Source organism: Astyanax mexicanus, chromosome 6 (assembly GCF_023375975.1).
Source record: "Astyanax mexicanus isolate ESR-SI-001 chromosome 6, AstMex3_surface, whole genome shotgun sequence".
NCBI classification, from domain to species: Eukaryota; Metazoa; Chordata; class Actinopteri; order Characiformes; family Acestrorhamphidae; genus Astyanax; species Astyanax mexicanus.
In genome coordinates, this window is record NC_064413.1 from 40,000,637 (window position 1) to 40,072,725 (window position 72,089).

The 72,089-nt window shown below is 37.7% G+C and overlaps 4 protein-coding genes across 5 annotated transcripts in view; 2 read left to right on the forward strand and 2 right to left on the reverse strand.

The window, feature by feature from the left end:
- The first annotated feature begins 14,484 nt into the window (after nt 1-14,484).
- Nucleotides 14,485-24,841, forward strand: onecutl (one cut domain, family member, like). The gene is made up of 3 exons (XM_007249763.4): nt 14,485-14,854; nt 15,178-16,506; nt 21,549-24,841. Exons 2-3 carry the CDS (start codon nt 15,456-15,458, stop codon nt 21,857-21,859), a joined length of 1,362 nt encoding a protein of 453 aa, XP_007249825.3. The 5' UTR covers nt 14,485-14,854; nt 15,178-15,455; the 3' UTR covers nt 21,860-24,841.
- Nucleotides 24,842-25,589: 748 nt separating this feature from the next.
- Nucleotides 25,590-29,817, reverse strand: LOC103044830 (cathepsin S). Its single transcript, XM_007249764.4, has 8 exons — nt 29,712-29,817; nt 28,697-28,822; nt 28,138-28,260; nt 27,695-27,844; nt 26,820-27,044; nt 26,549-26,714; nt 26,334-26,436; nt 25,590-25,820 (listed from the first exon to the last, which is right to left on the reverse strand). The coding sequence occupies exons 2-8, from the start codon at nt 28,814-28,816 to the stop codon at nt 25,721-25,723; spliced, it is 987 nt and encodes a 328-aa protein (XP_007249826.2). The 5' UTR covers nt 28,817-28,822; nt 29,712-29,817; the 3' UTR covers nt 25,590-25,720.
- Nucleotides 29,818-38,841: 9,024 nt separating this feature from the next.
- On the reverse strand, nt 38,842-46,233 carry ctsk (cathepsin K). The gene is made up of 8 exons (XM_007249762.4): nt 46,075-46,233; nt 45,535-45,664; nt 43,488-43,610; nt 40,930-41,079; nt 40,471-40,689; nt 39,663-39,828; nt 39,436-39,544; nt 38,842-39,305 (listed from the first exon to the last, which is right to left on the reverse strand). Exons 2-8 carry the CDS (start codon nt 45,661-45,663, stop codon nt 39,206-39,208), a joined length of 996 nt encoding a protein of 331 aa, XP_007249824.3. The 5' UTR covers nt 45,664; nt 46,075-46,233; the 3' UTR covers nt 38,842-39,205.
- A 9,577-nt stretch (nt 46,234-55,810) lies between these two features.
- lingo4b (leucine rich repeat and Ig domain containing 4b) overlaps nt 55,811-72,089 on the forward strand; it is a 17,797-nt gene continuing 1,518 nt past the window's right edge. Inside the window, exons 1-3 of one of the 2 annotated variants that reach the window (XM_022673519.2) lie at nt 55,811-56,409; nt 68,606-68,714; nt 69,088-72,089. The exon at nt 69,088-72,089 is cut by the window's right edge and continues 1,518 nt beyond it. In XM_022673519.2, the coding sequence (XP_022529240.2) occupies nt 69,100-70,923 (1,824 nt within the window). In that variant the 5' untranslated portion in view covers nt 55,811-56,409; nt 68,606-68,714; nt 69,088-69,099 and the 3' untranslated portion in view covers nt 70,924-72,089. Of the gene's footprint in view, nt 56,410-67,290; nt 67,508-68,605; nt 68,715-69,087 lie in introns of those variants that run through there. The other variant, XM_007249761.4, reaches the window with a different exon arrangement.

Below are 72,089 nucleotides of genomic sequence, written 5' to 3' on the forward strand. Positions count from 1 at the left end.
TATTAAAATTAACAGTTATATACTCTTATACTGTGCATCCCTCACAGTACCAGTCAAAAGTTTGGACACCCCGTCTCATTCTCAGTTTTTTTTTTTTTTCTGTATTTAATTTAAAAAAAAAAAGATTTATTTTTAAGACATGAACAATTAAGTGACACATACCTTAAATTACATAGTAACCAAAATGTGTTTGGCCTCCACAATCCTCTGATCTAAACCCAACTGGAACTCCTTCAAGACTCTGAGAAAACTATTTCAGGTGACTCTCCCTCATAAAGACACTGAGATTAAAATACCAAGAGTCTGCAGATCTGTCCTCAAAGCTAAATGTGGCTAGAATCTGAAGTAAAACATAGTCTGGTTTGTTTAATATGTTTTGTTTACAAAATAATTCTGCATGTGTTACTGTATAGCTGTAATGTCTTTAATATTAAATTTACAATGTAAAAAAAAATTAGAAAGAAAGAAAACACATTGAGTGAGAAGAGGTGTCTCCAAACATTTGACTGGAACTCTTAATTTTTCTCTCATTCTCTCTCTTGTTTTGTATTTCCCTCTAATTTACAATTTGATACAGTTACAAAAAAGCAATAACAATAATAATGGTGACGACAATAGTGTTAAAAAAAACTAATAATCATTTTAATATATAATAATCACAAAAAGTACATATACAATATAAATTGTACATATTTATTTGTAGGGTTACATACATGTAAAATTTCATAAACATTTTTAACATTAATTAAGCCCTTTCAACAAAGCACATATCATTACTACAATTTCCAGTTATTCTATTTTTTTACATTTTAACAGTTATATTTCTTAATTCGTAAAGTCACTTAAAATAACATATAATATATAACATATTGTATCTAGTTATTTGTTGGAAGGGCTCAGTTATTACTGTGTAAAGTAAAGCAGTGAGGTATGATAAGATAGGTGTTGCCCTCTGTCTCTTAGGCGGTGACTCGCTGATACATTCTGTTTTGCAGGGGAGGCTCTCTGCCTCTTTCTGAGAATTATCTGTCTGTCTCTCTCTCTCTCTTGCGTGCATTAAAAAGTGGAAGAGTCTTTGCACAAGTGCGCAGGTCTTTACCTTGAATTGACCCCAATTTGCAGGTCAAATAAACATGAGCAGGGGCCCGCCCCATTAGCACGTGAGGGAGGGGGCCATAAGAGAGAGGCACGCTCTCCAGCAACGGAGAAAAAATAAAAGAAGCAGGACAAGCAACAAAGAGTCGAGTACCACAACGCCACTTACTGAAGCACAGCCTGAAGCATGTGGATGGTGGATATGTATGGGAGGCTCAAGTGGCACTCCACTGTTTGGTACTCACAGTGAAGTACCCCCCTCCATGCTGCCTTATTGAATGTAAGCTGTTTAAATAATACCCTTGATCTGGCTAAAGGGATGATAAGCCATCGATAACAGAAATGAAGCTGAGGACAAAGTTTAATAACCGCTCGGCTCTATAGAAATTCACCATGCTATTCCGCTGAGAGCACATAATAGGGTTTCGTGCGTATTAAAAACAGTGGAGCCTGAGTGGAACCTCTGGCACAGCACTATTAATAGGTGCTGGGTGATTCTAGGCACACTGACAGGAAGAGGGAGGGAAGGAGGGAGGGATGGAGGGAGGGAGGCAGACACACATACAGCAAAAGCTTTAGTTCACTGAGCTTGTGTTTTGTGAGCTGTGACAGAGAGGTACTGACAGACACACGTCTGTCTGTCTGTCTCTCTCTCTCGTTCTGGGCATAACCCACAGAGTTTGTATGTGTGTGTGTGTGTGTGTGTGTATTCGAGGGCTTTGTCGGGTCACTTTAACCTTCTGCTGCATTCAGAATGGAGGTAGACCCTGTAGCTCCTCTCATGCACACATACACACCCGCTCTCTCTCTCTTTCTCTCTCTCACACACACACACACACACACACTCACATACACACAGAAAATCAGTCTGCTCCCTACCCCCTCCGATCAATGGTAGTTTCATATGGCCTCTCAGGCCTGCAGTGACGCGTGTGTGTGCCTGCGTGTGTGTGTGTGTGCCTGCGTGTGTGTGTGTATGCGTGTCCTATTGATTTATCGACTGCTCGGCTCAGCCTGGCCCAGGACCCTCTCCCATACTGGGTAGCCTGAAGCTCCAGCTCACTGGACCTGCACTCGCCCTGCTGCAGCCTATACTACCATCACACAGCAAAACAACACAGTCAATACAGCACCCTCTAAAACCCACTGCAGAGTTTACTCCACTGGTACAAAGTCAAGGGCAAATGTGGTACATCTGACACTACCCATTCACCCAGCTCACCTTATGTGGGTACAGTTCATTATAAAACACTAGTTAGTGTACAAACCCCTCATATTTCATAACCTTGACTCGTCTTAGCTTGCTTTAATTGACTGAGCCACCACTACCTCGTAATAAAAGCAACAAATAGGTTGGTGTGTTGATGGGTAGGTATGTTCAAGTGTGTCCAGACAGTCTTCCCAAATACAGTTGTGAGCACCGGGGATTTAAAGGAAAAATATCTACTAAAAAAACAGCAACAGTCCAATTTTAAAACACTGGAGCAAATTCCCCTGCTCCCCAGATGCAAAACTCACATGGTTTGCCAGGTTGAGGACACTCACCACAAATGAGAACAAAATGAATGTTAAAATGTTTGCAATGGCAAATTGCAAATTATAACTGGCATTGCACACCATTTTAAACCAGCTTGTGTGGGTTATGTGACTCAAAAAATAGTTCTCAAATATGTATAAATCCGAGCACTCTAATTTTTTAATTACTTAAATGCCCAACCTATCAAGTAGTTGTGATAATTTAGCAAGATATGACTCTATATGTACTCCCAAGAGAATATTAGCTAGCTCTGTCACTGTCTTGTAGTCCTTCTGGGCTCTAAACTGTCTCCATCTCCATCAACATTGGCAGTGCCTATATTTACTGACATTTTATTTTGTCTCTAATCTTGATGCTTTGCTTTGTGTTGCATACCTGGCAACCCAGGCAATACCTGGTGTAGAAATAGGACAGGGGAGTGGGCAGTGGGCAGGTTCAGAGGATAAAACACAAACAGATTTTCACTCTGTATTAAATTTAAATTCAATTTAATGAAAACCATACTGACTGAAGCACTGCTGTCAAAACATGCCAGTGCTGAAACTTAACATGTTTCCTTAATATCTGATTACACATCCTGATCATTCTGACCGTTAGTTTGTACAAAAAAATACTATGCACATGTAGCACAAAATAGTGAAAGTGATCTAATGATTGCATTTGCTGTAGTTCTTTATGATCTCCTTCTATCCGACATTTTTCTACTGCTGTTACATATTTGTAGTTGTTCCCCTCTTGATACTCTCTTCCTCTTAAGGTTTCTTCCTCTTGATCTATGGCAGGTTGTCTTGTCACTGTTGCTATTGGCTTACTCAAATGAGGCTTGGACCCTGATCTCTGTGAAGCTGCTTTGTGACAACATCCATTGTGAAAAAGTGATGCCTTATCTAAATTCTAATTGAAATGGTCTTGTTATACTGGAATTCTTAATCCAGTATCTACATTACTTTTGGGTTATTATAGCAACTTCCCTTTTGAAAGTTGTGCAATAGGGGGCGGGGCGGAGATAAAGCAGAACAACAGAATGGCTAACAGAGGCCAAAAAAGCAGGAAAACATTTGGCCACATGGTCACCCTGTTCTTTGAAGTGACCCTCTGTCAGGCCTCTCATGGCTCTGATTCGTCCTTGCGTATCACCTTTGTGGCTATTAGCCATCCGTCCACCCCCTCCACAAGCCCTTCCTCAAACACACACGCAGACAATTACCCTGCCCTAGGAGGACCAGAAATGGCGAATGTCCAGCTGCCCCCTCCCAAACCCCCCCTCCCTACACGTGCCTTTTACTGGTCAGTATTGGGGGGGCCTGAGGGCTAGGCTTTGTGTGCGTGTATGTGTGTTAGCAGGGGCTCCATTAGCCCAACCCAAGCAGCAGCTGTCCTGAAAGAGGGGATTGAGTATCACTGACCTGTCCACAATGTCCAGCTGGGGGGTCACTGATCTGCCCTCCTCCGGGCACGTGCTGACCAGCCATCTGTGTGTGTATGAGGGTGAGTGGGTGGGGGAGGGAGGTTGGTTCACCTCCTACTTTTAGTATGTGGAGCAGAGTGACAGTTGCCCAACGTTTGGCCGCTTTGGTGACAGCGCAGCTGGCCTGTAGTAGCCAGCATGTGGCACCCCATAAAGCGAGCAAGCAAGCAGTTTGGGTTCCTAACAATGAAAAGCAATTATGCTTGTTCGGCTTTCTTTTTACACGTTTGTTAATCACTCTAGAAGAAAATGTTCAATTAAATGTCATAGATTAAACTTTTGTGAACACACAGTTGGCATGACTATTGCTGTAAGATCTCCATTTAAGTCTGATTTAACAACTGACATAACTTTACAAATTAGGACAAAAAGTCATAACCTAATAATTTAGTTCTAAACTTCCTCCAAATTCCAACATATCAAGCCTCTCCACTCTCAGTCTAAAAGGCATAAACGCATAATGATTGCAAAAGCTCTCAGATTGAATCAAGGCTGAGTAAATATCATCACATTTCACGCTCTGCAAACCAGAGCAAACTCTCCGCACAGATGGAGAAGAGGAGGATCTTCATTCATGCTTTCCTTTCTACTTCATCCCTTCATTCAGGGTGCTCCAGGTCTGATCAAGGCACAGATTAGCACTGCAGCTATCCACCGTCAGCACCTCCTCCCCCCACCTTTTCAATCGCAGTGTCCGGCCTTCTGCTTCCGACTGTTTAAGGTGATTGGATCGTGCCCATCCTCCTCGCATGGTCAGCTGAGGTCAGGGGTCATTGACCCCTGCCTGATTGTACAAGAGAGAGTGGAATGGTCATCGAAGATGCACCACAAAACAAAGGAAAAATCTCAGAACACATCATCCTAGAGTTTTATCAGAGATCTGCAGTCTGTAGCACTTATGGATTATGATAAAAAAATTATGTTCAGGTGACATGAAATATTTCACTCATTTATTTGTTCACTGTTTTAGGGACTATTTTAAAGATTTTTGGCTTTCACCCGCACAATAGCAGAGCCTGTGAAATGATAACATGGCTTACAAAAATGTCCCCTATATATTTTAAATATTTTGCTGTTGCATTGAAGAAAAAAACAACAAAAATCTCAGCTAACTGTAAATGGGCGTTGTACATTTTGTACATGCTCTGCATCCAAAATATAAAATGTATTGTTATGGAGCGACTAACGATACGAGGATTTGATGAAGATTTTTCTTGCACTGATGTACGGGCGCATGCGAGGTGTATAATATTTGCAGTAGCCCCTGGTCTTTGACCTCTAACCTCAGTTGCTAGGTGACCACAGCATCTCTGATGAAGGTGTGGGTGATGGGGTGACAGCCTAAAGGGGGGTCAGAGAGGCAGTGGTCACTGCAAACTCTCATGGGACACATGCATGCATGAGCTAAAATGTCAGCAGAGGACCACAATATACAAAAATGACTTTTAGCCTTAACGCTGACAGACAGTTTTGCAGCATTATTTATAAAAGTTCTTAGAAGGTCTAAGGTCTAAACTTGTGCTTTTGTACAAAATCACAAAAGAAAGGTCATCTTTTGCTAGTTTTGCATTCTTACATTAATTCCTGTGGACTTTGATTGCCCATGATTCTTTTCTCTGTAAGCAAATGTCACTTGTAAACTTGTGCTGCTTTTGTTGTGAGGCTTGAATCTGGCATTATCCAGAGGAGCATAGGGAAGCATTTGGCTCTTGGTTCTTTTGAGTTATAAGTAGGTTTATCTTTCAGTTTGCTTATTATGGGTCTGGAACTGGATCTCTATAAAATTGATTTATATATATGTAAAAGCGACCACTTCAGTTTCTGAATCAGTGTCTCTGATTTTGCTATTTATAGGTATTTGTTGGAGTAAAATGAACATTGTTGATTTATTCTATAAACATTTCTTTCCAATTCCAAAAAAGTCATTTAGAGCATTTATTTGCAGAAAATGAGAAATGGCTTAAAATAACAAAAAAGATGCAGAGATTTCATACCTCAAATTATGCAAAGAAAGAATTTGATTTCACCAGAAGTCAGTGATCCAACCAGTCATAATATTAATAATGTATCCACAATTTGAATAAAATAAATAGGACATAACTGGGCATATGCACATATTATGGTCACAATGCAAAACAATTTTTAGTGCAACCCTAAATGCAATATATGTTATAAAATATGCAACAAAAACGGACTTGATTGAAATTGTGAAACATTCCAAGAAAGACCTCGGACACATTTCCAGTCTAGTTTTGAGATTCCATATTGACAGTATAATAAAATGCTTTTTTTATATATAATGCAGCCTGTCAGATCACCTCTCCCTCCATACCGGACATTTCAATAGAAAGAAAAGTGTCATTTTTAGACAGTCGAAAAGAAAAAGCAAGCTTTCTCTGTCAATACCAGCCAAAACATAACAGCACAATGTTTGTTCAGACAGTGAAGGTGGGTAGATGGGTCTGGCATCAGCCACAGGAAAACATTAGAAAACCTCTGCTATACACTGTGTCTTCACACTGTGAAGACCCTACCGCAAGGCAAAGGCAAGCCTGGGCTCTGAGAAGCAGCCGTGTGATGTCAGCTATAAGGGCCACTTTGTTTTTGCTTGTGCGGTTTTGTTTTTAGGTTGTGTTTTTTTCTGCTTGACACTTTCTACTATGAGGGAATTCGCTTGATGCTTTGCCATCACTCTCTAGTCGACCTACTTGATGCAAGGCCATTTGTTGTGGGAGACCTTACCCTGGGGTGGGGAACACACGCACTCCTCCAGCTCTCTGAGATATTTTTATCGTGGGGTAGATGGGAGTAGGACGGTTCTGTGTTGTGTTTTGGTTCGAAAAAACAAAAATCTTCTGCTTCTCTTCTCAAGCGCTCCCAAGCTTTTTTTTTTTTTGCTTTGTGGAAAAACATCTGGCATCTGACATATCTCACTTGCATAGAGAATTTTAGAGTTTACATCTTGTCATGTACACCAGCATTGATCTTCCTGTAGCATTTGGAACGAATTTGATGCTCCAGGTATATAGAATAGTGAAAAATGAAGGGGGAACATTTGGTGGAATATTTAGGATTGAGAAAAGGAGAAGTGGTGAGGAAATCAGTGCCTTAAGTAACACAGGCCTGATGTGAAAAAATGGACAGGCTATAATCATTTGTTTCAATTACTGTATGTTTCTGCTAAAGATTGTGCCTGAGTGTGTGTGTGTGTGTGTATGTGTGTGTGCGATTGATGGAGGGATGGGAGGGAGGACGAGATGGTATCAATCGCAGGGCCAGGCCATTGAACGTATTGATTAGTTACCTTTCTTATTAACATGCTGATTAAAAAGAGCCGAGGAGAAACAGAGAGAGGAGAGGGAGGCACACACACAGCGGCGAGGCACGGACAGCACCACATCGAGGGATGAGGATATGCACGCGTGAAGAGCAGGAAAACGGGAGATTTAAAGCAAACCAGCCAGTGGAGCTAAGAGATGAGAAGAAACAGCAGAGCAGGAGGAAACATCTTTAAATGTGAACTTGAAAGCTGAAGAGAACCTGAGAGAAAGAGAGAGAGATATGCTGTCTGACTGCACTGCGACTTCCTTCACTCCTCCTCCTCTTCCTCACCCAGCCAAGGAGCCGCCAACATACTGGATTCACTGCTGCGGAAAAGACACACACACACACACCCACACACACTCACTCACTCACTCTCACACTTACACTCACTCACACATGCAGACACTGCTGATAGATTCACTCACACTCAGACACATGCACATGCACAGAGACACTGCTGTTTAGATTCACAGACACTCACACTCACGCACACACCTACTCACACACACAAACACACTCAAGCTTGCACGAAAAAAAACCTCAGAAGCTTGTATTCACACATATGTATTGCAGTCTGATAATGCGTGTCAGCGAATCTGTGTATTGCTGATGTTGTACAGCACTGGATTGCAGCGCCATTGCAGGAATGATAGCTTTTTTCTTGCTGTTCTTCTGTCTATACCTTAGAGGAGTGTTTGAAAACAAGTGCAGATGTCAAATTTGTGTCGCCAGTGTTGCCAGAGGAGGATCACACACTGTCTTCACCATAAAAGTACACTGTAAAACAACCACTAAACCATTTAGTCTGAGGGTTGCTATTGTTTTTCAGGTCTGAAAGGAGCCGAGACTGGCTTGTATTGATCAGACTCATGAGCGCCATGAATCTTGTTTAAGCGCATAAATTGGCATTCATGTGCTTGATTTAAAAATTGACCTTTGGAAATGGAAAAACTAGGTCCAAAATCTCTAACTGTTAGCACTTATCTGCTGCAGAGATAGAGCAATTAAGCTGCTGTAAAGTGAATTATTATTTTATATTATTAATAATAATAATAATAATAATATACAAATCTATTTTTATTAACTACCCAGCTTTTCTTATTCAAAAAAGCAAAAGTTTATCTTTTCTGCTTATCTTTAACAATACTTCTCTCACAGGCCTTTACTTTCTCTGATGTTGATTTTTTTTTAAATATAATAGATTCTGATTGTTGTTAGCTCTCTTCACAACAATTAATATGCAACAATGTGTGCTAGTATGTAAATGCAGGCCTACATAAGAGGTCTCAGTATACATACAGGTTAGGGTAGCAAGGTTAGACAGAATTGTAAATTATGCTCCGTGTGGTAACGGGAACACTCCGCCTACATCGTTTCCTCTAATCGATACAGGCTACAGGCATATGCGAGCACACGATGGTCATATAAAATGTATGTTTAGCTAAAAAACCTGGTCGTTCCGCAGTTGCAACATTATTGAACAGCCTGTTAATTCCTCTTAATGCCGAGTTTAAGGTAGGAGTGGATTAGCATACTGTGGAAAGTTATCATAAGCGTGGGCTGCTTATGAGTGAACCCAGTGCAGATCTTTCTCATATTTCCATCATATATCAGTCCTTATTTCTGCAGGTGTGCGTTTCCCTAGATATGTGAGGAAAATATATGGGAATAAAAACAAAGCTCTAAACAAGTGATTTTGAAAAAAAAAAAATTGTTCATGAGTTAATGTTTTCAGTGCTGTTGTAGAAAAACAGTAACAAAAGCATTAGAGACAGGAGTCCCTCTGTCTTTATAAATTCTGCTTTTAGGTCATTAGAAATACGCTGTTTTTCACGACTCACGTTAATGAAGAATAAGATGCAGCTGTATAGCTCGTCTACACGTGTAAGTAAGGAAGAGATAATTAGGGCCCAGAGAGATTCTCATCTTCAGCTTTCTGTGCCTTGCGTTTCATCTTAAGCCTACATTATATTAATATTTTATAATCGAGGAGATTTTGTTCATTTAGTGTTTTTTCTTCTTTTCGTCTTGTCTGGTAATTATCTCACAGCTAAAAGTTAAATACTTGCACGCATAATCATACGTTTGGGAATTTATAGACAAGAAAATAACTAATGCGCGTATTTATTTATGTATTTATTTATTTAGTAATAAATATGTAAACATTTAAATCCTTTAGTAAAATAATACAGAACAATAACAGCAGATTTATTATATGTGTTAAAATGGTAAGTTAGCTAAAGTATAAGTGGCTAAAAGGTCGATAAGGTCTGATCGGCACATTTAGAGCATCTGTATAAATTAATTTCGGTTCCAAAATACAGAAATTAAATCAAGCATTATTTTTTTCTTTTTTTACTTTTAGCTGTAGCTCCAGTATTTTTTACTTGTTGTTTTAATCGTGCAGCATCAGTTCGTCTTCATGCAAAACGGGCTCTTTGCTCTATTGCTGTTTAATAGTGCTGCTGTGGGAGAGTGTGGATCAGGATCACGTTAATTGAAATATTGACTTCAGTCCTGGATCAATTTCTTTTCACTATTCACCCCCTATGTTTGCTTCACACGGCCTGTGTTCCTTTGATATAAATACTGGAGTTTATTATCAAAGCAAAGTTTCAAAGCCAAGAGAAAATATGATAAAATATTTTAGCGGCAATGTTTTTGTTTTTGTTAGGGCGCATTTTTTTTTTAATCTTCACCTGCCTGCACTAGAGTAAAAGAATCAAAGTTTTGGACAGTTAATAAAATTTATATATATATTTTTTTTTTCTTATGTAAAATAAATGTTTGTGAACCAAAGTAAGGTAAACTCTGACATATATAATTCGGTATTTAACAGTTCAACATAATGTCGGCGAATTCTTTTTTTTATTTCTTATAAAAAAGAAAAAAATAGTTACATCTATTTTTTTTTCGTGGAAACGAAAACTATTTTATTTTTAAGAAAGAAAATGTTTAGAATTACTTATCTTAGAAAATGTGTCATTCTGAGCAGACTGAGAAGAGCTGTTGGAAAGATGGTATTTATTATACGTATGATATTTGCAGACGTTAGGTTGACTTCATCGTATTTTGTCTGATCTGTGCGATGATTTTAAACATTTTGTAAACCGAAGAAAATCAGATTAAGCATGTAGAGGAACTTTTTTTGTTGACCATCATGATAACCCCATTCAGAAAGAATGCCTGTATTTTACATCCTGTTCTCTATAAATGTGTTTTTTCTCTGTGATCTGGATACAGAAAAGAATATTTGTATTTCTGATCATTATTAAATTACACATTTCGAACGAAGGTTGTTCCGATCTTTATTTCCTTTTTTGAAATATTGTTGTTTTTAATATTTCAACACACGTTGGTCGCGTTGACATGTTCTTATATCCAATGTTCATTTTGTGAATTTTATTATTTACAATTCTTATTTTTTATATTTAAATTTATTTTTGTAATTCTGTGTACTCTGTTTTTTTTTTTTCTTTTTTTAAATTTCACAGATTCATTTTTTTCTAAGTGCAGCACAATCCATTATTTGTAAATAAAATATCTTACTTTTAGATTATCTGTTCAGGTAAGTGAAATTTGAACGGGTGTAAAATAACTTTCGTGTGTTTGCCTGAGTGTGTGTGGATTTACAGAGGAGGAGGATGTGGGGTGTGAGCCACAGGTCTTGTGTCTCCTCATGAGGAGGAACATCAGTATGGATGTGAAGTGCTGGTGTGTGGCGCTGTAACTCGAGTAATATGCATCTTTATCAGCCCTCACGCCTCACATGTAGACAGTGTAAATACCGAAGGACATCTGGAGCTGTGGCCATGACAGAAATATGGACAGTGTTTATCAGTGTTTGTGGGTTGAGAAACATTAGGATATCAACCGACCTTCAGCTGAGGCCTTTCTGATTTTAGACTAACAGATGTAAGGAAGATATATCTGTTATAAAATAAATAAAAAATAGAAAAATAGAGTTATAGTATGTTTTTCATTTAACTGTATAGAAAAATGTGAAATGTGTTCTTAGACAAACGCACACATGTACCGACACATGGACCTACGATTAAATAAAATTCGTTCGTCCAGTTATTATGGAATTTTGTTCCACAATTCTCAATTCACTGTTCATTTATCATCATCATCATGAATAGAACAACAATAATATTTTTTTTGTGTATTAATGAACATAGTTTTTCAAATTTTTAATACAAATATTACTAATAATCAAAATGATAATTTTAGCAAGTGACGTAGTTGGTAATAATTTGATCATTCGGTTGCACAGGTTGCTGTGTTTTACATTGTGCCTAAATTATGAGCAGACCACATTTATCTTTTTATCTTATTATCACATTTATCACATTTATTTATTTATTTACTTGAGTTAACTTTTTTTTTTCAATAAAGTTGCCATTCTGGAGATGTTTGTGCATGAGCTTTTTGGTTTTTCTTGAATTTAAAGTTTACAGAATATAATCCACTGTATAGGATATGCATGTTGTTAATATAAAATGTTCTACACGAGTACGTTGTTATTTTTCTCTGTATATATATATATATATATATATATATATATATATATATATATACAGAGAGAGAGAGAGAGAGAGAGAGAGATGAAATGTTGGTGTTTATGTGTGAGGTGGCTAAGTATTCTGCCTGTATCTGACTGATCAATTATTGCAATACAAAATGAGAAAATGTGAGGAGTGGGTGCGTGTTTTTCATCAGCAGTCTGCATGAATTCTTGCATGTGTCTGACGCAAAAAAAAAACAGAGAGCATACAATTTATCAATTTACATGATAATATTTTTAAAATGTCTTATATTTACAGAAGCATATTTTTTGCGCGATGTTGAGGGTCATGGTTTGGTTTGGATGGTCTCCTTCTTTGAACTTTCACCCCGACCTCTCTAGGGCCCTTCAGCTTGCCTATGTGTGTGTGTGCGTGTGTGTGTGTGTGTGTGTGTGTGTGTGTGTGTGTGCGCGCGTGTGTGTATGAGCTGTGTCCGTCTCCCCTGCAGCTCCTCTCCCCGTGCTGTGGATCGATAGTGCAGCATCTGCTGCAGCGCGCGCCGCTCCCACATCCAGCATCACCGCGCAGTTAAAGCTCCACACACACACACACACACACACATGCGCGATCACTATTGCAAGAGCCCACGGCCTGCTTTCCGTTTTTGCAGAATTGCCAGGTGTAGTTGTAATACTGCCAGGTGCAGCGCTACCATTGGTAAGAATGACTGCGCGTGATTATTTAAATGTTCAGAATTAAGGCGTAACATCCGCTCTAAAACACCTGCAGACACATAACAATTCAACGTAAATTAAATTAAACAAACCTTAGTATCAGCATATTCACATATTACTTACTAGCAAATTAAAGCATTTACTGGACCTTGGGCGCGTTTTAAACGCCTCACACACGCACACACGCGCGCTCTCTGTATGAGTGATACTCTAATAGGGAAGTCAGTCAGAGGTGTGATTTTAGTGTTTTTTGGAGTGGTGCTCATAAACGCACATTCAGATGGAGAGCTCCATTCACTCTGAGGGCTGATAAGTGATTGAAGTGGCTTATCTGATGCTGAAGGTCTGGAATTGAGATATAGCACTACCCCCGCCCCCAAACCCCCAATTATGCAATCAATAAGTTGTTTAGATATTAACATTTAAGTGCAATTCAGGTACAGGCACAAACACAGACCTATCACTCTGGAAAATCTTAAGGAACTCATAATGTATTCTGACCATCAGTGGCAATTTTATCTTTATAAATGTACTACTCGTTGTGTTTTACTAGGCTGTGGGTTGAAATCCATGTCGTCTATTACATTCAAAGCAGCAGTTTACAAAGACTGTATTTTAGGCATGTGGATTAACTGTAGTCACACTATTAATAAATGGACTAATTCTGTAATAAAGACATATACAAATACAAAAATAAGAATGCAAAGGGTAATCCTCTAAAATGTTAAAATTGGTGTTTTGAAGAATTCTTTATTAAAGGCAGTGGTTCTGTTTAAAGCCAAAGATAACCCAAACAACCATTTTCGTTTATAACCTAAAGTTAAATAATCTTGATTTAGGCTACAATAGGAAATTTTGCATATAGTTTTGGAAGGTCATTCAAAATAGATTCGCAGACAAATAAGGCTTTATTGGTATACAGAAGAACTACTTTTGTGTTCATAATAAACACGTATTTGTAAAATAAGTGTATAAAGTGTGAAAAACCTTAAAATTGGCAAAGAACCTTCACATCAAACGAAAAGCATTAACGTAATAAAAAATAAACGTTGTGAAGTGAATAATATTTAAATTTATAAAGAACCTTTACATACAATAAAGGTTCTTGAAACGGTTTAAAGGCGTTTTCATATAATCAAGGGTTTAACCCGTTTCCTTTTACAAACATGATGGAATATTTATGTAACAGCATTGCTCACAGAAGCATTGCTTTTAGGCAGCCAAAACAAAACAGTGAAGCACTAATAATGTTCCACTGTTGTTAATGCCTTCAGTAGGCTACTATATAAATAGAAGCTTTCCTTCATAGACTGTAGGATGTAATTAGAAGGAGAAAGAGGGAGATAATATAGAGAAGGTGATAGAGATAGAGATGGAGCGGGAGCTGGGAGGTGGATCACTCAGTGCACGGGCTTAATGATCAATTTAATCAACGCTAAACTAATCAGTCTGAATCGAACTGTTAGGCAACAGGAGTGAGAACCTTTTCATTTCTGCAAAAGTGAAAAGAGAGATAGAGCGATCACAGCGGTTATGGCAGAAACAGCCTAATGAAGAAATCACAACACTAAAGGAAAAGAAAAAAAAGAACTGATGAATTGAATTAGCGCGATCGCCAGAAAAGATAAGCAAAGTGAGAAGATGCGCAGGAGCGAAAGGGTTAATCCGAGTTCGGAATTCATCCCACATCTGTCAGATTTTTAAGTGTGTGACGTTCAGAAGAGGAGGAGGGGGTGGAAGGGGAGGAGGGAGTAGAGGGAGGGAGAGGAGGAGAAAAAAAGAGGGCAGAGATCGATGGAGAGACAGAGGAAAGGGAAAGGAGGGAGGGGGACCACAGAGATAATGACAGAAAGGGAGCTGGGTAGTTAGACACAGAGCCAGGCTAACGCGAGGCTGGACGGAGCGCAGAGCAGAGAGGAGTGAGAGATACCGAGCGCATCCTTTATGTGGCCTCCTCATCCTCCTCAGCGAGCATCACCGAGACGGAGCATCGCGATTTATCACGGCTATTAAAGACTTTCCACGCGTCGCCGCTTCTCCCGGGACCTTTCTGGGATGCTCGTATCTGCGAGCGACGCAGCCTGGACCAGAAGACACTCTGAAGCGCACGGGATTGTATTTACTGTTTTCGTTTCCACAGTGCTTGAGCTCCGGTCATCTTCCTCACAATCAAGAGCGAGCGACTGAGGTAAGTACAAACGCCAAACGAAACGAAAACGACTGCGAAATGTCTGAAAAACGGTGTTTTCTTATGTCGATAGGTAGAAGTTGTCAAAAGACTAAGGAATGAATGAACATAAGCATAAACTGCTGTAAGCCTGTGGTGAATTATTTACTCTTACGATGAAACGAAACTAGCCCAATTGTTTGTTTAGGCCAGCAAGTGAAACTTCTCAGTGGCTGCTCTCCAATCTCTACAATCTGTGTGCTTGATCAATATGCGACGAGGTCTCTTGAATAACTGATCAATAACCAATCAAGTGACCGTAGCATACTGTATCTCTTCCACAGGCTTCTCACAGTCAAGGACAAGACGGACACACATAAAACCAGGTGCTTTTATGGAACACATAAAATGAGAGTCCCCTTATATCCACCCTTGAAACTGGACTGAAACCAAAACTCCATTATTCACAAGCCTGAGTGGACACCCAGAGTCTAATTTTCCTACATCACTTTGCATAAATCCACACTTCCCAACCACTTCCCACACTTGATTTATTTGACAAGCATCTGCTGACTGTAAAAAAAGAGAAGGGAATATTTGGTGTGTTGGTGGTATTTTAGAAATGGATGGGAATATGGGAGAGATGTCGGTCCACAGCCATGTGGAGCTTGCACACAGTCAGGACAGTCGCGCAATGTTACACTCGCGAGACCTCTCTGCTGCCTTCCCACGTCCCTCTCTGGGAGGCCACCCCATGGGCCTAGAACATGAGCACAGGAGCACCACATACGACCACAGCATGCCAACACTGGGCTATGGCAGGGAGACCCCAACAAGCTGTGGCAGCACTTACACAACGCTGACCCCACTCCAGCCATTCGATGACAAGTTCCACCATCACCATCACCCATGTTTACCAGTCAGCAATGTCATCGGTAGCTTCACACTTATGCGAGAGGATAGGGGCCTTGGAGGAAACTTCTACAACCCCTATAGCAAAGACTTGGGCATGGCGCAGAGTCTGTCTCCTCCGCTGGGCAGCTCAGGCCTGGAGACTACCATGCATGGTTATGGCTCATTAGGGAGCCAGAATGGACACACAGGCCAGATGCTAGCAAGCAGCCACGATGTCCATATGGGCAGCAATGGGGGTAACATATTCTGCCGAACAGCAGCAGACTTTGGGAGGGAAATGTCACCACCCTCGCTAGCCAGCGACCATGGGATCAGCCACCAGCTAAACAAGATGGACACCCACCAGCATGCACCCACCTACCACCCCCACATCTACACACAGAGCTACCAGCAGCACCACCACAGCCAACAGGCCTCAAAGCTGGGAGAGCTCCCTGGCTCTTCCCCCTCCTCGTCCTCCTCCAGTTCAAGCCTGGCCAGGGAGAGCATGCTAGCTGGCTCCCAGAGCAGTGGGGCAGGGGAGGAGATCAACACCAAAGACGTGGCCCAGCGGATCATCACAGAGCTGAAGAGGTACAGCATCCCGCAGGCCATCTTCGCCGAGAGGGTGCTGTGCAGGTCTCAGGGCACCCTGTCCGACCTGCTCAGAAACCCCAAGCCCTGGGGCAAGCTCAAGTCCGGCCGCGAGACCTTCAAGAGAATGTCCCGCTGGTTACAAGAGCCAGAGTTTCAGAGGATGGCATCACTGCGACTGGAAGGTAGAGAACTCTTAAGATATACTTGCTTGTTTTTAAGTCCATGCCTCCCAGCCAGAGCGAGCAAACTAACACCTAGATCCAGTTCCAGAACAAGAATCCTCAGCTGACTGTAAACCCAGCAGCTGCGTACTGTAGAAATCAAGCTGAGGTGTGTGTAGTTTTCTTGGTTCTTCCTGGGGGAGCATAGACTATTCTCTTTTGTAATGTCTGTCTGGAAATACAGTTACAGGAGTTAAAACTGTTGGGTACAAACAGGTGCATATTTGTTTTCCTGTGTTAGTTTTATATGCCATGTGCAGCCATCACTGAACGTCCCATGTCAGATGCCTAAAAAAAAAAAAGAAAGCTTAAATTTCACGTTCACTCAAAACAAGAAAAAGCACTCCTCAGCTCTGGGCTCATTTTGCAGTGATTGTACTAAATTCACTGTGCATAAGATACTGAGAGAGATACCCTTTGTTGGCTGCCACCTAATACTCTTTAGAGATTTGCTTTGAAAGCCAGTGCTTGTCATGGTGTCGCAGTGTTGTGACATGACCAGGGCTGAATGTCCAGCTGATGCACAAAGAGATCCATAGAAAAACTGTAACATGAGAATGGGCGAAGGTGGTGGTGATGGTGGCGGTGGTAGTGGTAGTGGTAGTGGTGGTGGTGGTGGGGGGGAGACTAGCTCTCAAAATGTCGGACAGAGCGCTACAGTAGCTATCCACGAAGACTATGGGTTGGGAAAGAAATGCAAACGTCGCCTTGCCAAAGTCTTTCCGAATCCCGAGCGATCAATCACCAAAGCTTGAAATGTGCTTCAGAATGAATTATTCTGCTTGCATTACCACCGCAGATATTGATTGGAAACCATTGTGCTCTCAGTCATAGGAGTGTTCTAAGCGCTGAAATACACAAAATCAATCAATGCCCTGTTTAGCAGCATGGTACTGAATCTTGCTGTTGTTCCCGTGCCCATTCCTGAATACACTAATGTGGGTAGCTCGGCAGCTGCCACTGCATATACTGTAGTCTAGAGAGAGTCGTATGATTATTTAAACAGGGCATTGAAACACTACACCATTTTTCTTACAGTGTCTGCTATACTGTATAATCAGTCTTGAGTCTTCAGTCAGTTTTCATTCCTGTTTTAACATTTATGAGGGAGCGCATAGTTTAAATGTCCACTTCAAATATAAACATATATTTCCATACACAGCTATAGATTAAGATGCCAAATATGTTAATATATTTTATCATACCATCATCTAAATGAATCACGCGTTCCTCCCGGGCCATCCGTCCAATGCACACTCAGACACGCACTCGTACCCAATCTCTTTAGCCCTGGCAAAGGCACAAGGTGGACACCTCTGTGCCTCCCTATGTAACCTACTTTCCATGAGGGTTGGATTTTCTTGCCAAGCCTTTTGTTTAATTATCAGCTGGTATTGATTTCCTTGGGAAAGCAGAGCACAGGCCTCCAGCTCACAGCTCCTGCGAATAAGCAAGCGCAGGCTAGAATTAGAATGCACACGGCCCCACGCCTCCTTTTAGATAGCAGGAGTTCATGCAGAACATGGACGTGCGGAAAGATGATTCAGCTTAATGCAGCAAAATGTTTTTTGAAATGTAATGTGATATCCCACTCAGTGTGGTGATTAGATAACAGAGTAGGTCTATTAATGTTTTCAATATAAATATTAAGACCCTTTTTGCAATTACTTTCTATTTCTTGAATTGGAAATTGACATTTGACTCCGCCAGAAGAGCAATTTCAAAAATCATTGATCTTGTAAACTAGAAGCAGTCTTATTGTTTTTTTACAGTATTGGTGTAAATCACAGCATTGGAAATGCCACATTTGCTGTTTACACACATTTTTTTCTAAAAGAATATCTCTTCTGATATTATAGTAATGTTGAGGAAAGCATTTTTTGCACATTATGTGCTGTTAAATCATTTGTAAATACCAAATATTAAAAAGAAATTGCTTTGGCAATAGCATCTCTACAAAGGCTGAAATGTGCTTATTAATTTGAAAATCTTAAAACTTTAAACCATTTATGATAATATAAAATAGACAGTATTTAATGATTTAGATTTTTACAGTACACACAGTCATAATGCTTGTCATAAAGAAACTGCCAATTAGCAATACAGATGCTATTAAGGCTGTTCAAAGGAAAACATGCATCTCCAAAATGGTAACTTCACAGGAGGAGAAATGTTTATTTTGTATAAATTATTTTGAAGCATTTCTCTTTTTTAGATTCATCATAAAATTTCTAAACAGTGTGAAGGACAGCTCCTTTGCTGAAATTATGTAGTAAAATAAAAATGATGTAGTAAACTAAAAATCAACCAAATATTTTTTGGTTAGAGTGTTATTAATATCTCCCACTGTTATACTACTTAATTACAGTTGTCATTAGTACAGTGTAGAGTTCCTGTTCACCTCTTTCTCCCATCTCTTTGTGCTGCACTTGCTCTGCGAGGAAGGCCGAGTGCGGCTGTATGCAGGATGGACTGACTGGGATGGAAAAAGAAAGAGCGAGAGAAAGAGAGACAGTAGGAGAAAGACAGAGAGAGAGAGGCTCAGTCACAGAGCAGGATGGAGATCATTACTCTAACCCTCAGCTCTCTAGCAGTGCAGGGATTTCACACACGAGCACTGGAGCCTGAAGCCCTTGTCTTAAAGTCTAAATGAATAAGTGAGATAAAATAGGCTTAAGTGGCTCTCTCAGTGTCTCTGCCTGCACCATCAGCGGGTTTGAGAGACATTTAGCCGTGCTGTTGATGTGCCAAACGGCCAGGCAAATGCACTGCGGGCCTGTTTACACTGTTTACAATCCAAATTCACGTGTGTGTGTGTGTGTGTGTGTGTGTAAGAGAAAGAGAGAGAGAGGGAAAGAGAGAAAAAAGTGGAGAGTGTTTTGCCTGCGGAGCATAAAAATAAACCCTGTGTTTGTTGAGGGGGAAGCTGTGACCTGGTCCAGTGCTGAAGGGGTTAACCAGCCTCTGTAGGTCGAGGAGTCTGAGCAGCACAGATTTAATCAATAATTTCTATCAGCCCGTGGCCCAAGAAATCAGCAGGGGGTGGGTCAGGAGTGGGGGAAGCTGAGAGGGGGGTAGAGGAGTGAGGGTGTGGGGGGAATGGTTGTGTGTATGGGGTGGGGGGGGGTGGGGGTTGATGAGGAATGGGGGTGCTTTCGATCACGTTTCAGCAACATGAGACAAGAGGCATACATCATGATTAAGGGCGGCTCTCGCAATCATAAGAACTCTATGGGGGGATGTTTATGTCTGTGAGAGAGGCGCGGTGCTTCGGATTTATAGCATGGTAATTCACAGCCTTTTACACATGATTACAACATGAGGAAGCATTTAGTTAATGGTTGCCGTTATGTCGGGGAGTGTAGGTGAGGAGGAACGGGGGGAGTTGCTTGGCTCGGCTCTCTTATAAGTCTGTGACGTGGACACCTATATAACGCACAGCTGGATGTGTGTTAGTGCTGTTGCTTTAATTGCCAGGTATTTGACTCACCGTGAGCCAAATTACATAGTAGTGCAGGTGGGATGTAGCATGGATACTAGAATTAGAAGATGAATACGAAGCAATTTCCATTTCTATAACAAGATATGAGTTACAGTCTCATCCTATCTGATGTATAGATTAGATGATATTTATTTTTTAATGTTAGGACTCAATAATATGGCCAACATTAATATCATTATATAAATATTTTTTTTATTTCATCCAATATGATATAATGCCTATATTGATATAAGCAACATAAAAGGCACAAAAAACTGACCACAACGAGTGACTGTAAAAACTTTAGATTTTTTTTTTGCCAATTTATTGATAATGAACATTAGGTTGACAAAGATAATGTAAATAATGTGTATTGAAATATTAGAACTGTATTTAAAATATATTTTCTATCTTATTATATATTGACAGTACAATATCAGTAAATATTAATATGAAGTAAAGTTTAGTTCCAATTATAAAGAATAAATATTTTTTCAGGGAATGAGGAAAAATAGATTTTTATAGATTAATAACTTTCTGCAGAAGACATTTTGAGTATTACGCATAATCAAAGTATCTCTAAATCCTTTGCCAGTAGTCCCATTTATTATTACAGTATTTGGTTGAATTTTCTTAAGAGAGCAATACACATTTTTTTTAGTGATTTTCTCTTTTATGGTTTATGATTGTTCATGGTCTTTCTATTTGAGACTTGTTTCTGCTGAACACTGCAGTCAGAACATATGAGGATTTTAATTCCAAAACTTTATATATGTATTTTCACCAGGTTTAAGCTTTATAATTTGCTAATAAATTGAAATAAAACTCATAAGTCATTATAGAGCAATATCCTTAAAAATTGAATATGGTCTTAGATACAATATGATGAAAACCTTAAGAAAGTATATTATACGTTAAAGAATCAATATGTAATTATAACATCAAAAACACATTATGCTGTATATTAAACATATAAATATTTACTGTAACAGTATCTAACAGTATAAGCTCAAGAAAAAAATCACTTCTCTGCGTATCCCCCTGACCGTACCACTGGCTGTGGAGAATTATTAATATGGCAAATTTTTATATCCTATATATAACACACAATGCCAGTGTATACAAAAAAAAGATTGTGAATATAGTTAGCATGCTTTTGCGATTAAACCCATCTTACTGTCTGGGTAATTTACCGCAATGTAAAAGCAGCTTAATGCAGTATGAATGTAATCTATAGAAGTCTACAGTTACGCAGTGTGTTAACCAGTTAAACTGGCAAGATCCTTAAAGATTTTTGCCAAATAATCACATAATGTTTAACAAAACTAAATTATTTTAGTAGCCACATTACATGGTTTCCCTTAGCATCTGGACTTTACTTCTGAATTATTTGTAAATTAAAGCCATAAGAAGTAATGCTCAGGCTGTGGCTGTTGTTTTAGGTTTTGTGCAGGAAAAAAAGAAAACAAACTGTAAACATTTTACTTATGTCTTCCCCTTTTTCTCTCTTTCTCTCTTTCAGCATGTAAGCGTAAAGAGCAGGAGCAGTCGAAGCAAGAAAGAAACCAGGGGCCCAAACGCACTCGGCTGGTCTTCACTGACCTGCAGCGGCGTACTCTGATGGCCATCTTCAGAGAGAACCAGCGGCCTGCCAAAGACCTGCAGGTGACCATCGCTCAGCAACTGGGGCTGGAGCTCTCCACCGTCAGCAACTTCTTCATGAACGCCCGCCGCAGAAACCTCAACCGCTGGAGCGAAGAGGGACGCCCATCCTCCACTGGCTCCTCAGGGTCCAGCACCTCCTCCCCTGCCGTCTCTTGCACCACGGCATGATGGGAGAATGCGGCGGTTCTCCACAGCACGGGGCAAGCTCGTACATCTCTGCTGCCCATGGAGATTTTTACTTTTTGTTTTTGAAATCAGAGGTGTTTTTACACAGAAATCAAAGAACAAATGAAACCAAAGATAAACCACTACAGAAAATTTTGATGTAGTTCTCAGTGTTGAATCAATACTTTAGCTTTAATTTGGAATAGAGGCCAATGAGTTCCTTTATGGAAGAAATCATGTCTGTCTTTGTTTCAGTGACAAGGGATGAAGTGAGACCGAAGCAGGTGATGGACTGATCGGTCGAGTGTCAGTATTACACAAATCAAACCATGATTGAATTGTGCATCAGATGGACAGATTTTGCCCAAATCTTTTGTGCAACCTTAGTTTCTTTCAGACAAAATGGAAAGACAATTATGACCAAAGAGATATACCAAAAGAATGATGAATGAGGGTTTTTTTTTGTTTGTTTGTTTTGAGAAATAATTTAACGCTGTAACCCTGTGTGGATTTTTAGGGGAATATTTCATTATGGATAGTTCTACGACCAGCCAGTTCGAACAAAAGCTACGGCTCATTCTCTGATCCTGCTGCCCAGCATTCTGTGTGGAGATAGGCAGAGCCTATGAGCAGAACTGAACAGCATCCTCCCAAACCAAACAATGAGGCTGAATCCTACAGGGACGAAAACAGATCTGGAGGAGGGGGGGAGGAGGGGCAGTGGATGCGTTTCTTTTTTTTAAAGAACCCTCAAAAGGACTGATCGATTGATTGGTGAACCTCGCGGGAGCTGCTGCAGAGAAATACAGGCGAAGTACAAAGAGGAACTCTGAGTCCTCTGCAGATGTACAGTGAGCGCTGGTTGTCTGTGTTTGTGATTTATTTGAAAATGACCAGTAGAGAAAACTCCTGTAGATCCATTGCAAGCTGTTACTTGGTGCTCACTTTGGAAGATGGAGAAATTTGTTCCTGGGTCATGTTTCTCTTTTTTCTTTTTGTACAAATTTCAAGCACACAAGCCCTGGTGGATCACAGGTTGTTGGTTTGGTTGTTCAACCTCAAAGACTTGATATTTATCAATCCCCAAAGAGAAAAAAAAAAGAAAAAAATGGATTGGATCTTCTTGTTTGTGACTTGAGCTTTAACCTGTCATGGACTCTTAAATTAAGTATTATGTTTTTATATTTATTTATGTATTTATTTCTTCCCTTATGACTATTTATTTGCTAAGTATTGTAAGTATTTATTTCATTACGTGTTGTATGTCTATGAACTTGTCTCTGATGGGAGTCCCATCGCGATACCAAAGATGAAGGTTTGTCCTCCCTGAATGTAGGCTCTGCTATCATCATTTGTCTCTCTCTCTCTGTAATCAGGCTGGCCTTTCAGCCGAATGCTTGAAAAGATTCACATGTGGTGCATGCCAAAGCCAGAGCTCCTCAGCCACACTGATGTAATGCAGATGCAGAAACCACAATGACTGGAGGATGCTAGAATTCTTTTACAGACGTACACAGTACTGGGTTAGGATTCTGGATGTTCAGAATGTTTGCCTGTGGAGGTTCTTGGTCTATGTCAGCGGTGTCAAAATCCAGTCCTGAAGCACTGCACAAAGTTTAATGCTTATTCTATTTTCCTGAATTCAGGACTGAATTTAGTCAGTGCTGAGTATATGATATGACCTCTTGCCCTCAGTTCAGTCCCACTGTGTTTTACACTCATACACACCAGGCCTGTGTCTTTGGGGAGGTGCTGTGCGGTACTGTGTGGACCTTGGGGGGTTCAGGGGTGAGAGAGCGGCAGGGCCGCCCGTTTTGGCTGCACTTGCTCGTGTCCCTCCGTCTTTAACCTTCGCAGGGCATGAAGCGAGGCCCCTTCACAGCACGCACTTGAAAGAGGGACCATGAAAGAGGCCATCGACTTTTGCTGACATGAAAGAGGCCCTTTTTATCTGTGTCCTGTTGGAGGCTGGGGCCGGAGCTCGCCGCTCACTCAGCCAGGCCCATGGGTTTAGGGTATTCAAAGGGGAGGGCAGATCAGAGAAGAACTGCATTACCAAACCAAGGGGAGGTGAGTGGGGAGTGCTGGAGAGTGGGAATTAAATTTTAATGAGTAACAATTGTTAGCGTGCTGTGAGCAGAGCAAAGGGTGTCTGCCTCGGCGCATGTGTTAATGCTCCAGTGCTTGTATGAGTGCAGCTCCTTGTGGTTGCTGAACCTGTGGTGTTTGATTAAGGGTTTGAGTGCTTTAGACACACCGTGGCTCTATTAGATAAAGCAGCAGATAAAAGTTCTCATTCAGCATCTCTGAGCTAACACAGCCTTGGAACTAGAAAGATGCTTCAGCAGTAATGTAGTCTTTGGGACCCCCTAGTGGTTGAAGGCTTTGTTCAAACTGAAGAAGGAAAAGGAAATGTCTCCTGGCTGAGAAGCTGAGGTGTGAGAAGAAGCTTCTCTGAGACTGGACAGGACGGTTTGAGGAATGTTCTGAGCTTTGGCATGTGTACACACGTGTGTATGCTGCATGCATACATACACCACATCGTTAATGTGTCTCAACTGTCTTTACGCATATATAGCCTATGCGAACACAACTGTATGGATGTATGTAAGCACTGTCTTTTGATGCTGGGACAGTGGGTTTTCTCCCCTTATTTTCAGACTACTGCTGTACATGTGTAAATTACTTAGAATTGCTGAAAAGACGTTTTCATTTTCACCACCGAAGCAACAAGTCTACCCTTTCCCTACTATGAAGAGAATTCATCTACCTCAATTGTGTGTGGTGTAGCCGAGACGTAACTGTACCAAAGATCCCATGCATTCAGGGAGAGTTTGTGTCTCATCTTTTCTAACCAAATGTGCTGGAATCAATCTGTAAACCACTAAAATCACACTTTTACCTACAGTCAGAGAAAGCTTACCTACAGGAGAAAAGTATTAGATCATGTGCGTGTATGTATTAAAAAACAAAACAAAAAAAAAAAAAAAACAGGGAAATAGAGAAAACACAAGTGCAGAGACCAAATGGGACAATCGAAGCAAGAGAGGCTGGTCTTGCTGTGCTTATGATTGCTTATTCTTCCCTCCAACAAGTGTAGCCAATTGAAGTGAAAAAGAATGAATATCCAACAATTAAGTTCAGCTTTTCAGCCAAAATAACGTAAAAATGCCTCTTCAGTGTTAAACATACAAGTACTTTCACTTGATGTTTTTGTAATTTGTCTAAATAGAATATAACTTTAGAATGAGAAAAAACAGCTACATTTACAGAATCTGTAACAAATGCATCAAAATCACCCAAGAACGCATTTCGGCCTCAGATTTAGCTGGCAAAAAAGGTGTCTAGTCTCGTGAAACCAAAAACCCATATAAATCACAGGTAGCAAAAAGCTTTAAGACCATTACAATCCATTCTGTTTGTGTCTTATGTTTAGACATCTGTCAGTCATTGTGCCATCCTCTCCTCATGTTAACCTATGAATGTGGCTAACCAACCAAAGGCTTTAAATCACGACAGTCTACATGTCAATCATAACTGGATGTTGTGTACCGATTTTGAAAATCCTTTGATACCTCATGTGAAATTGTTTGTTGTGATGTTGCACTGAATAATAAAAACAAAAAAAGAAGTCACTTGTACATTTGAGTAGAGTCATGTTTTCATGCAAGTCTCCATTTTTTGTACTTTTGAAGTGAACAAACAAGGACAGTCTGAGAACAAAGCTAAAATTAATTATTTATTAAGCAAAAATAAATCAGTTTTTTTATATACATGATTTAAAAATGATATAAAATGAATACATTAAAGCAAAATAAAGCCATAAAGGATTTTTTTTTTTTTTTAAAAGGTTCAGTTAGTCAGTCACATGATGGGGTAGCAACAATAACTGGCAATACCACACATATTGCCCTTATTGCGAGCCATGCGAATGTAGCCTCCATCTCCAAAGCCAGTGCCCCAGCTGTCAAAATAATGCACATACAAAAATGTAATTAAATAAATTACACACAATAAGTCAATCTTGTTTATCAATTACATTAATTCATAGACTCATGTACAACTAGAAGAAAAAAACAAAAAAAAACGAATTATTAAAACCTTAACAGAGCAATGGTAGGTGTAATGTGTTAATTTTGCGCAAGTGCAATGAGGTTAGGTCTTAAGAACAATTTGAACGACTAGAATATCACTACCTTGCAATGTAGTGGTTTCTCTCCCCAAAAACACTCTGGATTGGATCAACTAGTCAAAAATTGTGTATTGGGAGCAGAGTAAAATATATGTCAAGCAAAAGATTCTTTCTTAGATTCTTTAGGATAATGATTTGTGATCATCAGTAAGGAGGAACCACACGAGTCTGCACCCATACAAATCTTAGTGTTCAGAAATGTGAGCTGATTCTGACACAGGTCAATAAAATCATTAGGATTTCATAAGTGCTCATTCAGACCAAAATTCACACTTTGACTCCTACCTGTTTTTCACAAGCCAGTAGTCCTCTCCATTTAATGTGCCATATCCTACAACCAGCACTCCGTGGTTCACGTTCTTGGTACAGGATGGGTCATAGTAGACTCCTGTAGCAGACAATGTTCAGAAATTGTGTTATTTAGAATACATACAGAAAGGCTGTGTGGTTTTATGCATTTAAATAATAAAAAAAAAAAAAAAAAAAAAAAAAATACTCACCACTGCGGTACAATATAAACTGTGGTCGAGTGGCATCAATAGCCACAGAAACTGGTCCGATGGTGGCCACAGCAGTTTTCAGAGCCTCCTCATTACCCTCTGGGAGAAAACTGTAACTGGTGCAGTTGGCAGCACGATCTGATGGGTTATATTTGCACTGTCCGTCCTGAAAGACAATTGGAGGAAGATTATATAGACAGGATTAAGACACAGCACAAAATTTTGCACAAAGCTTGCAGCAGAAAAAGTTCCTTAGTGGACCTTAACTCACCATTCCATTGTATGGGTAAGACGCATCAGAATCTATACCACCATTATCGATGACGTACTGGAAGGCCTGAGACATGAAGCCTCCATGGCACCCCTTATTCCCATACTTAGAGGAGCAATCCACCAAGTTCTGTGGGCTAAGAGACACCAGCTGTCCTGTGGTCCTCATCAGCTGACCCTCCAAGGCACCAGCAGCACTAAATGCCCAGCATGAACCACATGAACCCTGAGGGATAGAAGGGAGGGGAGAGTTACACAACATACTGTTAAATTGCATTATACTGTGAAAAGAATGCTCACTTGCAGACAACAGTTTTTGGTTAATCCCTTTGATTAGAACTTAATTATTTTAAGACTGTTTTGTGTAAAAATGTTAATTGCTCCAATACAGAAACATTTTCCAAATCAAGCCACCACTAAATTGATTGTAATCTTTATTACAAAGTTAAACCAATCTCTCAAAAAGAAGAAATTAGTTCACCCAGCATTTACAGAGACGATTTAAAATCTACTTTTGTCAGCCATTTATCAAGGTCAATTGAGTCAGTGCTGTGAAAATTCTAACCATAAAATGTCAACTGTGAGGACAAACAGTTCACACTTGGTAAAAAGGGGAAAAATGAAGTGAAACTTGAAAGTCATGCTTCAGTCAGCTCAGGCACCTCAACCACTAAAGCCTTCACTGTCCTGTTTTTTAATAGTTCCACTGAAAAACCATGAGCAAGTTATTTAGAAAAGCATACATGTACATTAGATATAACCCAGGTTTATGTAAAACATCCAACTGCATTGGGTAAAAATACAACTGCAAGGTTGGAATTCTTTGCTCAGAAACTAGAAACTCTCATTTAAGATCAGTACAAATCAAGCTCTTACCTGTTGCTTCACATTAGTGACATAACCCTTTTCCCTCCAGTCAACCGAATCTGGTACTTGAACCCCAGCAAAAGACACAAATGAGGACCGCTCCTTTAGGCGACGAGGCACACGAGTGCCAGCCATCATATCCAGGATTTCTTCTCTAGTCTGACATTCAGTGCGGGAAAGAAAAGGAAAACAAAATATTTAAACAAAAAGGTAGTAATGCTTGGTATTTAAGGACTATTTAAATAGTCAGCTCATTAAAACAAATTAAGATATTAAGATAAGCTCTTAAAATAAAGTTGATTTATTCTACATTAACAATTGGATTAGAAATGTAGGAGTTTTACATAAAGCAATAATCAGAAGAATCATGCAAATCATTGATCAAACCAAATTATTTAAAAGGTAGTCTCTAAAAAAAAACATAATAAAAATTAATAACTCAAAAACCTTACCAGGTCTCCCATATGGTTCATGGCCAAGTCATAGGTGTGAATGTCCATCGAGGCTTCAAGATTATGCAGGCTGATTAGCTGCAAGTTTCTCTCCCAAATCTCCCTCCGACCCATCTCCTCAACCTGTTAGCACACATTGACAATGCATTACATAAAAAGCTTGATTTTTTTTTAAAAAGTTCCATGGATTCACAGGTCAGAACCCATTGCCAGATCTAGGGACTATTAAAACCATAAGGGAATAAAACCCATAGAGGCAGCTTATATCAGGGTGCAAAATGGGAGCAAGACAAAATTTCACAATATTTTGGGATACATTTTCCCAATACTCCATTCAGTCTCTAATATAGACCATGTGCAGTTTGCTGTTCATTAAATACTGACCATTTTGCTTATGTACTCTTTCCTGATAAATAGATCTTTTTTAAATAATGAAGCATATAGGTTAAACACAAAGTCTGAGGGGCCATTGTAAGTAAGGCAAATCATACTTGAAAAAATTATATAGAATGTGTTCACTTATATTATATAAGTTATTCTGCGTAGAATCTGCTCTCACCTCAGTGGAGTAAGACTTATAATGCTTCTTCTTCCACAACTGCCAATGTTGGTCCAGATTTGGGTCGGACAGAGCCACTGCTGCCCCACACAGCAATGTGAGAAACAAACCTCTCAGCATATTTACCTGCCATAACAGGGAAAAAGTAATTTTGGTTAGAAAGATAAATTTACTACATTAAAATAAATGGACATAATATCCACATATTTCTACATTTCTCAAAAATGGTGTACACTGAATGATGACTGAGGATAAATGGTGGAAACCCATTTTGCATGATAGAGAATTTGAGGAAGTTAAAGAAGTCACAGTTGGAAATAAGTAACGTTACTATGGATCAAAAATCAATAGATTTTAGAAGAGCTTTGTTTCATGTGACCAAGAATAAGCATTAAAATGGTTTTACAATAACAAATCTAGAGTGATGGCTACTGATTTAACTTCCTCTGCCACACCCGAACGTCGAAAAAAAGGTAGGGAACATACAAACACGCAGACAGAGAAAAAGCCCCCCAACATAACCTACAACTAAACATTTAGCTTAACGGAGATAAAGCTCAAATGTACCAATAGCCACCAACGGAAACCAGAAGTTGACTGAGCATATAAGAATAGAAACCTGACATTTAGCTGAACATTTGGGCTACAAGGTAACTAGAGATAAAACTCGGCCAACATCCTCTTACCAACACAACACACTTTATTTATAGCTCTTTACACCAGCTTCCTCTTCTTATTTATCCACATTATACATGAAGTAACACACATTAATGGCCTACAGGCGTTTGAGAAGACACTTTGTAACACAGAGGAAAGCTGGGCTATTTCTTTCAGACTGTAAAAGATGGGAGAAGTGACTCATAAAGAGCACAATACTAAAATCGAAAGTAAAGCTTCCGCGTTGTGTATCAGACTTCTTTACTAAAATCCGAACAATCTAACAGCGCTAAACGAGAAAACACAGACATATTTCCAACAAAACTAAACTGAGCCTCGTGGCGCTAAGCTCACTTACCTGCGTGACCTGAGCCAAACGAGAGAAGCTGAAGCTGCTGGCTGAGGTGAAAGCTGCCCACTGAATCTAAACCACGGTTTTTAAAGTGTGATATCACGTGTCAGAAAAGACAAACCGGAGGGGGTTGTTCCTGTTTCATTATTTTTTGTTTATGCGACATTATTAACCCCCTCTCTCATGCGATTAATCAGCGAGATTAATTCACCAAGAGGTAAACATGCTGTTTTAAATACCTTCTCTCAACTTTAACTGCATTAACAGCTTTACAGGTTACGAATCAAGTGCAGGCCTTAAAAAACATCTCATTAGCCACAGGGAAGTAGCTAACCTTTCACTGCACACAACAACATGAGCCATTATAAACCATAGTACTTTTACCTTTGATACATAAATACATTGAAAAGTAAATATTTTTGTACGTCTACTCAAGCAGAGGTCTTTAGGGAGGACTTTATTTGCTACTTTTATTGGAGGGAGATATTTTACATGAATTATACCTACTTTCCCTTGTAAAAAGATGTATACTTTATATGTTAAAATAGGTCTGTACTTAGGTTGTGTTATTTTGGAACAACTAATTTGTTCTTAATTACTACTTGTTTGTAATTAAAATGCTATAATTTGCACTAAATTTATACTGAGTATACTAGTCATATGTTATTTTCGCCACCATTTAATGCAATATAAGCATATTTGTGTGAGCTGTCCAAATGAACAATAAAAACAATTTAAAAGTGTGATAGATTAAAAAAAAAAAATGTGGAGTGTACATAAACTGGTAAAAACTAAATCAAAGCTATCTCATTGCTACAAGCATCAGCTGTTAAAGTTCTAATTTAAAGTTAATATAAAAGTTAAGATAAAAGTTCATAACAGTTTTAATTTGTCAACACAAACTTTATGTTTTGCTATCACATTTACAGTACAATTACGGTACAATTTTATTGCAGACATATCGGCTCTTGGAACACATTTAGTAAAAGTATACTTTTATCATTAAAAGCACAGTTTGCTAAAAGAATAATAAGTATATATTTTTATTAAATACATCATCAATACAAAATTAGCAGAGCCAAATAAAGTATATTTTTTCAAAGTATACTGAAATACAGTAGAAAAAGTATACTTTAATTATGCTGCATATAGTTTAAGCACACTATCATTATATTTAAATATACAACACCCTTTTTCACAAGGTTTTACATAGAGAAGAACATCTGGTGTGGAATAGACTTGGGGTATATGTAATGAAATATGATAACAAGTACAAACTTTTGTTTAATACCCCAATTTTATTTTCCCCCAGCATTCTGAAATAAATAGCTTTTAGCTGATGCTCCCAACAGGCTTATAATGGCATTGTCCATGCAAAGAAATCGCTTTTTTGGAAATATATAAGCTATATTTAAACACTAAGGCTTAAATACTAAAAAGGCTGAATGTTAAATATTAGAGATTTTCTGCCACAGCTAGAATTCATGCATTTCCACTAAACTAAATTTGCTATCTGTTTGCCTATTGCACCTATTTGTGATTTTATTTCAAAATGGTGAAGTCTGGAGAACTACCTGAAGGTACTGTGTGTATAGACAGTGTTTTTATTAAAGTACCTGTGCGCTTTCAAAGTTCTCAGTGCCTCGTTTTAAATGTCAGGGCCCTTAGAATTCTACCAATAAAGTGTGGAGCTACTTTGAGCTTGTTAATGGCAAACAACTTCCATAACTATGACCATGTGGCCATAAATATTATTTTGCAAACAGGGTAAGCCTTGGTTTACAATTTATTTGCACCATATTTACAAATTTATGTTTAATACAAATAGCTTTAAACAGAGATTCACAAATCAGTTTTCTTTTACTATACTGCACCTTTATAAAAAAAAGTTCCGTCTTGGCAGACATGATAGGAATAATCTTAGACCTGAATGAGATGCACCCAGAAACCCTGTAAGGCTGTAAAAAATTAAGAATGGGAAACAGTGAGGCAAGGCACGTCACCTATTGTGAAATAAAAAAGAAAGATTTATGAAGATTTATATGACAATCATTAAATGAGAATTAAAAGTAGTAGTCTTACCTAATGCTTCTTTAATGGCTCATGCTATGTAGTCAAACAGTATTTCTTTCACCTGTAGCGAGAGCAAAACGTGACGTAATACAATATAAAAGTAATAACTGCCTTTCTACTTTTCCGCACAGGGTTATCAATCTGCCAAATGCACAATTAATAGGCATTTCTTAAATGCATTTATTATGCTTGTGTTCGTTCTTAAGCACTGCATTATCATAAATCTTCAGGTCAATCTTCAACTCTGCAGGTTTACATACAGCAGCACACAGCAGCACACTTCATATTAGTGTGTCAATATTTCTCACTGATGCCTTAAAATAAACACTTATATTTGTTAAAACGGACTCTAGCTGCTAGATACATTTGATCACAAGGATTTCCTTTGCAAATTAAGTGGCTGTTTTGAGTTTTTAGACTTTTTACTTGACATTGATCATATTTTACCCTTTAGAAGTAATTTTATTATTATGCTAATAGTGTAAACAATATTAATTATGTGGTCATTATGACAGGAAGCATCACATGACTAAGGATAAAGAGGAACCTGTTTATTCTGAAATCATATCTTCAAATCTTGGTATAACTTGGAAAGTTTTCTTTTTGCCACTTTTAATATAGCAATATTATAAAACACATATATTTATTTGTAATATTTAATATGTCAGTATTTGTAATACTGTGAACATGTGAACAATGAGTCAGCATGAAAGTGGTCATGTGTCAGCTTGTTCTTGAAGAACTGGTTCTTTTCATTTGTTGGTGTTGCAGTGTAAGCAGTGCAATGGTTCATAATGTGAATTACTGGGGGAAGTTTCTCTATTTGACACGACTGGTTTAGAGAAATGTTAGACATAGACATGCACTTTCAAAACAGATTAAAATAACATTTAGTTAGTTGTGTTTAACATGTGAGAGAAAAAAAACATTACAACAATAAGTAATGAGTTCAGTGACACAAAATGTCTTATATAAGACATATAAAAAAAAACTAACAAAACAATGTGCCTCATATACAACCCCAAATCAGAAAAAGTTGGGACAGTATGGAAAATACAAATAAAAAGCACAGAGTTTCTTACATTTACTTTTATTTTATTCACACAGTATGGAGGGCGGTGGAAGCACATATGAACACTGAGTATGAACACATATGAACACTGGCTACCTTTATGGCAAAAAAAACATTGAATGAACGGTTGAATTGAATGGTTGTGGAGCTAGTAATTGTACAAAAAAAAATAAAAATGTTTTATTTAAAACAGGTATCAACATTATAAGTGATTTTAATAATGATTAGGAAAAAAAAGGCTGAGCGTTTGAGAAGACAGGCAAAGGTTTTTTCATTTTGGCCAGAAATGTGTAACGTGTAAACATTTCTGAAAGAAAGACTTTTACTCTTACTTTTTAGATGTTTCTCCCTCAACAGTGCATATTATCATTATCACAAGATTAAAAAAAATAGGAGAAATCTCAGAGTATAAAGGACATTAACTGCTGTGATTATATATGTTCCATATGTAACAGTATGTTACACATTTCTGCACCTTATCCTCACTATACACTTTATTATAACGTATCGGTACTGCACTGTCCTGTCTTTAAATTGTCTAGTCTTTTGTATTTATTGTATTTATTATATTTATTTATTATTATATTTAGTGTTACAGTTATATGTTGCACTGTCGTCACTCCTGCACTTTATGTTGTCTATTGCTTGTTGTTCCATGTTGCACCATGGTTCCGGAGGAACGTAATTTCACTACAAAGTGTACCTGTAATTGTATTGTAATGACAATAAAAGCCTCTTGACTTGATATGACTTGACATTGGTGCAAGTTGAAACAGCTAAGCTGAACACCTGTGATCTCCTATACCTCAGACAGCACTGCACCAAGAACCATTATTCAGCAATAGCTGATAGAACCACATAGACAAAAGATTAAATTATCAAGCTCTACAATGCAGAGATGCCACTTAAACTTTACTGTGCAAAACAGAAGCTTAATGTTAACCATGTCCACACTGTGGAGTCGACATCTCTAGGTTCAAAGATATCTGGGATGGACCATAACTCTGTGGAAACATGTATTGTGGTCAGTTGAATGAGGCGAAGATGTCACTTGATTGCTTGGTGTCCTGCTAACTGTTAGCTTACTGTAGGTTTTAGTTACAAGTGTCATTTATACTGCTCAGCTTTTGGGGATGTTGAGCAATGCGGGCATTTCTTTGTGCAAAGTTTCTCTAAAATGAGGCCCATGCATGTACTGTCGGATGTAACTTGCGACGCACTTTAGCCACTTCTGCAAATCACTGTAGACCTGGTTTCATTCTTTATTCTGTGTGAGCCAGACTGATCAACACATGTTGATCATATGTTATTGTGATGAACAAAATGTACTGTGTGCTGCTGATGTTCCAGCGAATGTTCCAGAGGGTACAACAGATGTCCTGCACTAAAAGAGTTCTGTACACATTCAGACTGGGCTGTTATTATTACACAGGTTAGCCATGACACCATATAGCACCACTGAGAGGTGAAGCTAAAAACATTGATTAACTATATCTAAGTGTCAAAATAAGGAGTATATTAGGCAGCAAGTAAACAGTTGCTTTTAAAAGATAATGTTTTGGATGCAGGAAAAGGGTCAAGCACAAAGAGCCAAAGTGTGATGGTTAGGCAACAGGGTCAGAACAGCTTCAAAACATCAGGAAGGTCTTGTGGGATGTTCCTGGCATGCTGCGATCAATACCTAAGAAAGGTGGTCCAAGGTAGAACAACCGGTCAAACAGACAAACAGGGTCATATAGGTTCCTAAGGCTCATTGATGTGATCCATTGAGGTTCTACCTCACAGCTTTTGTCCTGGTGCCAGATACAACAGAACCCCCTCAGATGTCTTGTAGAGTTCATGCCTCAAATGGTCAAATCAATTTAATTTTGCACACATAGAGTGCAGTAAAACAAATATTTAACATTTAGTTGTTAGATTGGTTTCCCTGGAATGACGGAAAAAATATTTCTGAAAATCATGAAAAATGTGACTATAATGAACTACCTTGTGTGCTCTCAAAACTTAACTACAGTGTGACAAGAGTGATTTATTCATACAGTGTGTAAATAGCAAAAAACGCAAATATTGTCACCACCTGTATAAGTGAAATATATCAGGTGATTAAACTATGGCACATGGCAATTGAAAAAAGGAATCTTTTTTCTTTGTGGATCAGGTTTTAACCACCTAATGGAAAAAAACACAAGCGTTGAATGAGGCCACTACTGTCACATCTTTTTAAGACACGTGAGATCGGAAACATAACTCAGCTCGTTCTTACTGCTAGATCATGAGCTGTAATTTCCTCATTCCTTACTAAGTCAACAATAATGAGAGAATGAAGTCAGCTGATGTAGGCATGCAGTGACACTGTCTAAAGTTAAAATCCACCTTTAGAAATATTCCTAATATAGTTTCATGACTAATCAAATTTCTTATCTCCTGATTAAAATGTGCTTTAATCTAAAGGAGGTGTCCTTATTAGAATTAACCAATATAACTTATATTACTTATTACGCACAGGTCTCTTTTTGGTTGCTCTTTTTCCTTCACTTGTTGGACTGTATGACTGAGAATAAGAACTGGTGGTGGTGGATACATAGCTAATGTTTTAGTTACACAAAGAGAGCAGGGGTTTTAAACCTGTAGAGGTTTAACTTGGTTGACCAGCCTTTCACTTTGTCCCCAAAAAATGTGTCCGACCTGGAATTTAAAATTGTGTAAAATGTCTGGAAATTTGCTTTAATATTACAACGGCACTCGCCTCTTTGATATGCTACAGATTTCATTTAATTTCTATAGTTGCTCTTTAAATCTTACTTTTCCTTACAATAGCTATGTGTACCTGCATCTATTTAACCAAATATTTACAACTTTAAGAATCTTTTCTGGACTTTATTCTGGATTTGCTGTGATTTTGCTTGTTCCTGCAGATAAATATAAAATATTAGACTAAGAAGTTTATGTTAGATATTAGATACAGATGCCAAGTGTTCACACTTTGTTCTCTGATTTAAAAAAAAAATACTATTAGAATTAGAATTAGTATTTTTTTATTCCTGCTGCATAATTTCACATTTCATAAAGAAAACCAAATGAAGGACACACCCAAATTCTTTTTTTTAGCTAAAGTAAAATATAATAATATATTCAAAATGAATTTTAGCATAAAAAGTATTATTAGTACATTTGAATTAGAAAGGTTATAAAGTCAATTAATACTACATTTCTAAAAAGTTATTTTCTTTTTCTCAAACAGGTATGAAAAATTGAAAGACTTGTTATTTACTTTTACTTTGTTGTATTTTATATTTTATCCTTCTTTTATTTGTTCATAATAATTGATGATAAATGTTCTACACTCATGTAAGTGTATAATTTTATACAATGTAATATAAAATGTACTACGAATAATTCATAAATTCATTAAAATAAATTAGAAAACAAAATAAACTGAAAAAAAAAAAATTTATGTCAACAAATTTGTCATATTTTCCAAACCCCGCCCCCTGCTGGTCCTGAAGTGTTACAACCAGTCTGAGAAGACTACATACAGATGGTCTAGCAGTGGTTTTCAAATTGTGGTATGTGTACAACTGGTGGTACTTAAAGAAAACCAAGGTGGTGCACCACCAAATCAATGTTTCTAATGTATCAAAACCAAAAAATTATACAGGCAATGCATGTGGGTACCAGTGGATGTCCAATTCTCTTGGTAAAAGCATAATTTTCTCCAAAGGTCATGAACTTCAAAATGAAAGTAATTTGTCAAGCATTTCTATTTGAATTTGGAAAATACATTTTAATAGCATTAATCTATTGTATTTCACGTTAGCATCAGGATATTCAACATTGGATATTAGGATATTATCTGTATTTTTGTCCACATCTTTCACCCCTAGTTTGCTTGCGTGTCCGTGGTGTCCAGTGAAAATGAACCTCCATTTTTGTCGATTTTTAATTTACTACATAATTTGAACACACAAACTGTCCCTTATACTGTTCCAAAATTTCTTGATGAATGGATCAATAGAAACTCTTCAAAATGACCTGAAATCATTTACTTTTACAATGACTTCCACTGCACATGTTTTAATAGTTTTTTTCTCTTTCATGTGAAGTTGCTGTTTAGGAGATAACCTGTTTTTCATTGGACAGCGACGATATGTTCCTGTGCATGACTCTTAGGTGGTTTGTGAACTTCTTATTTTGAGTGTGGATGGTACATGGTGTGAAATGTTTGAGAACCACTGGTCTAGTGTAAACAGAAGTACAGAAATTGAAGCATGTACAAATTAATAACTGCAGGAAAAAGCTCTGAATCACCGCATGTTTATAACTGGAGACTTCTCTTCAGTCTGTGTACAGTGGGCTCTGTTCTTACCCTCCATTTCACCAGGTGTGTGTCTGTATTAGACCCCAAAAGTTACAAAAAACCACCAGCCATGCAGGGCTAACGAACTGATCTAAACCAGGTAGGAATATGATCCATAAATAGAGATGTTAGTCATGTCCATAGAGGTAGAGGTTTAGTTGTTGCTTCTTCTTAAATATATAAGATGCAGTGTTTTAATTCAGACACTGGAGGGCGGTGGAAGCACATATGATCAGTAGAAGTAGGCTATCCTGATGACAAAATGAAAATGAAAAAAATTAACGTTAATTATTTGGATGTATTAAATATTTTAAAGTTGTCGATGGAAAAACAAACATTAAACAACTTTTTTTTTATTTTGTTTAATGGACATCAGTTATTGTTGACTTCTGACATTAAATCAGTGTTCATTCTAAGGATTCAAATTCTAATTGTGGATTAAATTTCGGATTAAATTGTGGACTAAAACTAAGGTAATCAAAATAAAAACTAGAAAATACAATAAAATTAAATTAAAATAAAGAAAAAAAATGTTATTGGAGCTTGCTCTCTGTATGGTGCCATGTGGGCAATAAGAATAGATAATGCAAAGGACGCAGAAAAGGAAATGATTTTTGTTGACTCATTTACATATTTTTACGCTTACATGTAAAATTATTTTCACGTTCACGTTTTTTCTGTCTATGTTGAAGGTTGTCTCTATTAGTTGTTCTGTCACTGATTTTTCTTGCCTCCTCTAAATACTGTCTTTACACAATATTCTTACAGATTGTACAGTAAAAAACAGTATGATGGCAGTGGCAGTATTAAAAGAGTTTAGTTTCAGTTTTGTTTCAGGTTAGAGCTTGGCTTGACCTGGGCTTTGGCTTAATGCCAGCATGACACAGCATTTCCAGATATGTCTTTGTGTTTGAACATGTTCTGTTTTTAAAGATAAATGTAATTGAGGAAATTCAGTTCATTAGAATTACATTAACATTACATTTGTAGATTCTGGTTTATCTAATTCCTAACATTCACTTAATTATGTGTTTTGCAAGTAAGAGCTTAATTTACTGAAATGATCTACGATATTACCTGATACTCAAATGGATCATTTCTATGGATTCTAAAGACTCGTTTATTCTCAGTGGTATCTACAGGCATGGATGGAACCTTGTGTCTGTACTCTCTGTTAATTTGCTCCATATTTGTGCATGTTCTCTGAAAGCTTCAATATAAAGATTAATATCATATAAGATTAATGGAGCAGTACCACTGCTGTGCAGCCAGTAGTACTGCAAAATATAACATGTCATATAGAAAAACACTGTCAGAAAACAAACTTCTGGTGTAACTTTTGTAATTTACTCTGTCATTTCTATCTCTTTTTGTGGTGAGTAGTCTATATTATCACTACTTCGTTTATTAAAGTCACATTTGTTGTCAGAAACTGCAATCTAGTAGATTTTAGTACTGAACACCCATGCCACTGTAAAAGATATAGAAATACATAGGCAGTGGCCGTTAAAGCATCTTCAATAGATGCATTCATTTTTATACATAAAGGGAGTATAATTAACCTTTATGTTGAATAATGTGGACCTATGAATTGTTTGCATTTGTTTATAGATAAACACACACAACACAATACATGTTTTCCAGAAAATGTATTTCATTTTTGTCAAAAATTCCCTTTGTTAAACAGTGCATGACAAAACACCATGACAACAACTTAAATCCCTACCAGAGGAATGAGTTTTCTTACAGAAAAAATGAACAAAAGTAAAACAATTTGTCAAATGTAACATATTGCACAAAGCACAGAAACAACTTTACAGATATAATTATGTATTAATGAAACAGACAGACAGTTATTGTCATATGTACTCAAAACCAACAACAGTGCATTGAGGAATGTTACGTGACTCAGTCCCTTTAGTTTCTTGTTTAGTGTCTGGCGTTTGGTCTTTGGTCCATGGTTCCTTTTCAGCATTCAGCAGACATGATTGGAAAGTGTTACATAACTGGAAAACTTGCGAGGTTGGCAATACCGCAGGCGTTGTTGCGGTTGCGGGCCATCAGGACGTAACCCTGCTTTCCCCATTCCTCACCCCAGCTTTAAAAGGAGCAAATAAGAGAGGAAAAGTAGATTAGATGGAATATAAATAAGAGAAAGTGTATTGTGAAAAAAAAAACACATACAGTAACAATAATTTAAATGCAAGCACTTTCCATGAGCAACTCACCTGTTTTTGACAATCCAGTACTTTTTGCCCTTCGGTGTGACACCATACCCTACAGCCAGCACTGCATGGTTGATGTTTTCCTTGTCGCAGTTGGGGTCGTAATACACACCTGGAAAAAATGAAAGACAGAAAGCTGAACTTTCTATATCTCCTTATTTAAAAAAAAAAATTTTTGCATCATTTTAACAGATGCATCAGGATTAAGGAGCTCTGTTCTTGCCACTCACCACGCTTGTAAAACTGGAAGGTAGACTGCATGGCATCGATGCCCACTGAAACTGGACCAACCTTAGCCAGCGCAGATGTGAGAGCACCTTCACTGCCTTTTTTCACTTCCTTAAACCCCCGGCAAGCTGCTGCCTTCCCAGACTTGTTGTAAGCACACTGCTGGTCCTGCAGAGGGCAGTAAAATGTAGAATAAGAAAATAAATATGACCACAAGACCTACAGACTACAACTACATTTAATATCTAATCTTATACCCAGATAATGCACAAATCATTTGTGTTCAGTCCAGCAAGAAAATTATGCATTGTTACATTTTAATGCTGGTTTTATCCTGCATTCATAGACATATTTGCAAGTGAACCAAAATGAGTGGAAAACTGACAACAATTTTGACATTGACATTGTGATGTTGTTTTTATGTTGTTTTTAAAACATAAACTATAGATTGCACTAAGTTTAAAAACTTAAAAACGTTTGGTTCTTGTTCTTATATTCAGCTCTTTAAAAGCATTTTATTGTTTATTGTATTTTTATAAACTTGATGTAAATGATGTAAAATAACTATGTGTAAATATCTGTGCTTTATTAAGATAAATAAAACATTGCTATCAGTAATAAACCACATTTGATACTGTACTAATTAACTTGTTTATTTAATCAAATCAAAGCTGACAACAATGAACACACCCTTAGTAATGTTCCCAAACCTGTTCCTTAATCACATCATGTGCTGCATACTTCACAAACACGGAACATGTTTACTAAAATGATTAATCAAATCCAGTGTATTGTAGTAGTGAGTCTTACCTCTCCAACGTATGGATAGGCCTCCTCAGAATCAATGCCTTTGTTGGTCTTGACGTAATTAAAGGCATTGGTCATGTATCCACCACCACAGCCGTCATTCTCCTTCACGCAGTCCACCAGGTTCTGAGGGCTAAGCTCCACCAGCTGGCCTGTGGTCTTCATCAGCTGCCCTTCCAAAGCACCAACTGAGCTGAAGGCCCAGCAGGAGCCACATGAGCCCTTAGATGGAGACAAAAACAGAGCCTCTAAGGACACTGTGTTGTGGCAGATGTATTGTGTATATTGTGAACACTTTTTTTAGTTGAAAAGGAATTTAGAGAATTTTGCTGGTAAACCTTGGAACATTCTCGATTAAAAAAAGTAATCTGATACAGAGAACATGCTAACTCTTTCAATTGAAAGGCTATTAATTTTTTAATGAATATTAAAGAAAAGATCCTTAATGTAGTAAATCCCTACCTGGTTTCTAACAGGACTGACGTAGCCAAGTTTGCGATAATCAATGGATTTAGGCAGTTTCTCGTATTCATCGGGAACATAGGTGTTTGTGTCGTCACTGTCCATTGGCATCTGAAGGCCCAACATCTTCTCAGCCACCTCTTCTACTGTCTGCCAGAGAGAAACAGATGGTTGTGGTCAGTGAGAAGATAAACAACGTTTAAAGCATTGTGGGTTGATTCCTGTACAGGGTTAGTTGTATTTTAGGCCTAGTCGTATTTTCCCTTCAGTGGAAAATCTCAAGTAATAATGATGTGTAGTCTGTAACTGGGTACAATCCCTGTCTGGGAAACTGTATCATGATTTATTATGCATCTAATGTTCTGATATTATTGTAACAAGACACTTGCTTATTCAACTGATGTTGAAATACACTATTGCTCTGGGTTGCTATATCCAACAGGTCAAAACAAAACACACAAAACAAAGTTGCTCTATCCTGATTAGTGTATTCCTTTGTGATTCTTTAATTTTTAAAAGTATTTCACAAGTATTTGACCTTGAACTGTAGTGGGGTAAAGTTGGCCTATTTGTATTTTAGGCCTAGTCATATTTTTGCTTTCACTGGAAAATCTCTATGCAGAAACTCCAAAAATATGCTTAATCCATCTTTACAAATCCAGATGCATGTTTATAATAAGTTTTATTTTATTTTAGCACACACTTATACTTTAAAATGTAAAAGTTTCATTTACAGTTCCATTCCCACGCAAATGCCAGAAATGCCAGTGAACCAACAGACAACATCAGTACAGCAACTGTCAGCAACAACTGATGTGTGATTACAATAAATGTGCAGGCTGCAATGCTGGGAAATATGCTCCATAGGAAATGCCTGCATGAGATATGACATTCATTTAAAATAAGCCACACTGATCTGAGGACAGGAGTCAGGGCAAATATAAAAAATATAAATATAAAAAACTATTTTCACTTCCTTACCGGAGCAAAAAGAAAAAAGTGTAAGTATAGTTCTGGGAACAGCCATATGTAAACAGGAAATACTTGTATTCAGTCCTCATAGATATGTGGTCCCATTTGCAGGTGATTTTTAATAGGCCGATACTTTAACCAGCATTTTAGATGTTGTATAACTTGTTGTGTAACTTAACAATGGTCTTGAATTTCCTCCATTTGAACAATGTCTGTCTGACTGTGGATTGGTGGAGTCCACACTCTTTAGAGATGAATTTGTAACCTTTTCCAGCCTGATGAGCATCAACAACTCTTTTTCTGAGGTCCTCAGAAATCTCCTGTGTACGTGTCATGATACACTTCCCAAAACATGTGTTGTGAAGAGCAAAACTTTGATAGATTCCTGTTTTATAAACAAACCGGATTATAAAACACTTTAATTTCACCTTCAAACTAACTGCTAATCCTAGAGGTCCTTTTGTCAATCACAAATATGCAACATTGGATAATTTTCCTTAATAAATAAATGACCAAGTATTATATTTTTGTCTAATTTTGTTTAACTGGGTTCTCTTCATCAACTTTTAGGACTTTTTGTAAATCTGATAATTTTTTACATCATATTTATGGAGAAATATACATCATTAATAGTATAAGGCATCCCTGAAGACCTCTGCAAAAAAGTATTTGTCTTCAAATGTATTTAATTATTAAAACTATTGTAAAAGTTCGTGCTCTACCCTCATTGGTGCATTCCATTGAGCGTATATATTTATTTTGACATGTTTACATGTAAAGTAAAAATACATTTGACCTTGAATTGTAGTGTAGTGGAGTACTCTAGCTTTAGATAAGGAATTAGTGAGCCTATCTGTAAAGGATGGCTCCAAGGCTAAGCTGCCTCCAGCCACCAGATGGGGCAGGGATGGCTTCTGGAGGCAATTAAGTCTGATGATTAACACCTGAGTATTGGCTTTAAAAGAGGGAGAGACCCAAACCAATATTTTCTGTCTTTGTGGTGTGTGTGATGTGTGAGTATGGCACAACATTCAGTAAAAGAATAAGTCATATGCTCTTATTTTTTGAGTGACCAAGTCTCTACCTTTTCACCTCTCTGTTTCTCGTTCTGCCTGTCCGCAAAAAAAGAAAAAAAAAGTGTGCAAAGGAAACTTTGCAAGGGAGGCAGTGCCTTCCTTTTATCTCTTTTCATTTCCCTCTTTTTGGTTTACTTACTTCTTAGTAGAAAAGCCATTTTTCTTTTGTGTCTCTATTAACCCTCTATTCTGAGAATGCTAGCTTTTCCCTGGCACCTTTTGTTGTTTTCCTGCCTAAACCCCCACATTAAGTGTGGTCTTTTCTTTGTATTTTGCACCTGTTTTCAAGGTCTAAGCCTTTAAATCTGATCCTGCCAATTGTACAACAACTGTGGCAGAGCACGCTTATAGTAACCCAGAAGCAAATCAGTCTGCTGCCAGTCTTGTCTGCTCTTGGATCCTATTAACCACTGGTACAGGGTTGATTACCATGTTAACAGTACCTGGGTTCAATTCCCTCTCTGGATGAGCCTTTACAGTACTTACACTAGTGCTGAAAATAGTACTTACCATGTCTCCGAGGTGGTTCATGCCAAGCTCATAAGAGTGAATGCCCAGCTCATACTCCTGATTATGGGCCTCTATCAGTCTTGTATTCTTCTCCCAGATAGCCCTGCGAATATCCTCTTCACCCTATTAAGTGTGCACACGCACACACACATATGAAGAGGGAAGATTAAGTGATTTAGATCTAACATTAATAAAAATCCAATAATTCCATGCATTTTATGGACTATATTATATTACCAAGCTAATGGCTGGATCTCATCCTCTTCCACTTTCCATTCACTATTATTCATTCTAGCTTTTCTCCTTGAACTGTAGGTACAGTCCTGGAGCTGTAAGGGTATCAGACAGCTTTCTGCTGCCGTTTCCATTCTAACACTATACAAAGGAATGCTAAGACTGCAACTAAATATTACATATAGACAAGACTAGACTATGTACAAGCCCATGCATTATTGCGAACATATAGTGAAAGCTATTTAAAGCTTCAGAAGAATATCATTTTCAATAATGCTTAATTATCATGTGTGTGCAGTTCAATACGGCAACATAACTGCAAATAACTGCAAATTTAGTCAGATTTATAATCTTATGGGTCAGCAAATTCCTTTTACCAATAATAAACAGTGTACAGAGAAATTAAATTTTGTCTGTATGTTGATTTTTATCCTTGTTTTTTCATTTCATTTCATTTCATTTCATTTCATTTCATTTGCTAATTTATGCACTTCATAAACTAATTCGCTTTTCTAAACAATAATGTCAGTAACAGTGGACATACACCAACATCAGACATTATTGCAGCTTTAGGATTAGATTTACCTGTTTACCTGGATTAGATTTAGACTGTCAATGTCTTAACCACTTTAAAACCAGTATAAAATCTGATTAGAATTTAAATAAATACAAACACAAGTTAATGCAGTTACAATAGCAAGTCTTTCTAGTTTTGTAGATTATATTTTGTGAGCTAAAGTTGACTGGTTTGGCTCCTGACTTCTTTTGTTCGATTGCCCACAGCCTTCACATAGATTAGTTCATATCGACCAGTAGCAGGCCTGATTTAACTTAATGATGTATTGATTAAACAAACTAGATAATGGATGATGCCTATGAATACTAATTGGCTGCTGTAAGGACAGATTTAGAAAGGGAAAAGCAAATATACATATGTCTTTTTTGTGTTACACTGTAAAACATGGCTTGTGTCTCATGTGATTTAAACTTGTTTGACTAAAACTGCTTGTTACCCATGGGATATATATCAAAAGTTACAAGTTACAGTTGATCACATGATCTATAATATTAAAATTTTTTCTAGATAAATACATGTGAACCAGCCACTTCTACAGTTTTAACAGTGTTTGTGGTTGTTTTGCGTTTAAAAAAAATCAATGGAAAACAGGAGTGTCCATACTAACTAAAATAACAAATTGGTCCACTATCCAGTTTTATTCTCAAATGTGTCAAAATGGCAACTACTGTCATGTTTTACATTCCTTACAGTGTATAAATACACTGCTAAAAGTGCATATGACTCTATTTTATGTCTATGTATATACTTAATCACTATTCACATCTTAAGAAAACAATTAAATAATTTAAAAATATTTTTCATTTTAGAATTTTTACTTCTAGTAGTAAAAAAATATGCTGTACAATACAAAATCAGTTATAAGCCATTGCACCTCTTCTTGTAAGTTTTCCCTTAGATACACCAAAGGGTGTAAAAGCCAGGAACAATAGGTAGTTATGGGGAGACGTTAAATACAATGCAGTTTCCTGAAGTCAAAAAATGCAAACAAAAAATATATATATGAACAGAACACTATTTATTCACTATTATGCACTATCAATTGTAATCTCAAAAATTAACTCAACTTACTACTGTCTTTTCCATTACATAAAAATATTGTGACTGTATATGTCTAGAGTATTTCACCACTAATCTTAACTTGGATGGGTATTTCTTTCAGAATTCTTAACAGAATTTTGACAGAGTTTTGGCAGTGAAAAAACACAAATACGGTAGAAATATGGAATCATTTACCAGGCCATTGTACTCCTTCCTGTGAGTGACTTTCCATTTCTCCCATTCAGAGTCCAGAGAGGTGGGGTCAAAGGCGAGGGTCAGTGCAGACCCCAGCAACATCAACAGCACTCCCTCACACACATTCATTCTGAAAGTAAAAAGTAAGAGTCACGGGATCAGTCAGAGCAGTGCCATAGAATACAGTGTACTTTTATTACACTAATATTATTTAAAAAATATAAATGAAACAAATGCATACTTTATATTTTAGCATAATTAATTTATGCACTTTTATTCTTTATTATGTGTTCTATAGCCAAGAAAGTAACCTGTAGTAATCTTCTATTCTTCTTTAGCAAGATACAGCAAAGAAGACAAAGTGAAAGCAGAGCTTCAGGGTCAAAGTAGAAGGACACATCCACACACACAAACTACTAAAGTATAACTCCAGAGTTTCTTCAACAAAGAACAGGCTATAAAGTCCCACTCTCAACACAGACACCCCAAAAAGCTGCAGAACTAAACACAGAGTATGAAGGCTGCATGAAGCTGGCCTACCTTAAAGTGCGTTTGTGGAGATTCTGAGGAGCTCTGTTTAGAAACGCTGTAAACCGCTGTGTGAAACTGGGTCAGCCGAGCTCTGCTTTATATATTAGCAATTTGAGGAAGTGCTCCGTTTAGAAAAAACCTACGTGGAGGCTTTCAGACGGGGTTTCATCTGGAATCTTTTAGATAGTCCAGCCCAAACCACTGACTGATGATGCTAGGTGTCGAATTACAGGAACTCAACAGCAGCACAGAGCTGTAAGCCCGTAGCCTACACTAACACAGTGATATAACAGCACTATAGCAGCATTAACACTTCAATTTAATGCATAAAAATGCATTAGTAGTAGTAAATACAACATTTTTAACTTATTAGTTAACTTTAACTTATCAAATACAATAAGCACAGTTAAACACAGCTCTTTCTATGTCTTTTTATCACTTGAAGGAGTTTTCCAGGACTTTTCCAGATTTTTTTATAAATATACCCTTGTCTGTTCTTGTTGAATAAACTGATATCATAGTAAAAGGTGGGCATGAAAGGGGACATTTATTATATTCAGAACCATATCTGAGATTTGTACAAGATTTTTTTAATTTGGGAATTAAATCCTGGGAATGTCATTCCCAAGTAGGGTCCAGAAAGATATAGGATTAAAAGAGCGTGTCATAGCAGACCCCAATAAATGGAGAATTTATAATAGATGCTGAATAGAATTTATAATAGAAGGTGAATATGGCCTGTGTGGCCCCTATATGTCTGTGGTCAATGAATAAAGAATGAATGACCTTTCTGAAAAACACTTTAAACATGTATCCTACTCCATAGGCTGGTACAGTATAAAATATTTAAATATAAAAATGTAACACCCCTTATAAAACCATTAGAAGTAAAAATATATGTTGAGATAATATAACTAAACAAATAAACAAATTTAATATATTATTCAATCCACCAAGAGGAGGAGTGGGAAAGATTTTCTCTTAGTTGATGTCAGAATAATTGATGTCTAATTTAAATTCCTTCAGCAAAGTGTGGAAAACCATCTATCTAGTGCTATTTTATTATATTGTACAAATATAATTATAAAATTAAATTAAATATAATTATATAATTATATTTTAACAAATATACATTTTCTTAATACATACATTTTATTTGTTTTATAAGATTACCAACATCTCCCTCTATTCAATGATGTTTAAATATATCAATGAGGATTTAATGGGGTCTTAATATCTTTTAATTATTTAATATCATTTTCATATATTTCATTTCAGTACAATACATTTGCTATTTTATTGTTAGTTTATAATTTTTTTTGCTTATATACATTAGAGAACTGGACATTTTTGGATGTGTTGTGATGTAACTGAAGCTGCTAGCTGAGTCTACCTTGCTTCCCTTTGTTAGTCAGCACCTTGAGGTGCTAGGGCAGTATCTTACTCAGGCTGTGAGGTATATATGAACATTTATCCCATGATGTTTAACAAGCAGGCCCACAGTTAGACGTGACTCCATCACAGACAGTCAGTGATGAGAGAAAGAAGATGTGAATGACGGGTTTAAAGGGAAATACCCTGGTCGTATAGCGGCATACTGTGTGCATGTTAGTCACAAACATGCCAAGAAACCATAAATATCCCAGCAGAAATGTCACATTACCTGCTGACATGACAACAGGCAATGAATATATACAAACTGAGAATGTTTGTTCATTTATTCAAGTATTACTTAAATTAAAATTTAAAAATGCTCAAAATTCTATGATGCAAATAATCGTACAATCTTTTAAGACTGCTATTCTCTGCTGTTGTATTTTATATAAATACACTGACTGGTTATTGAGTGTACCATTATTTCATTAAATATTATTTTTGTAGGAGACAAAATGGTAATTTTTGTGGTTTCTCATACTATTTTTTGTTAATTTACTCCATCTAGTGGCTGCATTGGTTGGGCCATTACCATTAAAGACAGGTGCTGTTACCTGGAGGGTGTGGCCAGTGCAGGAAGACAAAGATTTTGAGCTTGCAACTTTTTTGTTTTTAGTTAATCTTTGGTCTGGTATTTTTGTTTAAAGTTTCTGAAAAAAAAAAAACGTTTGTTTAACATTAACAATAAATAGTATATTTCATTTGGACAATAACTTTCGGTGGACCTTGGATTTTGTGGGATTTGGAGAGTAAGACATTTTGCCCAGCCACCATAGTGGTTATGAATAGTACAGGAATTAACAAATACAATTTTAATTTTAATAAATGCTGGAAATTCAGTGATTTCTAACTTAATACATAAGTGTATTTAATTTTTTTTTCTTACAGTCTTCTGTAAATGTTAAGGACGTCTTCAACCAAATAAGACATTTTGCATTTTTACACAGCTTGTAGCATAAAACATTATTATTACTATCAAATTCTTAATGCAATTATTTCTAAATGTATCTTTTATAGCATTAAAATCATTATGGCTTGTGCAAAATAAAGCAATTGAAAGCTTAGAATATTTAACCACCTATGATTTTACTGTCATCAAGTTTCCAAAGTAATGAGATTGTATGATACATATTTGCTGGTAAGAGTGTATGTATACCAGTATCAATACCCTATATGACTGTTTGGATTGTGCCTGGAAATTTGTCAAGAGGTCTGTGCATGTTCTAATGTGCAGAGTTCTTAACCCAAGCGTATCCATCTTTGTGCTGCAGTCATTAGATGGAATCCTTATCTGTGGCCTCACAGGTATCCTACAGACTTTTGTAAATAAGTGCTTTGAACTGATTCAAAATCTAAATCAATTTGGAGAACAAAGGGACTATGAAACTTGGGGATGGGTGGATCATGCTTAGAGTGTAATGCTGAGAAGAAGATGGCTTCTACAACAGGATAATTATCCAAAATAGATCATAAACTCCATAAGTAACAATCTGAAGCAGCTGTTGCAGCCTGAGCTATTAATAAATAATTTCAGAAACACAAAAACACATAATTCTCCCATTGTTACTTCTACAAAATTCTATACCACCAACCTATTCCTATCTACCGCAGTGGTGCACAAGCATGGTCTACCACCTACCACCCTGCTGAGTTTAGCTCTAAACCAAGTCTGATCCAGCTAATGAAGGTCCTCAAGAGCTTTTGAAAATTAAAGTTAGGTGTGGATCTACCACTAGTCGTCTTTGAACTTATTTAAGAAAAAGAACAGTTAAATAGGAAAAAACAGGAAGTAAGATGACTCAGCAGATCATTACTTTTTGGCTACTGCTGAGCGTTTCTGCTTTTTGTGCTCCTTCAGTCGGGGTAGACAGAGTTCAACAGCCATGCTCTGTGTGCACGCTTCTAAACCCTACATGGGCTCCATACCCTACATGATTGTACCCTGTGGTCTATTTTGGTTTGTATTCCATACAGGTTTGAAATAAGGTACACTGTTTTAGCACTGACACAGGCCGATTGGCACATCCCCCCCATGACTCCCTCTGAGCTATAAAGAGCAGCAGCAAACATCTGTTTCCTTTTAGTTTGCATTCCTTTTGTACTAGTGCATTTGCTGGAAAGCGCAGCTTTACCCAACAGCCCCCAGTGTGATCACATGATTACTGATCCCATGACTGTCACAAGATCTCCTGGACATTTTACAATTTGTTACAAATATATTGATACTTTCAGTCTGTTTTGTAGTGGTTGTATATATGAGAACTGGTATTTTTTGTTGGTTTTTGTGGTTTTGTTGTGTTTTACCCATTAGGTTCAAGCATGGGTCAGAATTATTTGCTCTCTGATTTAGATTGCTGGGTAGTAATATTTAAGTCAAATTGAGTGGTTGTTGAGTGTTTTTCTTTATGGTGCTAGAAGTAAGGCCATCGTATGTGCACTTGATTTTCAGTATGGATGTATCATTTGTCATACTGGTTAATATTTAACAGTGGTGCTGCTGTGGACAGTGTAAGTAATTGGTGCAAACAGTAGATGTTTCATTCTAGTGCCTGGCAGTTGATACACAGTGTTTGTCCAGTACTGTTTAGACACCTGCACTTTAAGTGTTTACTCTGAAATCACATGTATTCATATGAGTTTTTTTATCTTCTTTGTTGCAACAACAGCTGTAGAGTTGTATTCTGGATGTTGAAACATTGCTATGAGAATGTAATTGAATTCTGCCATTAGTTTTTTAAGATAGTGGTGTGGGGGATTATAATATATTATAACCCACAACCCACTCCAACCCATTTTAATAGTATTTGATGCATTTTCACTGTACCACAGTCCAGTGCTTGGAGGCTTTTTATTATTCATGTTGATGCTAGGCATTATGCACTGTGACCTAAGGTCTTAAGGTCGTGTGTAGCAGCTCCAGAGCTTCCCATTCAATTGACAATATGACGATTACTCAAGCTGTGTGTGTGCATGCACAACTAAATGTGTGTAGAGGAAGGAAATGAACCTTAGACTCAGCTCAGCACAATACTCAGTGTTTGAAAAAACACTGTGTTCATTGTTTATCATTTACTGAAACTAGATTCTCAACATGTCAAACACACAATCTAATGGTGTCAGATTGAAAAAAAAAGTAAAATTGAGAAAAATGCAATGGCACTAGCATGTCTCTTATGCTGCCACATTATTAATGGGTGTTGCAGTATTGCAGACCATTCATAAATACAAACTTGTTTTGCTTCCATTGATGCCCAGATGTCCTCATGCGGTGGATTAGACTCACTGCAAAGCAGCGCTGGTAAACTATACATTAAACCCAGAAGTCTAAAAGCTCCTTAACAGGCAATGCACATTCACAATATACAGACTCTCCCATCTGGCACGTGCTGAGCGATCACAGGATTTCTGGGATTTAGGCCAGCTCTGGTGCATGTCTTACAGATTGCGTCTCAACGTAATGGATCTACAGAGCATGGCTGTTGCACATTTGTTTTCGTGGTGAGGCGGGAAACAGACGTTGATGAATGATGAAAAATAGACATAGGTGTCCAGGGTAGCCAAAGTAGCAGAGCTTCCCAGAATGTGGGTGAATTTAATTACCCCATGCAGCAACTTTCTCCTCAGAGTTGCTTCTTATTATACTCACAATTATTCACACTGCTGTGCTGCTGTCTTTAATTATGATTATATTATTCATTTTGCTATCATCAACCTTTCACACCACTTTCTGCATTAATGTAAACGAATACACATGAATCTAAATGTACTCTACAATTCATAGGGGGGAATCACTTGTCAGAACATAGTTATTTTTATAATACAAACACAAATAATAACATAACATGTTTTCAGTATTCATATATTGTATTATGTATATTATTCTAAGTACATTTGCTGTTAATGTACAGGCACTTACCATTGAAAAATACCAAACAAAACAAATACATTGTTTTTTATGAGAGGTGTGCGAGGAAGAAACCCTTATTGAAAAAAACAACCTGACAGATAACCCAAATTTGAATTATTATTTGGGCACAGTTACATAAGACAAACCAAACAGTATTTAAGCCCAAGGACCTCATACTAACTGTAAAGCATGGTAATGGAAATGTCATGGTTTGGGACTGCTTTGCTGCAGCAGGGCCTGGTAAGCTCTCCATCATAGGTCCACTATAAATTAATTCTTCTTTCTACTCAAGAAGGTGCTTAAGGAAAACTTGAGATCATCTATCCAAAAACTTCAGCTAAAGTAGAGTTAAACTATACAACATGACAACAACCCTAAACATAAAATGACTCAAAATAAAGTAATAGAGAGTTCTGAGATGCTGTGGGTGATTTTAAATAGGCTGTAATTCCAAGAATCTCCTCAAACTGTCACGCCGCCTCGTTCTCCTCCCACATTACCGGACTCCATTTCCCAGAATCCCGTTGATTATGACACCAACAGTATCCGTTCTACTTCACCCAATCACATTTCGCTCCGACGCTCTGATTCACCCGTGTTCTGAGTTAGTTCCGGTTCATACTCATCTAGCTCCGGTATTTAAGTCTGCAGTGTGTAAACAAACACCGCGAGGTATTGTCGACTGATGTTGCATACTAAGCGTTCTCCTATCTGTTCTCGTTTTGGCTTTATGGTTACGACTCTCTTTTTGGATTATTGGTTTATGTCTTTTGTCTTGCCCTTATTGGATTTATTGCATGGTTGGACTGATACTCGGTTACGAACTCGGACTGTACTTTTGACTACGTCTTGGGTTTTCGGTGAGATCTTTGTTGGCCTGGCTTTGCTGTTTTCTGTTATACTGCCTGTTAATAAACCTGTTTGCTTATTTTACTCGGCTTGCGTCACTCCTCACTACCTGGCGTTACACAAACATTACACAGATGAAAGAATTCTGTATGGAGGAGTCAATGTCAGAGACTGATAGCTGGTTATAGGAAATGTCTAATTAATGTTATTTCAGCTGAAGGAGAAAATGACATGTACTGGTGCATCTTTTTCCTCACAACCGATGTACATTTTTATTAATTACATTTTAAACTACTTGTTTAAAATTAGTTTCAGCAGTTTCTTGTGTTTAGTTATATAGTAATATAGTTATTCATCTCTCCGTACAGTTCAAATGAAGCCCAAATGTACGTGTGTTTAAAAGACGTAATTTTTTACATGGTTGTATATTAAAAACAGTTATCCCAAATGTTTTCATGTTTGTTGCAGATTTAACAGCAGCCTTTTGGCCTCTGTGTAATTAAATTTACATATAACTCTTTTCTTATCCCTGTCCACTGTCTAAACTTTAATCATCATGCCCCCAGATGTCCAAATGTGATAAACGGATAAACACAGATGCCCTCCTCTTGTCTTTCTGTTTTCATCTTTATTTGACCTCAAAGCTCACAGCACTTCCATATCCCTGCCTGTTGTTTATTCTTGTTTATTCACACTTTTCTGAACACAAAAACAACAGAACACATGGGGGAAAAACAAGCCCAAAATGAATCCCAGAGTAATCATATTAATTACGAAAAAACAAGCGCTGGCTAAATATCAAGCAGGGCCTGCAGAGGGCTACGTGCCAGCTGTCAATCACAGTCTTACCATAGAGAACTGATTATGCTTGCAGGCGAGCAGGCCGGCTGAAATTAAATGAGATCTTCAAAAAAAAAAAAAAAATTCCATATTACCTGATTGCTCAAACTTCCAGTCACAAAATGCATTACAGAAGAAAACTGGGCAATCCTACAAGGAACAGAAGCAATCTATACATCATATTGTGTGGTTACATTCTTGAGGTCTTCTATAGTGACCTGGAGTGAGTTAAGAGAATCTACAGTAGAGAATTCAGCGAGGGATATGTTTTGGTGTAGTAGTGTAAAGGAGTTTAAAGAACCTAGTGCTTAATGGGGATAAAGGTGAATGTTTCCTATAATAGAGGCTTGGATCTCATTCCTTTGCTTCATCTGAGACTCTCTCCCTCCAGTGGCCAGATTTAATTAAATTCCTAGAGGCAATACTAAGAGTGCCACAGTACTCCCAGCCCACTAATGCCACATTAAAGCTCTCTCCCCCTCTCTCTATCTCTCTCGTCCTTTTTATGTGTATATCTCTGTCTCTCTTATCGGCCTGGTCAAAAATATTTTGGAAATCATAAGTAAAGATAACTGTACTGTTATATTGTAATAGCCTTACACAATGTAGGCAGTTTCTATACATAAGCATTTATTTACTGATTTGCTGCACTTCTTTCCTACTCCCATACATACTGTTTGATGCGTTACAGTAAAATAAATGAGGACAGATGTTTTTTTCTGCTGATGGAGTGTTGCTAGCCCTGCTAGCTTCAGGCTCAGGGAGCATTTGAGGATAATAGGTCATCTATAAACAATGAGAGGCTGATGATGAACAATCAACAGGCTGATGAGGCAGCAATCTCAGCAATTTCATCAAGTATGGATAATAGAGCCATGTGTTTTCTCTCTGGCTGAAGAGGTGTCCAGGCTAGCATTCAGCTGACCTAAACCTTCTCTTGATAGTAAAGCACTACTACTATTCTCTTTCACAAATGGTCAGTAACAAAAAATAACATCTAGTTTATTTAATACTACTTGACTTGGTACATTTGCCGTGTGAATCAGACCGTTCCTATCAGTCTCATTAAGGCCTAAAATTCTGGATGTCAGCCTAAATGTGGGACATGAACTCTTGGGAAGAAAAGAAAACTGGATTATGTGGGTAAAAAAAACACAAAGGAGAGAAGACTGAGTAGAAAGCTGTTCTTATTTTCCTCTCTAAAGCAGCTGGCATGTACGTGGTATGTGAGAGTACAGCCATATGGTGGACAGTTCATTGAAGGTCTCCAAATGTGCTTGTGCTTATAACACAGCTGTTGGGGGCAGGTAGTTAGTGTGCGGTAAAAACAGCCTAGCAGACCTTCACAAGAAGATATTGAATAGACTGTGCTTCCCAGCCGAGATTTCTGGAGATTAGTTAATACATAGTTATATTGTAGTTAAACAGTACAAAGTGACCAAAGGGGAAAACAACAAAATTAAATAGAAGGATTAATCAGTTCAAACATGTGAAGTGAAGACTAATATAACATGCATGTTAATTATTACATTCATGTAACAATAAAGGCTTTCAATTGTACAATTATATTATTTAAAACTATTTGTTTATTTATTTAGTTATATATTTTAGTCTATTTATTTATTTATTTATTTATTTTTAATTGTAATTTATATGTACACCATGAACTGTAGAGGATCCCTATTTTCAGTAAACTAAATTCTGATTTTATTAACTAAGCAAAAGAAACAGAACAACAGAACATAACAGAAGGGTTATATTTTTGAGAAAGTACTTGCATAAGGAAGAAAAATGATAGAAAATAGAAACATGACTTCTGATAAGTTTACAAGATCTGGCACAACGCTACAGGATAACTGCCCCCAGAAGTTTGCTATTTTAAAACAGATAATAAAACAAATATACAGCTCTGGAAAAAATAAGGTACCACTTAAAAGTGTGAGTTTCTTTGATTTTACCAAATTGAAAACCTCTGGAATATAATCAATAGGAAGATGAATGATCACAATCCATCAATCCAAACTGAACTGCTTGAATTTGTGCACCAGGAGTGGCATAAAAGTATCCAAAAGCAGTGTGTAAGACTGGTGGAGGAGAACATGCTAAGATGCATGAAAACTGTGGTTAAAAAACAGGTTTATCCCACCAAATATTAATTAATTTCTGAACTCCTAAAACTTTATGAATATGAACTTGTTTTCTTTGCAGGATTTGAGGTCTGATAGCTCTGCATCTTTTTTGTTATTTCAGCCATTTCACATTTTCTGCAAATAAATGCTCTAAATTTTATTTTTATTTGGAATTTGGGAGAAATGTTGGTAATTAATTGAATAAAACAACAATGTTCATTTTACTCAAATATATGCCTATAAATAGCAAAATCAGAGAAACTGATTCAGAAACTAAATGTGGTCTCTTATTTTTTTCCCAGCACTGTAAATGTGTTTCTCTACACACTTCCACTGAGAGAACTCTTTGAATAATATGATATATTCTGAGCTGATCAAGGGTTGTTTACTGTGAAAAGAATTCAACAGAGACAACAAACACCTCAACATCAATGAATGAGTGTGTTTGAAATTAAATGCTTTTTGCATGCCTCTGCTTTAATGCGAATAAACTAAACTAAGGGTAGTCTTATACTTGGTCCCAATATCGTGTGAGTATATGCTATATTTTGCAAACAGCTTCCCATGGGGGCTGCATTGCTCGCTCACACACTCCAGTGGTGTGCTGTCCTGGATAAACTCCAGCCAGCAGTCTGTCGAATATAACAGCAAATCCTGTCAGGACAGCCATCCAGCAGGAACACACTCTCTCTAGCTAAATCCCAGCCAGGGTTTAAGCTCACAGGGAGGCGCACGCAGAGAGGATGCGTTTGGATTCTGTTGAGCTGTTTGAGTGAATATCATTAGGCTTCATGTTTACAGGGGACTTTTTTCCATTTTTTTTCCTGCAGACAGAGAAGCACCGTGTACACCTTTCTCCTGCTGCTGCTGCTGCTGGGTGAGTGTGAGAAGTTAGATGAGGAGGAGAGATGGAGAGGAAGCTTCAGCTCTGAGAGGAGTCGACCTAAATCATGGCACCAATTATCTTTATAGACCCCAGGGAGGAGGACTCGTGTTAGACAGAAGAAATTAATGAAGGAGTGAAACGATTAAAATGCTCGGGTCTGGTCTCCAGATAGACACGCTACTTCTGTCAGAACCAGCACTCCCAGCTCCAGGCTCGAGCTGGACGGAGGAGTGAGAGGGACGAGAAATGGGAAAATAAGGAAAAGCGGGAAATCTTCTCAGCACTGTAAGAAAAAGCAGGTGAGCACCGCTTTACACTTTTCTCCGCTCTTTATCCCGGGTTATTTTACGTTGCTGAGTTATACATATGTATAAACGAGCAGGAAGCGCAGAGTTCCTGTTTAATAATAAAGAGGTTATGAATAATGTTTAAAGTTTCCTCATTTTCTTGTAGGACTCCGCGCTACTTCTCCTTTTTGTTCTTAATGCCTAAACGCTACGTGTTTCTTTTGTTCAGAGTAGTTTCAACTAGTGGTGGGATATACGACACTATTTTATCAATTAAATACACGATACTTACATCGTGATAAACATTGGTACAAGATAGCAAACGTTCATTTTTTCCATCTAATTATCTAAAAAATATATATTTACGATTTGATGGCCAAAGATGGCCAAACTTTTTTTTTTTTTTTTTAGGTTAGATTATATTTTTAGGTTGGTTCAGTATAACAAAGTTAATATACAGCTCTGGAAAAAAATAAGAGATCACTTAAAATTGATTAATTTCTTTGATTTTATCAAATTGAAAACCTCTGGAATATAATCAAGAGGAAGATGGATGGTCACAAGCCATCAAACCAAGCTGAACTGCTTAAATTTTACCAGCGGTTATTCAAAAGCAGTGAGTAAGACTGGTGGATGAGAACCTGCCAAAACAGTGATTAAAAACCACCAAATATTGATGTCTGAACTCTTAAAACTTTATGAAAATTAGCTTGTTTTTTTTTTTTTGCATTATTTGAGGTCTAAAAGCTCTGCGTCTTTTTTGTTATTTCAGCCATTTTTCCAATGGATATATTTTTATTGGGAATTTGGGAGAAATGTTGTCCGTAGTTTACAGAATATAACAACAATGTTTATTTCACTCAAACATACCTATAAATAACAAAATTAGAGAAACTGATCCAGAAACTAAACTGGTCTCTTAATTTTTTCCAGAGTTGTATATTGTTTGTATACAACTTTACTATATATTAAACATGTAGATCATGTTTGTATTATACTCTTATAGGTTATACAGTGCTCCTGTCATGTAGTTATTTGCCATTAAAAAAAGTAATTGTAACATAATTTCATTGTAACATTAATACAACCACAATTCAACATTTATCCAATGCTCTCTTCTATCTGGGATATTAAGATTATTGTGGATACCCTCTCTGCTAAAAAATCCAGCTCAAGACCAGCTGGTCATCCAAAAAAAACATACCCTATGCTGGTAGGCTAGCTCTATAACTATCTCTTGACCAGCATAGGGTATGTTTTCGCTGGATGACCAGCTGCGTTTTTGAGCAGGGCTTCAGTGCTTTAAGAACACTCACGAACAAACTGTACATTTCATCACAAAGAGAGTCATTATTTATGTTTAACTGGATTAAGTGAAGCAGATTCTGAATATAAATGTGAGAGTAAGTAAGCACATTTGAATATTTTTTTTTTTAAGAATTACAAGTACAATGTTAAACATTGTTAATTGTAAAAATGTCTTACTCTTTCTTACTATTTCAAAATGTGTAACAGTTGTTGATGTTGTTTGATCTAGGTCTGTCTTCTGAAAGTTAGAGAGAGATAGCTTACAGACAAAAAAACAGGAACTTGTCAGCATAGTTTTTTTATGGTTTAGCTGGTCTATTCGCATGAGCAACCAGACCAAGCTTGATAACCAGTATAACCAAGCTTGACCAATAAAACCAAATTAAATTAACAATATGCTGGGCCATTGATAATACAAGAATAGGGTTTGTTTTTAACCAGCTTCTCACACACCTTGACCATCAAACCATCTAAACCAGCTACAAGCAAAAGCTTGAGCTGCACTTTTGCGCAGTGATGGCTTGTTGTTGTGTGGGTTCTTTTGTGTCAAGCTGAAAAAAGCAGTTTTACTCTAAGAGGAGAGCTTTAAAGAGCTTTTCTCTTATCCCGGATATAATCAATCAGACAACCTGGCTGAAAACAGAACTGTTAAAGGTCATTAAAGGTGATTTTGCAGTGCTGTATAATATATTCTGAAATTGTGTTTTGCTGTTTGCTTTTGGATTAGTTTTTACCACAATATACAGGAACTATAATTATTAAAACGTTGATGTCCTAGAAGAACATAGTGGTTTCTAAAGGTATAAGTTAATTTCTATTAGTGAGCAAAAATGGAAATGTTTAGTCCTAATAGTTTCTTTTATATATTTTTTATTTATTCACAGTGAAGTAATGTATGAAGATGGCTTCATTAGTTTTACACTGCAGCTTTAACAGATAATATAGTTACACAGTAGCCTAATGGAAGTCTGTGTTATCCACCCTGTAGATTCAGCATAAACCTAAGGAAACTAACTTTAAACAGCAGCCATTTCTCCCCAGTATACATAGTCTGCATCCAACAATCAAATGTTTGGTGTAAGTAGAAAAGGACACACATGCTGTTTTGAAGTAACTGTTCCTTTAAGTGTGTTAAAAAACAACAAGGTAGTTTTTACTTCATTGTTTCATCCCTTAACTCGTTTATTTATGAACCACCACCTCCCTCAGACACCCACCCACCCACAGACCTCAGCAGCAATTGGAAGTCTGCACTGAAGATCAAAAGGAGGTCAAACTGAGAAGTCCCAGTTAAAACAGGCACTCCTGCGATCAATCTCGCCTGTATACTGAGCCAGATTACTGCTGCAGCAAAGCAGAAAATCAGGCACCTTTAATTCCCAGCACATTTTGATGAGCTCAGGTTTCTCAGCTTTCCTGATTCGCTTTTTGGCTCTCCGGCCTTGGGAAGGTCTGTTGAATTGATAATAATCCATTTTGTGGAAGTTTTCTCTAATGAGAGATTAAACAGCAGACTGTACCACCAATAATGTGCAGCAAAGCAAATTTTGCCCTCGCTCGAGTGAGAGGAAGCCAGGGTGAGGAGGCTTGGAGAGGATCCAAATGGGCACTTTAATCAGGCAAGTTTTAATGCACAGCCAGTGTCCCAGTCACCTCTTGCTGCATGATTTATCTCTGACTCCTGTAATTCACAGAGCTGCCAGAGTGGCTGCACTGATAGAGTCCACCAATAAAAGCACTCATCTGATCACTGTCTTTTGTTTTGCTCAGCCAACCTGTCAATACTCTCAATCAGGCCTGATACAACTGTGTCTTTGATTTAAAGGCTCTGATTAATAGTGACAGCAGGGCTGAGAATGGACTGTGTTTCAGAGGTAGTATAATCTGTAACTTTATTTACACATCACACATTCACATGGCTGTCTTCTGTGCTGAAGCTGTGATAGACCTTTAGTTGGTGTAGATTTATCTGTACAGGATCCCATAGGATTACATCTGTGCTTTCAGATTTGTTTTTTAAAAGGCTTTCAAGAGCAAAAGCTTGCTGTTGGTGATCAGCCTGTCCTGGGTCAGCTGTCTGCTCCATGGGGTTTTTGCCTTTTCTTTCTGTGTGTAATCCCGATGCTCTGAACCAGACCTGCCTGCTCAGACGCATATAACTATTCAGGACACAATTTGACCCTGCTTGTGTCTGCAGTGCTGTACAGGCCGCAGCTGGCCACTGACTGAATACTACACAATATTTGTATAAGATGATGGTGGTCAAGGTTAGATTCTTGATTTAAAACAATTCTATTTTCAAATGTTATATCAACATAGAGCAATAAAAAGTACTATATTGTTAAATAAAACAATTAAAAACTGTGCTTAATAGTGTTCTGAAATAATAATATGGCCACTACATAGGCTTGTCACAATAACAATTTCTTGGTAGACGACACATTGTCCCAGCAATTATTGCGAAAAACAATATTTTTTACCATTGTCATGCCTGACTGTAAACAGGCAGAGAGAAAATAAGAGACACTGCTGGGGATGTAGAACGAAGCAGTAAAATTTATTGAAATAAACAAAATAAACAATATAAAAGAGGACTAGAGCAACACACTAAAGTCGGGCAAAACTGAAAACAAATAAACACTGACAAAGTAAACGGGACTGGGCCAAAAGAAACAGGGACTAAGGAATAAGTGGAACGGCCAAAACAATAAAACCAGGAAGTAGTAAGGGGAATGGGGAAAAACAAAGGGAGCACTAGACTACAAAATAGCAAACAGAAAACTACTAAGCAGAGCTTAGGAAAATGGCTAGACTAAGAAAGTAAACAGGGCAAACAAACAAAACAAGAAATAAAACAGGGATACTTAGGCCGGGAGGAGTCCAAGGAAAAAACAGGAACTAGGGAAGACAGGCTTGGGAGCTAGAACACTTTGTAGAGTAGCAAACAGGCTGGAACCACAAGGAAACACAGACCATGAGAGCGACCAATACTCGGCAACAGCAGAGAGGAGCAGCGTGCTTATAAGCAACTCTGCCCAGGTGAAGCTGATCTCTAATCAGGGCTGGATGACTGCATGAGCGTGCCCTGATTAGAAGAAGTCCATATATGGGCATAGGGTGCTTGGCTTGGCTGGACGGGCCTGACAACCATTAAGACAGTGATGACAAAGCATTTATACCCTTCATTCATACACAATTTGTAATTAATCATTTTTAATTACAATTCTTTTTTTTTTTTTTTTACAAATATTTTTTTCTTTACTTACTGCAGTTCACACTGTGTGTATGAAGTCACAGTTATTAAAGCATTGGTCATTGTATGACTGACCCAAATACTAAAATACTGTGTACTGTTACAAACAAACTTACAAAAAAAAAACCACAATAGACAATATCACAATTATCAGATATAGATAAGTCAATAATGTAATAATCATGACAGGGCTGCCATTACAAAAAGTAAAAGCTGCATGATATAAAGCTGGATGACCATATGATATGTTGTATATGTCTATGAGATTAAGATTCTGTTTAACTTCCAATATTTTATGCATTAATACAAATATGAACCATAAGATTAACACTTCCCTCTTATTTCTACAGTCATTTTTTATTTTATCGGCTCCACTAATCATAAAGGATCACTGTAGTTCCATAATATAAGTATGCAGAGAAAAAACTGGACTTCATTCTATAATTATAGAGCTACAAATTACTCTGATAAAGTCAGTGGAGTTGAAAAAATGGACAATTAATGTAGAAACAAAGAAGTGGTGTTAATGCTACAACTGATTGGTCTTTGGTCTCATTTTCTACAATTGTATAATTAGATGCTACACAGATTGCTGTGGCACAGATTGGTTTGGTCATACCAGCCTTCTAAGCTTATCATTTAATTAAAGATATTTATATTAGACTTAATAAACCCACCTAGCTACTTGTAGCCTTAAATTGCTTTAGTAATTTACTGAATTACCTAGATATTTGAAGTAAAGTCGATCCCCAACACAATTCATATTGCAAAGCATTTTATATAAAATCATATCTAATGTTTCACTACAGCATAATACAAAGCATAGTACAAAATAAACAAAACCCAGCTAATGCATGTTTCCTGCTTCCATTGAAATACTGCAATATACAGTATATCGTCTAATGGAGGAGAACATTTAAGTGCAGTGAAGTGCAGTGAAGTAAAGTTAATGTCATTGTGAGGTAGCAGTTCAGTAATGAAATGGCAAGGCTTCAGAATAACGCCAGTCATTCAAGCCCGGGGCAGGATAAAAATAGTTCATGAGTGTAATGGTATAAAGTCCTTGCCATCATGGTTGGTGTAGCCTATTGGATAATAACACTACCCTCCCAATGGTAGACTAGGATTTGATTTTACAGCTGGACAAGCCCTCCATGTTCCTTTAGTATGCATTGGACAAAACCCCTAATATTTAATGCACATATTTGTGCAACATTTTAAATGTACCAAGTGAGTGCAAAATTGGGATGGGACAGTTTTCCAGCAATGGATTAAATAAAACATATTCAGTATTAGAAACAACAATAAAGCATTTTAACTGTGTTTAAGTATTGGTTGATGAAAACAAAAATGTTCGATAATCGTTAAATTTGTGTAAATGAATACAAAATTAAATAGAAATAAAATTCAATAAAATGCTCTATATCTAATGATATAGAAAATTGTGAAACCTTCACAATACACTTACAGAAGCTTGTATGACATCCCTTTTAAATCCATAATCAATGATTTGCTGCTCTAACGACACACACTTGTTAAGATTTTTAAGGTTTGTGTCTGTGGAAAATGTAGCTTGTTCATCCAGAAGAGCATTTGTGGGGTCAGACGCTGATGTGACAAGAGAGACCAGCTTGCAATCTCTGTTGTAGTTTATCCCAAAGGTTTTTGACGGGGTTAATGGGGGTTGAGGTCAATGCTCTGCTTGGGCCAGTCAAGTTCCTCAGTTCCAGACTTACGCAACCATGCCTTGATAGACCTTGATTTGTGCACGAGGGCACAGTCATTCTGGGACAGAAAAGGACCCTCTATAAACTGTTTCAACAAAGTTTACATTTCCAAACTTTAGCACTTTAGTCTTGCACAGAGCAGTCAGTCAGGTAACGTTGTCCTGGCCTTCCCCAAACCTGGACTTACCCTTCAGACCAGCGGTTAGCGAAGCATGATTGACGCACCAGAGCACACGTCTCCACTGCTTCAGAGGCCAGTGGCGGTGTGCTTTACACCACTCAATCTGATGCTGGGCATTGTGGTTGGTGATGTAAGGCTTGCATGCTGACGCTTGCCATAGAAACCCATGTCATGAAACTCTAAGAGTAGAGTTTTTGGGCTGATGTTTTTTAATGCTACAGAAGGTTTGGAACACTGTTATTGTGTTACTAAGTAATTGTGGACCATAAAGTCTTCCATTTTTCAGTAATATCACTCAAAATACATTGCAGACTATCTAGAATGGAAGATATTGCACCAGCTGACTTGTTACAGTGGTGGCATTCTATTACAGTATCATGCTGGAGTTCAGTGAGTTCTTTAGAGCCACCCATTCTTTAACAGTTGTTGCAAAATGCATGGCAATCTGAGGCAATAGGGCTAAATACACCGAAAACACCTGAATTCAGTGGTTGAATTGTACAGTTCCTTATAGTACATTCTCAGGTGTAGTTGGGTGAATAAAACAAAAAGGTGGCCGATCCTTCGGGTCACTGCCTGAGTACGAGTCTGTATTCACATCGTGTGCTCTTTTTGTAAGCTTACTGGCAATCTCTGGCTAGTCGACTGCACGTGAAATAGGCTTGAGTCACGCTCCTCCCCCACAGCGCAAGTTCCCATCAATGGAATCAAATCTGAAACCAGGACTTTGCAAATGATATCAGCTCTAAGCGGCCAACATGTGTGTCAAATAGGAGAAGCCAGCTGTCCTCTCTGTGTTGGGGATTATGCAAATATTTGCTTGTGAATTCACATTCTAGTCTATGTTGATTTTTAATCCAATGAATCCAGTGGAGGCAATCCATATTTCAATACAGAATTTAACCTTCTACTGTAAACTGTCATGTATGTTTATCTTATTACATTAATGCATGTGCCTTCTGTAATATTCACTAAACCTCTATACCCCAATAAGCATGGATTTGCCTTGCTTCAGACTGAAACCGGCAAACAAATCTGACGCGAAGGGCCAGAGTGATGACATTCTCTCATATTTTCATTAAAAACAGCTGAACAATACCCCACTCTAAACTGTAATTTCTGCATGTCCTCTTTTCCCCTTTGGTCTTATTTTTAGTCCACATTGCTGCGGTACACAGTGTTCAAGTTCCATCTGTAAAGACCAGCACAAAGCTGATGTCAAGTTTTTTTTCTAATCACATTCTGTCTGCTGGTCTTTTGTGATAGAGCTCTTTTGAAAAATAAATTAAGCTCCTTTCTTCGCTCTCATAACAAGCACAAGAGAACTAGAAGTTAAGCCTTATGTCAGATCAGCCCAAACAAAAATGCACACTCATGCTTATCCGGTACCTATTGTTCTAATTTGTTAATTTGTCTACTTGATCATTTTTTTATCTGTTTATCAAGATTAATTTGTCTATTCAGAATCAGAAAATGTGAACCAAAGGCTAATTTTCCTTTCACAAGTAAAGTGGTTTAACAAAAACTTCCAAGTCTCAAACCTCCACCCTCGCCTCCTCGCAAACCACTGAGTATATTCAAAAAACTATTTAAATCCTTTTCTGTATCCTTAAAAAATAAAGAGACTTTCACTGAAAAAAGCCCATACATACACAAATTGCCACCTACTTTCATACTCCCTCCTCTGCAAGACGTCTGTGACAGCTGTGGGAATGTATACTGATGTGTACTGAATGAATGCCTCTTGTAATCATGTTCGTTACAGGCCTGAAGCCTCTGCAGTTTTCCTTTATCTCTCTCACACACTCCTTTAGTCAAGAGCACAGAAATCAGTCTTACTTGTGCATATTCTAAGATATGAAAACCTGTATTATATGCTAAAGTCACAGTCCATTGGCTAAAAAATGCAATATTTGAATATAAAAACAGACAGTGTGGGACACATGCAGCACACAGCCCAGAAAAGCCTTGGAGCTTTGTTTATCTACTGTAAATACATTCTTGTATCCTGTCTATTTTATATTTAAGCCATTCTCTTGATTTGATAATGTGTTATCCGTACCTCTGGCAAGCACAAGGGGAAAAACACTCTGCTGTTCTTTAGAACTGCCATTGTCCCCCCACTCCCCACTCCCCACTCCATCCAGCACCTGTTATTTGGTTGGGGGCTTTTTAATACTCATGATTGTGGCCATGCAGCTTTCTGCTGAGGGTAGCGACAGAGCCAGGTGCCAGACCAATAAACAGCACCCTCTCATATGCAGCCGCTATTGTTGCTCTATCTGAGGAATTCTAATTGGTGATTCACGAGTGGCTGGGGTTATTTCTCACTCAGGCTGGGTAAGAATAGCACCACAGTGTGAGAAAGAGAGGGCAACACAGTCAGTCCTGCCCGTTCCCTGTCGGCACACTGAGGGCAAATGTCAGGCCAGCTACGGAGGTCAGTGACCTCTCACACTAACTCGGAAAGAATATATTAGAAAAAGTTGAATAAAACCTGCTTAAGTTCCAAATCTTGAAGGTTGTTGTTTAAGTCTGACCTCAACATTGACCTTTCACACAAGGGTACACTGACCAGGCCTGCTCATAGTGATCTAAAACCTAATAGCATGAAACTGATGCACTGTACGAAATGTGTATCATGAGATTTATGTTTCTCTGAGGTTTGTGAACAAATTGGAATAGATATACTGTCCACACTGTGCAGCGGTATTCATTGTTGGACATGTTTGCTTATTATTGGTAATGGAAAATGTAATCGAACATAGAATCATCCCACCAGTAAACTAAACAATCGATGGATTAATTTAAATTATCCAATAATCCATAAAGAAATATAGTATCAAAGAGCAGCTTTAAAAAACATTTTATATACTGGACATTTCTATAAATAAATAAATTGTACTAAGAAAGAGGAAGAATTATGAAATATTGTATCCTGCGACACCATTAAACACTGATAAGTTTTAGTCAGTTATGATATCATAAATATCCCAAATCATTGCAGCCTTAGGCAGCACATTATTAAAGAAAAAAAACGCAAAAATGGTGAGCAAAGTTTTTTGAGGTGCTCTTACACTGTAATTTTTTTTTTAAATGCGCTACAAAAAGAAGAGTGCCACATTTTCCACAAATATTTATCTTGGTTAACTTAAAATGTATTGTTAAGGTTTTGTCCTAAATACTTCCTAAAGTCTTTAGAAATAGCAATTCAAACTTGTGTTTGGATATTTTTTTGTACAATGTAGCAAAAAGTGTTCTATTTTTTTTTTTCAGAATTTCCATTTAAGACTGTAGACAAAAGTGGAACTCCTTTTCTGTACTATATTGAACCCTTTAGCCTGGCAAAGAACACAAAAAAATCATTGCTTTTATTAAGGATATTTTAAGGAACCACTGTTTGTAGGTAATTACACATGTGCAAAAAGGATGATCAAACATTTAAATAGTACAGTTTAGTATAATTTATTTATAATTTATTTATTATTTACAATAATGCTGTACTGATGTAGTCTGTAATGCTGATTCAGGGGTAAATCTGTAGTGCTGGTGTAGAGTTATTTGCATGCCAATAGACTGTGTAGGTGATGTTGTCTCTGTTGTCTCTCCATTAATTAATGGCCTATTCCGTTGGCTGCAACCTGATAAAGCTGTCCAGTATTGATGAGTGTCATTTGTTGACGTGACTGGAGGTCAGGGCTCCTTCGTGGTTCTGAATTAAGAACTCAAGAAGGTGAAAAGGTCAATGCAGAACTCTGTAACTGGCTATGTGTGTGTGAGGTCCAGAGAATAAATGGGCTGTGAGTAGTTCAATCTGATTGGCAATAACATGCTCTCTGGCATAGTTGCCTGCATTAGATAAGAATTTGGCTGGGTTTGAAATCTAAACGGGTGAACTGTGGTGTTACGCAAAACCAATTCTATGAAACATCATGTTGATCAGTCAGGGGAAAAAGCGCCAATTATGTTATGAATGTTACAAAATCGTCCATGTTATAAATAGCTGTCGTGATAGATGATGACATAATGCAGAGCAGTATGGGGCTTCAGAGATTGCGTGATCAAAGAAATGCAAAAAAAGCATTTCACCAAGCATGAAATGGACTGTGTGTTTCACCTGAGCGTAATGAGCTCGAGCTCAGACTTAACTATGTGTAAATTGGGAAGTCATTGTGGTGTTAGGAACTCTATCGTACTGAAACTGAGATAAAGAAATGAATAATGAATGCAAAGGTGAGAAGAGAGACACAAAGAGAGGTAGTCGGGTCTGGTCAGAGTCAGTCCTGACACTTTTTGAGCACTGTCCAGGCTCATCTGGCGCACCTGTCAGTGCTCGTCTCTTATATATCGAATAGAAGGATCAACACATTAATTTATGTAAGCTGGGCTCTGGGCTCCACAGGCTGGCTGCATGGTGTTAGGACAGCTATGTCCAGCTCTGCCCCTGCCAGCCCCACATTATGAGTCAGCGCTTCCATGCAGTAGAGGACCCTCTGCATGAATAGTGGAGATGGGACAACACTGAAAGCTTTAGAGCTTTAGAACAGCGTTCTGCTTCAATCTTGTGCTTTCTGTAGGGAGAGATGGAAAAGCGTTGACTGTGTGTGAGGGAGAAAAAGCAAGAGACTTTCAGCGGCTCAGGTTTGAATGGATATCTATGGTACTTATGAGTGTGTTTTTTTTATGTGTGCACAGAGTGTACTTTAGTATTGGAGTCTTTTATCAAACTGTGTGTTAAAGGCGCATTTTAATGCATGTAAATACAGTTTGTATTTGCAAAGTTGGAAAGGCAATTATATTATGTTACACAAAGTACCTGGAGACTTCCCACTGAATTAAAGCTCACAATTAAATAAAGATTAAAGAAAGCCTTATTCAAGGATTTCTACTTTATTATACTAAGTTAGATGTTTCTGTTCCACACAGCTTATGCTAATTCAATACAGTATTGATTTTAGTTCTTGTTAGTGGCTTAGATGTTAATAAGGAAAGAACAGTTGTTGCTGGCTTTTCATTTTAAGGAAAGGAATTTGCTTACACCAAGAAAGTTCCCTGCTCTGTCAGCTTAGTGAGTCAAAAGAAGTCAGGAAATTCAGTTCAGTTCCTTTTTATGGGTTGCTGTATGTTGCAATGTGTTTTTTTTTTTTTTTTTTCAAATATATTTTAAAACCAGGGATTGTGTTTATATTAAATAGTTTGAACAGGACTTTAAAATATACTATAGGTTACATTTGAAATTTGATAACAGAAACTTTCATAGCTATTAAATTCTCCACAGAGCAGTTGTGTTCATGCAGTGCTTCAAATTCTTCACTTTTTGCTCAAGCAGTAGCTCTGTGTGCAGATCTGCAGTAGGTGGTCAAATTCTCATTTAAACCCAGTTTCCACCACATGCGCTCCTGGCCTCAGGTAAAACCAGTGGCCAGTGTGACTACAATCCATAGACCTGCCTCTTTACATTTGCCCCTCCAGCTGTCTCACAGCATGCTCTGCTCCAGATAGCTGGCCAGAAAGAGCGTTTGTTGCTGTGCTTTCCACATGGTGCTTAAATGAAACCTTGGCAAACTGCCGAGAACAGTTAAGTGTAGCTTTTTTTAAAGGCAGGAGCAAAATAAGATTTTTGGGACACTTGATTTTTAAAATAATTTTAAAATGTATTTGCTCTCCTGGGACTAACAAAAGGTAGAAGCTTGCAAATAACAGATTTTAATTTAAAATCTATTTTCTTTTGGGCTGTAGGTTGCCTGGGGATGAATGTTTGTGTCAAACTCAAGATAAAACCGAGATCAAGTCAGATCTGAACCTTCAAACCTCTGGTTATGAGAACTTGTACAACGGAAGCAACAAGGTGAGTGTCACTCTAACAAATGAATGAGCCAATACAATACATCGATATTTAGAGTGATGGATTTAATTTTATTACAAAAATATCAATAGGTAAAACATTTTTCATTTAGTCTGTCAATAACTTTCAATTACATTCTCTTGGGTAGCATGGAAGGGTACATGATTTATCACACATCAAAATATCAATTTACATAAATTCTAAATTACATGCATGTTTCAACCAACAGCTCACAAACTGTTTGTTTGCAATATACAGCATTCAGAACACATTAATACTGATCAATATTAAAGTATGACGTGGAGATGTCATCTCTTGTTAATCAGCATTGTAAATATTAGCTAATTTGCTACTTTTCTTTCTGTGGTTCCAACAGGCAGGAGGTAAGATGTTTGTGGAGGTGTGTGGCCAGCAGGGGGTGCAGACACTCCTGCTGCTGTGGTGTCTAAGCTTGTCAGCAGCTGATCTGTCCTGGCCATGCCCACAAAAGTGCACCTGTCGACAGGAGACGTTAGAAATCAACTGCTCCTCAAAACACTTGACAAATGTTCCTGAAGGCCTGCCTAACAACGGCAAGCGCCTGGATCTTTCCGGCAATCGCTTAAAGACTTTAGGTCGGCGACAGTTCTATGGCATGTCCAAGCTGGAGGATCTGGACCTAGGTGAGAACATTATATCTATGATTGAGGTGGAGGCATTCCAGGGTCTTAAAAATCTTAAGTTCTTACGAATCAAAAACAACCGTCTAAAGATAATCCCTGTTGGCGTTTTCTCTGGCTTGTCCAACCTTCGCAGCTTGGATCTCAGTAAAAATGAGATACTTGTGTTTCTGGATTACACATTTCAGGAAATGGGAAATCTGAGGGAAATGAACGCTGGGGAGAATGACCTGGTGTTCATTTCGCAGAGGGCATTTGTTGGCCTGCAGAGTTTACAGGAACTGATTGTGGATCGCAGTAACCTAACCTCCATTCCTACTGAAGCTTTTTCACAGCTTCAGAGCCTGAGCAAGATGCGTCTGCGAAGACTCACAATCAGCATCTTGCCCAACAATGCCTTCCGCCGGCTGCACCAGCTGCGCACCCTGCAGATCCTTCAGTGGCCCTCCCTGGAGAGCTTAAACAGCAACAGCCTCATTGGTCTCAACCTTACCACTCTTGTCATCAGCAACTGCAATCTGAGTGCCGTACCATATGCCGCCCTGCGTCATTTGGGTTACCTACGCTACCTTGACCTCTCCTACAACCCGATCACATCTATACAGGGCAACCTTCTAGGGGAAATGCTCAGACTGCAGGAGTTTCACCTGGCAGGTGGAAGTCTTCTGCGCATCGAGCCAGGTGCCTTCAGAGGACTGGTCAACTTTCGACTACTCAATGTATCCTCAAATCGACTCACCACCCTGGAGGAGAGTGCCTTCCACTCAGTGGGGAACCTAGAGACCTTGAGGCTGGATCGAAACCCCCTGACTTGTGACTGCCGGCTTCTGTGGGTAGTGCGAAGGAGGTTTAGGCTGAACTTTAACGGTCGCCAACCTTCATGTTCTTCCCCTGAACTTGTGCGAAAGAGGGAGTTCCGTGACTTTTCGGATGCAGAGCTTCCTATAGTGTTCATCTGCAAGCAGCCACGGATTGTGGACCGGCAGACACAGGAGGCTTCAGTGGATGAGGGAACACATGTACAATTTGAATGCAAAGCAGATGGGTATCCGCAGCCTTCTATAACTTGGCTGTCTCCCCATCAGACTCAGATTGGGTCTGTGGGGAGAATAAGAGTACTTGCAAATGGAAGTCTGGAGTTGCGCTGCGCTCAGGTACAGGACAGCGGTACCTACCTTTGCACTGCAGCTAATCCTGCAGGGAATGACAGTATCTCTGCAAGTCTTCAGGTACGGAGTTTTCCTCGAAACTACACAAGTTCCTATTTTTCTGATGACGCCTGGGTTGAGACCTCGTTGCCTCCTTCCACCAACTCTTCAGCAGAAGTGTCAAACCCTTACCCCTTTGATGCCAAGACCCTTGTTATTGCCACTACTATGGGCTTCCTTTCTTTCCTGAGCTCAGTGGCCATTTGTTTTGTTTTTATGTTCTTCTGGAGCCAAAGTAAAGGCCAGATCAAGCACACAGCCACCATTGACTTTGTGCCACGTTCATCTATGGGTGGAGGGGGTGACGGTGCAGACACTGGAAGGTTTACAATGAAACTCATATGAAGTCATTAAAGGACTTTTAGTGAAGTGTTGGCGTGTAGCTAGCGGTAACAGGTAAGGTAAGCAAAAACAGCAGGCCTACTTACTGTACTGTAAATCAGAACATGCGATCACTGCTACTTCTATCAAGTATGTCATTTATATGATCAAGTCAGGCTGGTGTCATTTTGGCTCATTTGATTTTCATTACTGTACATTTAAAACAACTGGGCCTTTTGTCAGAAAGACCATGTTTTAAATACTGAGAAATAGTAAGCATTTATAATGTATATGCATGCAGCAAACAACTGCCTTGATTTAGTATAGTACAATAAGCCACGAAACAGCTTTCTGTTAAACTGGTAATCAGTGTATGGTACTTTTCAGGCTACCTTTATCTTATATTTATTGTAAATTATAAACAAATTCTTGGACATGTTAAGAACACAGTTTGATCCTATGAGAATAGGACAGAAACTGTGGAACTGTGGTACTGTGAATATATTGGAATGGAATGTATTAGTGTGTTTGTATGGAATTTATATTAATATTTACATTAATATTAACGTAATAATTTATGTGAAATGAGAATGCTGCCTTTATTTGATAAGAGAGTATACAAAATAAGAGAATGCAAATCATAACATTTAGAATTGTCACACCTATTATAAAGTATAATTAGACTGTAAATTACTAAAATAACTAATATAAGTTTGGCTAACAGTGTCCAAGATGATTTATTCGTATACCATTTAAGGACCCTAGTTTTTCTAAAGCAACATAGTGGTACAGTAGTGTTTACTCTTAGTAAACTGAAAGTAAAACTTGGGTTATGATTTTACAGTTATTTACAACGCTTTTTGGAAACTCACTCCAAACCAGGCATAACAAAAACACAATAGCTGGTATGTAAGAACATTTAGTGTAAAGAATGATGTTGTTATAGTAAAGAAATTATATGCTTTTCAGTTTTATATTACCTAGTATTCGGGTTGTTTGCACTTCAGTTCAATTGTCGTGGTCAAATAATCAGTATTATTTTTAAACTTGGTATTGCATACATGTATTTATTACTTCTGTAAAAGTGTGTCTTTTTAACCGTGTTAATTATGTTTAATGAATAAAAAAAAAACAGTTTGGATGTGTCTTAGGAATGTATAAATGTCATAACCAAATAGCACATTGTGCTC

Bases quoted from the DNA above. Each gene is read 5' to 3' on its own strand.
- ctsk (XM_007249762.4), bottom strand. From the start codon at position 45,663: ATGAATGTGTGTGAGGGAGTGCTGTTGATGTTGCTGGGGTCTGCACTG. The intron at 39,545-39,662 runs GTGAGTGGCAAG...CATTTTTTCCAG, and splicing joins CTTCCAGTTTTACAAGCGTG to GTGTGTATTACGACCCCAAC. The intron at 39,306-39,435 runs GTGAGTTGCTCA...CTCCTTTTAAAG, and splicing joins TACTGGATTGTCAAAAACAG to CTGGGGTGAGGAATGGGGAA.
- LOC103044830 (XM_007249764.4), bottom strand. From the start codon at position 28,816: ATGCTGAGAGGTTTGTTTCTCACATTGCTGTGTGGGGCAGCAGTGGCT. The intron at 28,261-28,696 runs GTGAGAGCAGAT...GTGTGCTAACAG, and splicing joins ATAAGTCTTACTCCACTGAG to GTTGAGGAGATGGGTCGGAG. The intron at 26,715-26,819 runs GTGAGTTAAGGT...ATTGTCTTTCAG, and splicing joins CTTACCCATACAATGGAATG to GACGGACAGTGCAAATATAA.
- onecutl (XM_007249763.4), top strand. From the start codon at position 15,456: ATGGATGGGAATATGGGAGAGATGTCGGTCCACAGCCATGTGGAGCTT. The intron at 16,507-21,548 runs GTAGAGAACTCT...TCTCTCTTTCAG, and splicing joins GGCATCACTGCGACTGGAAG to CATGTAAGCGTAAAGAGCAG.